At 43.0% G+C, this 72,089-nt stretch overlaps 3 protein-coding genes across 3 annotated transcripts; 1 reads left to right on the forward strand and 2 right to left on the reverse strand.

Moving 5' to 3' along the window:
- The first annotated feature begins 4,950 nt into the window (after positions 1–4,950).
- LOC137345159 (probable G-protein coupled receptor 139) lies at positions 4,951–7,100 on the forward strand. Its single transcript, XM_068008626.1, has 2 exons — positions 4,951–5,128; positions 6,163–7,100. The coding sequence occupies exons 1-2, from the start codon at positions 4,951–4,953 to the stop codon at positions 7,098–7,100; spliced, it is 1,116 nt and encodes a 371-aa protein (XP_067864727.1).
- A 230-nt stretch (positions 7,101–7,330) lies between these two features.
- Positions 7,331–57,779, reverse strand: LOC137345160 (sex peptide receptor-like). Its single transcript, XM_068008627.1, has 3 exons — positions 57,599–57,779; positions 49,966–50,819; positions 7,331–7,390 (listed from the first exon to the last, which is right to left on the reverse strand). Exons 1-3 carry the CDS (start codon positions 57,777–57,779, stop codon positions 7,331–7,333), a joined length of 1,095 nt encoding a protein of 364 aa, XP_067864728.1.
- A 4,928-nt stretch (positions 57,780–62,707) lies between these two features.
- Positions 62,708–65,429, reverse strand: LOC137345161 (probable G-protein coupled receptor 139). Its single transcript, XM_068008628.1, has 2 exons — positions 65,360–65,429; positions 62,708–63,615 (listed from the first exon to the last, which is right to left on the reverse strand). Exons 1-2 carry the CDS (start codon positions 65,427–65,429, stop codon positions 62,708–62,710), a joined length of 978 nt encoding a protein of 325 aa, XP_067864729.1.
- Between the last annotated feature and the right edge of the window lie 6,660 nt (positions 65,430–72,089).

A 72,089-nucleotide genomic window follows, 5' to 3' on the forward strand; every position in this document is an offset into this window, starting at 1 on the left:
TGTATCTCGAAAACTAAAACTTAACATCACTGAATAAATAAATATTGGAAGATTCAATGTTACTTTGTTCCCATCCTTGTTCAAATTCCTACTGACTCACTCGAAGGTTTGAACCTGAGGTACATTTCCGAATTTCTGATGGTGCAAGGTCCCTTTAAGATGTTGGGACTGACCCTCTGCCTGCTCCCCCCAGGGTCACAGTGCTGGGTCAGGGGTCATAGACTGCACGGACACTGGGATTGTCCCATGACCCCCTGACCCCAAAGACAAGAAAAGGAAAGCAACAATTCTCCTCGTCCCTGTAAAATCAGATTGACGATAAATTTAAAACCCGAGAGTGTAATATAAAAGGAGAAAAGAGAGATTTTGATGTTTGTAAAAGCATGATTTACACAGAGGGAAGTGTTTGTGTTTATCTGTCTAAGTTGGTCAACGGGAGTTTTAGTTGAGGTGCACTGAATTATGAGGAGAAAACTGTATTGGCGATGAATGGAGTGAATGCTGAAGATGGTGGATGGGGTGCCAATCAAGCGTGCTGCTTGGTCCTTGATAGCTTCGAGCTACTTGAGTGCTGTTGGACAGCCAGGAAGCGAGTTTCTCACCATAGAATTACCAGTCTTTGACCCTATCAGTAATTATGTGAATGGTCCTATTCCGTTGCTGGTCATGTTGATAGTGGGGGTTTCAGCGATGGTAAAGCCATAGAACGTCACGTGGAGATGGTTAGATTCTCTCTTGTTGCAGATAGCCATTGTGTGGCGTGAATGCTACTCGCCACTTATCAGCCCAAGCCTGGATGTTGTCCAGGTCTTGCTGCATAATAACACGGACTGCTTCAGTATCTGGGGAGCCGTGAATGGTGATGAAAATTATGCAATCATCAGCGAATATCCCCAATTCTGATGGAATGAAGGTCATTGATTAAGTGGCAATGGAAGTGGAATGTCGGTGGAGTGCACCATCTGCAGCTATATCCTTCACCGGTGCTAGTGTGTCATTCTCGGCGATGGACATTAAAGTCCCACACTCAGCGTACATTCTCTGCTCTTGCTGCCCTTCGTGCTTTTTCCAGCTGAGAAAGGGTGGTAGGTGTAGTAAGTTAGAGGTTCCCTTGCCCCTGTTTGACCAGGTGCCTCGACACGGTATGGGTTCTGGAGTAAATGTTGTAGACTCTCAGGACCATTCTCTCCCAAATATATACTGGAGTGCCGTCGCCTCTGGTCGGCCTGCCCTTCTGATGGGACAGGAGAGACACAAGGATGGTGATGGGAACCTGGCACATTTCCTGCAAGGTATGATTCTGTGAGTAGAACCATGCGGCTTGACTGTTTTCTAGGACAGCTCTCCCAGTTTTGTTACAAGTCCCCCGATGTTAGTGAGGAGGACTTTGCAGGGTCGTGTTGGCTACGTTTGCAATTGCTGTGTCCGAAATTCTGGGATGAGACCGAGTGTTCCGTCCGATTTTATGCCTGTATTATTTATTTTCAGCAGTTTGATATAAGTGAGTGTCTTCCTGGGGCCTTTCAGGAGGCAGTTAAGAGTCCACCTCATGACTGTGAATTTGGAGTCAAATAGAGGTTCCACCATGTAAAACGGCAGGTGCCCTCCCTCGTCGACAAGTTGCTTTTGTACACCAATCCGATAGCTTCATGCTGATTAATTGTGATGCTCGATTTTAGTGGTGATTTATTAAAGTCACTGAATTCAAATTCACAAACGGTCATGGATATAATTGGGATTTTAACTCACGTCTCTGGATTATTAGCCAAGATCGATGCATTGTTAGCCCAGTAACATAACCATTAAATGACCATAACCACGGTAGGGCCGAATCCTTTCGACTAATATTGTAATGGAGGTATTGCCAACAATATTGAGTATCACCGCCACTAGTAGCATTAACGCTTGAGATGGCTTGGCCATGTGAGCCGCATGGAAGATGGCAGGATCCCCAAAGACACATTGTACAGCGAGCTCGCCATTTGTATCAGACCCACCGGCCGTCCATGTCTCCGTTATAAAGACGTCTGCAAACGCGACATGAAATCGTGTGACATTGATCACAAGTCGTGGGAGTCAGTTGCCAGCATTCGCCAGAGCTGGCGGGCAGCCATAAAGACAGGGCTAAATTGTGGCGAGTCGAAGAGACTTAGTAGTTGGCAGGAAAAAAGACAGAGGCGCAAGGGGAGAGCCAACTGTGCAACAGCCCCAACAAACAAATTTCTCTGCAGCACCTGTGGAAGAGCCTGTCACTCCAGAATTGGCCTTTGTAGCCACTCCAGGCGCTGCTTCACAAACCACTGACCACCTCCAGGCGCGTATCCATTGTCTCTCGAGATAAGGAGGCCCAAAAGAAAGAAAGAAAGTAGCATTAAAGCCATGTCATCACCAATTATGTTGCACTGAAGTCACTGATGTAAGAGGAAGGTAAACAGCACTAATATGGGCGGCACAGAGGCGCAGTGGTTAGCACCACAGCCTCACAGCTCCAATGACCTGGTTTCGGTTCTGGGTAATGCCTGTGTGGAGTTTGCAAGTTCTCCCTTTAACCGCCTGGGTTTCTGCTGGGTCTTCCGGTTTTCTCTCACTGCCAAAAACTTGCAGGTTGATAAATAAATTGGCCATTGTAAATTGCACCTAGTGTAGGTAGGAGAATGGTGGGGAATGGTAGGGAATATGGGATTAATGTAGGATTAATATAAATGGGTTGTTGTTGGTGGGCTGAAGGGCCTGTTTCAGTGCCGTATCACTCTATGACGCTAATAAATGTTAGAGTAGTTTGTGAGTGACCTGCATAGAATGAATAGGAATATTTCCCAGGCGTCATAGATGTGAAGTATTTGATACAATGATTAGAAGGGAATTGATTACATTTTGTTTCATCCAGAGGATGGCTGAGTTCTGGAACACGCTGTCTGAAATGATGGCAGAGGTAGACACCGTCGTCGCAATGAAAAATATACAAGGATGTGCACCAGAAGTGTTGTAACATACAAGGCGAGGCATCAAGAGTTGGAAAGTGGGATTCAGCTGGATAATAACATTCCAGCTGGCGCAGATGCAATGGGAGGAATGGTTGCTTTCCGTGATCACAATGTCTATGATTCTATTAGGAAAGCGAGAGTAGCCTCAAAACTGTTCCATCTAGAGTAGGGCCACGAGCTGTTATTTTATAAGGGGCCAAGTATCAATAATAGATACGAAGTCACCACCTTATTGTTAGAGTATAGTCACCACCAGTAATTTTAGAGATAGCCATCACCAGTACAATTAAAGCGGAGTCACGACCAGCAATGTTACAACAGGGTCCCTCCCAACAATGTTAAAGTAAAGTCACCATCGGTCACATTGGAGTAGAGTTAGAGCAAAGGCACTACCGGTAATGTTTTCGGATGAGACATTTAACTGAGGCCCTATCTGCGATCTTAGTTGGATATAAAAGATCTCATGGTACTATTTTGAAGAAGAGCATTGGAGTTATCTACGGTGGCCTGGACAATCTTTATCCCTCTAGTACATCACAAAAAACAGATTACCCAGTTATGATCACATTGCTATTTGTGGGAGTTTGCTGAGTGGAATTTGGCTGCTGTTTTTCCTCTATTAAAACAGTGACTACTTCATTGGCTGTAAAGTGCTTTGAGACATTCAGTTGTTGTGACAAGTGCTATATAAATGCAAGCCTTTCCTTTTACTTCCTTTCACCATCAGTAATAGCAGCTTCTGAGCAGCCTAGTAATGTTTGATTAGCAGTCATTAAAGGTAATGTTTGAGTTGGATGACCACCATTAATGCTACAGTCGGGTCATCAGAAACACGCCAAGACTTGGGTCAACACCAGAAATGGTAAAGAATGGTCACCAACATTAATGTTAGAGTCGTGTCACTATCAGTAAATGTAGAATGCAGACACTATTTGTAACGTTAGGTTAAGATCACCATCAGTAATGTTACATTAGGATTGTCATCATTCATATGAGAACCGATTCAGCACCAGGAGCGTTAGACTAGAGTCATCACTATTCATCATCACAATGTTTTTTTTTAATTCATTCATGGGATGTGGGACTCTGGCCAGGCCAGCATTTATTGTTTCTCACGAACTGCCCTTGAGGAGGTGGTGGTGAGCTGCCTTCTTCAACTGGTGCAGTCCATGTGGGGTAGGTACACCAATAGTGCTGTTAGGAAGTGAGTTCCAGGATTTTGACCCAGCGACAGTGAAAGAATGGTGATATAGTCCTAAGTCAGGATGGTGTATGACTTGGAGGGGAACTTGTAGGTGGTGGTGTTCCCATGCATTTTCTTCCCTTGTCATTCTAGTTGGTAGAGGTCGTGGGTTTGGAAGGTGCTGTCTAAGGAGCCTTGGTGCATTGCTGCAGTACATCTTGTAGATGGCACACACTGCTGCCACTGTGCGTCAGCGGTGGAGGGAGTGAATGTTTGTAGATGGGGTGCCAAACAAGCGGGCTGCTTTGTCCTGGATAGCGTGGAGCTTCTTCAGTGTTGTTGAAGCTACACCCATCCAGGCAAGTGGAGAGTATTCGATCACACTCCTGACTTGTGCCTTGTAGATGGTGGACAAGCTTTGGAGAGTCAGTTACTCCCTGCAGGATTCCTAGCCTGTGACCTGCTCTTGTAGCCACGGTAATTATATGGCTCCTCTCGTTCAAATGTAAAACGAATCTTAATGGTACAACGCTTGAGTGTATATTTCACTGAATTATACCAGGCATCACGAGCTTAACGCAGTCTGTGGAGGGATATTCCCTGCAGGGATCACATTGCACGTGCACAACACATTCCTTCTGGGATTATGTTCCAATCATTGATTTTAATGGACGCAGTTTTGTAGACTGAGGTACACAGTTTCCCCACTGGCGGACCGGGTGAACTGAAGTAGGAAATTGTTTATTAATTGTTCGCAACAAATGTCATTTATTGTGTAACCTGATGGTCTCAGGAGATTATGGGTTGTTCTACAAAGGCACAGCATTCACGGTGAGCAGGTACACTCCATTCAGAATCATAAAGCCAAACAGAATTCACACAGTCGATTATAAAATGAGGCCAATAATTCAACAGATAAAGGAAATTTACTATCCTCTTCTCGCAACCTTTGGTGTTCCCGGTAAGTCGGTGCACTTTGTTGTTGAATATTTGTTGGCTTTCTCTCTGTTTGTGATCACGCAACAGATTTCGAAATTGTCCAAATTGCAGAGGCATTTATCTCCCGTGAAAAGTAAGTGATTATAACTGGTAATCCAACAAGTCACCACAGTTGGTGAGACGCTGTTCTGGTCTGTTCTTGTTAATTATCTCACTTTTCCCGTTGTTCCCTCTCTATTTCACGTCGTTAATTTTAAGATTGCAGTCACCTTCCCTCAAAAGAGGACGCGAACAGATATTTAGAGAAATAATTGTTGCTCTGGAAGCAGGTATGGTTCCCTCTGCTGAATTGAACCTTCGAGGTTTACAAAGTTATGAGTGGCATGGACAGAGTGGATCGTCAGAAGCTTTTCTTAGGGTAGAAGAGTCAGTTACTAGGGGACATAGGTTAAAGGTGCTCGGGGCAAAGTTTAGAGGGGATGTGCGAGGCAAGTTTTTTAAACAGAGGGTGGTGAGTGCCTGGAACTTGCTGCCTCGGGAGGTGGTGGAAGCAGGTACGATAGCGACGTTTAAGAAGCATCTTGACAAAAACATGAATAGGATGGGAATAGAATGATACGGACCCTGGAAGTGCAGAAGATTTTAGTTTAGACAGGCATCAAGATCGGCGCAGGCTTGGAGGGCTGAATGGCCTGTTCCTGTGCTGTACTGTTCGTTTTTCTTTCGTGAATATTTGTACCACTGGCAAATGTTTTATTTGAATTTAGATATTTCCATTAAATGCTGTGAAATTATATTTCATGCGTGACAAGAACTGACTGAAGTCTGTGGAACAATATTTAGTCCCTCTATATTGAGTTTCAACCACATGTTTCTTTTAAATAATGTGTCAAGAGTCACCCATACATATATATATCGATATATAATATAGATATGCAAGTAAATTATTCATTTTAATAATCCTCTGTAGGGACGCATCTGAACATTTTTCCACAATATACTATGAACATTATCTAAGTGTCCCCGTTAATTATCTCGCTGCCTTTTTTCTTACAGCGAACCTACTGACAATCGTGACTCTCTGCAAAGGAAAGTGCGGACTTTCCAAATGTATCTCCTTCTACATGGTGGCGATGGCAGCGGCAGATCTGCTGGTCCTGATCTTCCATGTGATAGTGAAGCATATTTTCAGTTATCACTTTCCACAGTTTTTCCTGTCCTATACCGCCGTTTGCAAATTAATTGTGTACTTGAATTGTATCACCCTAGATACGTCTGTGTGGCTTACAGTCTCGTTCACATTTGACCGATTTATTGCAATATGTTGTGTGAAGTTGAAAACAAAGTATTGCACAGGGAGAAATGCAGCCTCGGTTATAACAGCCATTACTGTTCTTCTCTGTTTGAGCGACATTCCCTTTTGGTTTGCATATGAACAAGAGAGAATAATTAACAATGTTTCCTGGGGTTGCCGCTCCAGAGTGGAGTTTGTTTTATCACCAGCGGGTGTAGCGTTCTCTTGGTTTCAAAGTATTTTACTTCCTTGGCTTCCTTTTGTTTTGATATTAGTGTTTAATTGTTTGACAGTCAGACGTATTCTCGTAGCCAATAGAGCCCGCAAGAGACTCCGGGCTCACAACGGTGAGAATGGCAGTGATCCACAGATAGGGACCAGAAAGACCTCCATCGTTTTACTATTCATGATATCAGGCAGTTTTATTCTGTTGTGGTTGACAGCTGCTGTGAGTTTTGTAACTACCGGACTTACAAACACTGCTCATTTCAGAGGTGATTATGCAGCCCCTGCATATATCGCCACTGAAAGTGGATATCTGCTCATGTATCTGAGTTCCTGCACAAACACGTGCATTTATGCAGCGACCCAAACTAAATTCAGGAAAGAGTTGATGAAGGTGGTGAAATCTCCTCGGATAGTGATTCTCAAATTGATTCATAAATTGGAAAATGCACCTAAAGATTTCTCCCCGAACTAGATCTGAATTGCAGCCCCTTTTTTTCCATTTTAGAATGGGCGTCTCTCTATCCCAAGGAAAATGAATTAGATTAAATTACAGGATCTGTAAAAGTAAACAGATAGCAGGAAGCACCTTACGTTTCATTTTGTGCTCTGTGTTTGATGTCTGCTGATGTCCCAGAGTGAACATAATCGATTTTGATGAAATAGCACAATAGCAAAATTTAAAAGAACAATCATGATTGAGTTTCACCAAAGGTGTCGGTAGAACATGTGGGCATCAGCCTTAACTGCCTTACACCTCATGTACTGAAATGAAATGTACAATTTTAATTATCAGATAAATCATATTTCGTGCAGAAAAAAATGAAGGTTGTTAATGGACGGTGACATTAAACATCTCTGTTTACAGAGATTTACTTAAAATATCATCTGGGCAACAAAATATTGGAATATTCTAACAGAGGAACAGGCCATTCGGCCCAACAAGTCCTTGATGTCGTTTACCTCCACCGGAGGTAATAGTTATCCTCTCTGTGTCCACATGTGTTCAACGGATTTCTATTCATCCAGCTATATAATTTTAACTTGAATATTGATATAAGTTGTCTCTCACTGAATTCCATAACTTCATGACTCTCCAGCTAAGGTCCAAATCGCTTGCATTTATTCTTAAACCGATGGCCGATCGTTCTTGATCCTTCAATTAATGGAAACAATCTGCTTCAATCTATCCCCTCCTGAAACATTTGGATCAGGCAGAGGAAAATTCCAAACAATCGCCTTTAGATCCCCAGATGATTTGATAGATAATATGAATGGGCAGAATTGCTTGGATCAGATATACCTTAGTCGATGTTTATGGGATATTGGAGTGTGGCAGAACTAAGTTGTGTGTGAAACCTTCATCATCTGATTATGCATCCTGCTGACACACCGCAGAACGAGTCCAGTCCAGGGTCAGTCATGCTGATAACAAAACTGCATGAAATGGTTGATGTAATTGTGGAGAATAAGGACATGTGTAAAATTAATAGCGAGAGATCTGCGTGACAGAATTCACCGAGACAGATACATAATACTGATGAGATATAGTTTAATATTGGATCGAAATATTCTGACACCAACAAACGTGCATTGTAAGGAATAGGACTAGGTAAGGTGGATAAGAATAACCCATTTTCTTTAATTGCTCAATCAACTAATCAGACAGGATAGATTTAAAGTAACAGGCAGAACGATCAGAAGGTGTTTAAGCCAAATATTTATCACTGATTGTCTGAAATGGCAGGAGAAGCAAATTCTCTCCTTGCATTAAAAATGCTTGCATATGCTCTTGGAGTGCCGTAACCTACAGGATGATGGACCAGAAGCCAAGAATTGGGATTAGGATGGATAGTACATTTTGGCCAACATAGACATGAAGGGGCAAATGGCCTTCCTCTGTGGTGTAAATTTTCTCTGCTTCTATTTTTTTGAATCCGGATCCTTGACTCTCAATTGCTCTCTGAAATGACTGAGGATTCAGTTAATATCAAGGCAATCAAGATCGACAATTAATTCTGGTCTTCCCCACGCCACCCGCACCCTGAAAACAATTTAAAGAAAACTTCACTGGTACACTTACGATACATTGTAAATGGTGTTATGGCCACGTGGTGAGGGGTATGTGTGGTTCCCACTATTCAACTTCTTCCTGATCGCAGCAAGCTTTTTGTTATTAGGGCTTCACCACTTTGTGTTTTATTTGTCAAATAAACTGACAGTGACACGTTGTTTTGTAGTTCCTAGTGAGGTAGTTGATGCGTTAGTTTTAATTTTGGAAAATTAAATCTAACGCATCAACTATCTTTATTCAAAAAGGGAGGGAGGCAAACATCAGGAAACTACAGGCCAGGTAGCTTCACATCTGGCATAGGGAAAATGTTGGAAGCTATTATTAAAGACGTTACAGCAGGGCACTTGGAAAAATTCAAGGTAATCAGGGAGAGTCAACATGGATTTGTGAAAGGGGATATCATGTTTAATGAAGTTACTGGAGTTCTGGAAAAGGTAACATGTGCTGTAGGTAAAGCAGAACCGGTGGATGTACTGTACTTAGATTTCCAGAAGGCATTCGATAAGGTGCCACATCAAAGGTAATTGCAGAAAAATAAAACCTCATTGTGTCGGGGGTGACATTTTGGCTTGGATAGAAGATTGGCTAGCTAACAGGAAACTGAGAGCAGGCATAAACAGATCATTTTATGGTTGACAAAATGTAAGGAGTGATGTGCCACAAGGATCAGTGCTGGGGCCTCAACTTATTACAATTTATATAAATGACTTGGATGAAGGGACTGAAGGTCTCGTTACTAAATTTGCTGATGACACAAAGATAGGTAGGAAAGTAAGTTGTGAAAAGGATGTAAGGAGGAGACAAAGGGTTATAGATAGGTTAAGTGAGTGGGCAAAGATCTGGCAAATGGAATATAATGTGGTAAAATGTGAAATCGTCCATGTTGGAAGGAAGAATATAAAAGAAGCATATTATCGAAATGGTGAGATATTGCAGAGTCTTCTGGATGTCCTAGTGCATGAATCACAGAATGTTCATACACAGGTACAGCAAGTAATTAGGAAAGCGAAAAGAATGTTATCAGTTATTGCGAGGGGAACTGAATACAAAAGTAGGGAAGTTATGCTTCAGTTATATAAGGCATTGGCGAGACCACATCTGCAGTACAGTGTACAATATTGGTCTCCTTATTTAAGGAAGGACCCAAATGTTTTGGAAGCAGTTCAAGCAAAATTTGTTACACTAAGACCTGGAATGGGCAGGTTGTCTTATGAGGAAAGGCTGGATCGGCTGGGCTTGTATCCGCTGGAGTTTAGGAGAGTCAGAGGAGACTTGATTGAAGCATATAAGATTCAGAGGGTTCTTGAAGGGTGGATGTGGAAAGGATGTTTCCTTTTGTGGGAGAATCTAGAACTCGGGGTCGCTGTTTCAAATTAAGGGATCGGCCATTTAAGGCAGCAATGGAGAGAATTTTTTTTTCTCTCAGGCTCGAGAATCTTTGGCACTCTCTTGCTAAAAAAGAAGTGAAAGCAAAGTCTTTGAATATTTTCAAGGCAGAGGTAGAGAGATTCTTGATAAGAAAGGGGATGAAAGGTTATTGGGATTAGGCAGGAATGCGGAGTTAAGGGTACAATCTGATCAGCCATGATCTTGTTGAATGGCGTGGCAGGCTCAAGGAATCGAGTGGAAACCTAAATATCTGTCTGTCTCTCTCCCCTCCCCCAAAAATCTAATTAACAGAGCAGAAAAGCTGCTGTAATTTAAAACCTGGAGGGGCCACTTTGGATAATGACCATTTAACACTAATTGTATTAAATGTCTTTCACTATTCACCTCCAGTTAACAGACCATTCTGAAAATGACTGAAAATGTCTCACCGCAGTTACCTTGAAATTCTGGCAAAGATTTTTTGCTGGAGAGGCTGGTTTGACTGCACTATAGACAGGTAGGTTTTATTCGGTTTTTCAATTCCACTGTGTGGCAAAGACTGAAACTAGAGCCAGGTTCATGATGCAGCCAAGGGTACTTTTACAACCGGTGACATTTCACACAACAATTCTCACCCATATTTACAGTTAGGTGTGTCAATGTTTGGACTTTTTTTGATGTTGTTGTATTGATGCATTAGCTTGTAATCAATCGAATAAACGATTTTAACATTTACCACTTTAATCATACAAGGTTTTACAAAGCTGAGAAATGGCCATTTAACACAAACGGTATTAAAGATCATCCACTTTTCACCTCCCATTTATATAAAGCTTCAGGATAAAGACCTCCACATTCTGACAAAGAGTTTTTGCTGCTGTAATAAAGTGTCACTTGTTTCCCTTGGCTTCCTGACTGTTTCGTTCCTCTGCACTCCGGGGGGATTCAGAGGGATTTTTGTTCAGCACCTGTCCACATTCAGGAGGTTCCAGCTCCTCTGCAGTTGCTGTCCTGGAGAAATTAATTGCATTCGAAATCTTTCCCTCAGTTTGGAGACATGAGGAGAGACTGTTTACACTAGCAGAGGGGAGAAACAAATAGACAGGGAATTGTTCTGTTTTGGAAGTCACACTCTGACAGGTTTCTGAAAGCAGATTCAATATTAACTTTCAAAAGACAATCGGATCAAAACTTCAATTTCTCTGAGTCATAGTAGAGAAGATACCAGCTCACAAAGAGAAATGAGAGAGAGGGAGAGACACTGAGAGAGCGAGATGTCATAACGTTAGTGATGAAGAACTCAACACAACATAGTTCAGAGAGTTTTTATTTATAAATGATTGTTTGTTCTATTTGATGTTATTGTTTATTTATACATTATCGTTAATCAATCAAAATAATTTTCCAGACAGCAACCAGTTTAATGTTACAAGTGTACATAGTAAGAAAACAGCCATTTGACACAAATTGTATTGAAATTATTTTATTAAGCATCTCAAGTTTACATAAAGTAAACTCCTCAAACTTGAGGGAACTTTCAAACTCTCAATAACACAGAATCTCCCATCAGCAATGGCTCAGCATTTCCATCTGCTGGTGTTCCTGTCTCGCTGCAGTTATGCCCACCTCACGATCGCCATCTGCTGGTGTTCCTGTTTCGCTGCAGTTACAGGCCCCTCTTACCATCTCCATCTGCTGATTTTCTTCTGGTCAGACTTACGGAGTGTGACAAATGTAAAAGGCAAACATGTACTGACGTTTGCTCTGGATAACTTCAAAAAAAGCAAACTTTCCTTTGCCTGCTGGCTGAAAAGCGAATATAGGGAGTTAGGTTAGAAGCTGAAAGGCAGGGCGAGCAGAGTAGTATTCCCAGTATTGTTACCGGAGCTACGTGCTAGTGAGGCGAGAAACAGGCAGCGAGTGCAGCTGAACACGTGGCTACAGAACTGGTGCAGGAGGTAGGGATTCAGATATGCAGATCATTGGGATACCTTCTGGGGAAGGTGGAACCTGTAAAGGAAGGACGGTTTGCATCTGAACTGGAGGGGCACCAATATCCTGGGCGGGAGGTTTGCTAGAGCTCTTTGGGAGGGTTTAAACTAGTTTGGCAGGGGGATGGGAACCGGAGCTACGGATCGGTGGATGGGGTAGCTGTTGAACAGGCAGATACCGAGTGCAGAGAGTCTGTGAGGAAGGTTAGACAGTTGACAGGGCAATGTTGCAGCCAGTATGATGTGTTGAAGTGTGTCTATTTTAACGCAAGAAGTGGCAGGAATAAGGGTGATGAACTCAGAGCATGGATCAGTACTTGGAGCGACGATGTTGTGGCCATTACGGAGACGTGGATATTACAGGGGCAGGAACAGATGTTGGATGTTCCAGGGTTTAGATGTTTCAAAAGGAATAGGGAGGGAGGTAAAAGAGGTGGGGGAGTGGTATTGCTAATCAGGGACAGTATCACAGCTGCAGAAATGGAGGTCGTCGAGGAGGGTTTGTCTACTGAATCATTATGGGTGGAAGTCAGAAGCAGGAAAGGAGCAGTCACTTTGTTGGGAGTATTCTATAGACCCCCCAATAGCAACAGAGACATGGAGGAACAGATTGGGAGGCAGATTTTGGAAAGGTGCAGAGGTAACAGGGTTGTTGTCATGGGTGACTTCAACTTCCCTAATATTGATTGGAACCTCCTTAGTGCAAATAGTTTGGATGAAGCCGTTTTTGTCAGGTGTGTCCAGGAGGGTTTCCTCACTCAATATGTAGATAGGCCGACTAGAGGGGAGACTATGTTGGACTTGGTGCTTGGCAACGAACCAGGCCAGGTGGCAGATCTATCGGTGGGAGAGCATTTCGGTGATAGTGATCACAACTCCCTGACCTTTACTATAGTCATGGAGAGGGACAGGAGCAGACGGGATGGGAAAATATTTAATTGGGGGAGGGGGAATTACAATGCTAGTAGGCAGGAACTGGGGAGCAGAAGTTGGGAACAGATGTTCTCAGGGAAATGCACGACAGAAATGTGGAGGTTGTTTAGGGAACACTTGCTGCGACTACTGGATAGGTTTGTCCCGATGAGGCAGGGAAGGGATGGTCGGGTGAAGGAACCTTGGATGACAAGAGATGTGGAACAGCTAGTCAAGAGGAAGAAGGAAGCTTACTTAAGGTTGAGGAAGCAAGGATCAGACAGGGCTCTAGAGGGTTACAAGGTGGCCAGGAAGGAACTGAAGAATGGACTTAGGAGAGTTAGAAGGGGACATGAAAAAGTCTTGGCAGGTAGGATTAAGGAAAATCCCAAGGCGTTCTACACTTATGTGAGGAACAAGAGGATGGCCAGAGTGAGGGTAGGGCCGATCAGGGATAGTGGAGGGAACTTGTGCCTGGAGTCGGAGGAGGTAGGGGAGGTCCTAAATGAATACTTTGCTTCAGTATTCACTCATGAGAGGGACCTGGTCGTTTGTGAGGACAGCGTGGAACAGGCTGATATGCTCGAACAGGTTGAGGTTAAGAGGGAGGATGTGCTGGAAATTCTGAATGGTATGAGGACATATAAGTCCCCGGGGGCCAGACGGGATATACCCAAGGATATTACGGGAAGCGAGGGAAGAGATTGCTGCGCCTTTGGCGATGATCTTTGCGTCTTCACTGTCCACTGGAGTTGTGCTAGATGATTGGTGGGTGGCAAAAGTTGTTACCTTGTTCAAGAAAGGGAATAGGGATAACCCTGGGAATTATAGACCAGTCAGTCTTACGTCGGTAGTGGGCAAATTATTGGAGAGGATTCTGAGATACAGGATTTATGATTATTTGGAAAAGCATGGTTTGATTCGAGACAGTCAGCATGGCTTTGGAAGGGGCAGGTCACAAGCCTTATTGAATTCTTTGAAGATGTGACAAAACCATTGATGAAGGAAGTGCAGTGGATGTAGTGTGTATGGATTTTAGCAAGGCGTTTGATAAGGTTCCCCATGGTAGGCTCATTGAGAAAGTAAGGAGGAATTGGATTCAGGGAAAGTTGGCTGTCTGGATACAAAAGTGGCTTGCCCAAAGAAGTCAGAGGGTGGTAGTAGATGGAAAGTATTCAGCATGGAGCTCGGTGACCAGTGGTGTTCCACAAGGATCTGTTCTGGGACCTCTGCTCTTTGTGATTTTTATAAATGACTTGGATGAGGAAGTGGAAGGCTGGGTTAGCAAGTTTGCCGATGACACGATGGTTGCTGGTGTTGGGGGTAGTGTGGAAGGCTGTTGTAGGTTGCAACGGGATATTGACAGGATGCAGAGCTGGGCTGAGAAGTGGCAGATGGAGTTCAACCTGGAAAAGTGTGAAGTGATTCATTTTGGAAGGTCGAATTTGAATGCGGAATACAGACTTAAAGACAAGATTCTTGGTAGGGTGGAGGAACAGAGGGATTTTGGGGTCCATGCCCATAGATCGCTCAAAGTTGCCACCCAAGTTGATAGGGTTGCTAAGAAGGCGTATGGTGTGCTGGCGTTCATTAACAGGGGGATAGAATTTAAGAGCCACGAGGTTATGCTGCAGCTCTATAAGGCCCTGGTTCGACCACACTTGGAATATTGTGTTCAGTTCTGGTCGCCTCATTATAGGAAGGATGTGGAAGCTTTAGAGAGGGTGCAGAGGAGATTTACCAGGATGCTGCCTGGACTGGAGGACATGTCCTACGAAGAAAGATTGAGGGAGCTAGGGCATTTCTCATTGGAGCGAAGAAGGATGAGAGGTGACTTGATAGAGGGGTACAAGATGATAAGAGGCATAGATAGAGTGGATAGTCAGAGACTTTTTCCCAGGGTGGAAAGAGCTATCACCATGGGGCATAATTTTAAGGTGATTGGAGGAAGGTTTCGGGGAGATGTCAGAGGTAGGTTCTTTACACAGAGGGTGGTGGGTGCGTGGAATGCGCTGCCAGCGGTGGTAGTAGAAGCAGATACATTAGCGGCATTTAAGCGACTCTTGGATAGGTATATGGATGATAATAGAATGAAGGGTAGGTAGTTAGTTTGATCTTAGAGTAGGTTAAAGGATCTGCACAACATCGTGGGCCGAAGGGCCTGTACTGTGCTGTACTGTTCTATGTTCTATGTTCTATGAAAGGGAAAAAGGACCAGCAGTGAGTGACAGCCTTAACTGAAAGGGAGAGAGGCAGAGGGAGAGGGAGAGAGAGAAACTGGTGCACATCTTGGTGGTGCCACAGCTGCTGTCAGATCACCAATGCAGCAAAGATAATTGAACCCAGTTTGAAGGCTCGAAATTTGAAGATATGAAAATCCCTAAGGGGTCACCAGAGGTTGCATTCTTGCTGGGACTACAATCGAATGTGCTCAGAAGTAGTGACAAAAGAGGACATCATCTTTGAGAAGGACACTGGGAGATTCAAGCCATTGCTGCTGGGACGAATTTGTGACTTTTATCTGCAAAGATACCTTTTCAATGAGAACACTGTGTAATGTATAAATGTGGCAGAGGTGGTTTCGGGGGTGTTGATACGTTAATGGGAAATACTTTCTCTGTAGTTTCGTCCAATAGCTACCTACCATTTATGTTTTAGCTAATGCCAATTTTTAGTTTAGTTGTTATATTAAAAGTATTACAACGTGAATTTTGTCATGTAATTCTTTAATTGATCTGGAGATGATTTGATATCTCGTTTTAAATTTAATGGTCTCTGTTGAGGTCGCACCACCAGGAACTCTGGAGTACAGTCACCTCAGGGATTGCTAATGTTGGTTTATACAATTGTTTTAAGGTTAGGTATATCAATAGTTATGTTAGAGCAAGATTACCATCAATAAAATCAATAAATCGATAAATAAGATTACCACCATACCTAGTGGTGGCATTCTATCGGCACCAGCAATGTTATATTAGAAGTCAACAATACTTATGGGGGTTAAATAGAATCATGGAATCATAGAAAGATTAGGATCACCATAGGGTCACTACGACAGTTGGGTAAATAGCATTAGACCTAAACGAGGGTCGCGCAACAAATGCTAGAGAAGGATCACGACCATTAATGATAGCTTAGCTTCATCGTCAATAATTGTAGCATGACGCCACTGTCAGTGGTGTTAGAGCAGGATCACTGGCAGTAATGATGGAACCGATTCGACACTAGTAATGTTAGAGTCGACACATTTCCAATCATCAGTACAAAGCAAAACCATTTTTCATGATTTCATTGGTGTATATTTCACCAAATTTTATGATTGCCCAAGAACCTAACACAGTGCTGGGAGGGATTTTCCATGCAGGGATGACATTGCACATGCAGAGTCTCTGTGCAAACAGGAAATGGGGGAGAGAGGGATATTCCAGCCATATCGCAAATGGACCATTCCAGACAGAAACCTGTCTGTCTGTCTGTCTCTCTCCCTCCCCCAAAAACCTCATTAACACAGCAGAAACACTGCTGTAGTTTAAAACCTGGAGGGGCCGGTTTGGATAATGGCCATTTAAGACTAATTGTGTTAAATGTCTTTACTATTCACCTCCAGTTAACAGAAAGTTCAGAAAATGACTGAAAATGTCTCATTGCAGTTACCTTGAAATTCTGGCAAAGAGTTTTTGCTGGAGAGACCGGTTTGACTGCAATATAAACAGGCAGTTTTTATTCAGTTTTTCAATTCCACTGTGTGACAAAGACGAAACTAGAGCCAGGTTCATGATGCAGCCAAGAGAACTTTTACAACCAGTGACATTTCACACAACAATTCTCATCCATATTTACCGTTATATTTGTCAATGATCCTTTGTACTCTATTTGATGCCGCTGTATTTATGAATTAGCCTGTAATTAATCGGAAAAAACTTCTTAACATTTGCCACTTTGATGTTACAAGGGTTTACAAAGCTGGGAAATGGCAATTTAACACAAATGGTATTAAAGATCTTCCAATTTTCACCTCCAGTTTATATAAAGTTCAGCGATAAAGACCTCCACATTCTGACAAAGAGTTTTTGCTGCTATAATAAAGTGTCACTTGTTTCCAGGGTGCACACTAACCTTTTTCATTGGAACAAACCCAACTGTAACACAATCTGTTTCTTTCATCATCTTCTAAATGTGCATCAGCTCACTCTTAAATCTATCCTTCTCTGAAGTATAGAGTCCTGTCTCTTTCAGCATATCTTACAACAAAGATGCTTCAAAGTGGAAATCTGTCTCTTTTGCCTATCTATTATACTTACCCACTAAACTTGCATTTTAATTACTCCTAGCCAATTTTAATCACTCCAAAATTGTCGGCCATTCCTTGAAACCTCTCCCCCTTTCTCTCTCACACACACACACAATCTTCTTTCTGGGCTGGTAAACCTCCTCTGCACTCTCTCCAAGGCCTTGACATCCTTCCTAAAGTGGGTGCCCAGGATTGAACACAATACTGCAGTTGAGGCCTAACTCGCAGTTTGAATGAGGAAATTGATTTTCATTTCATGTCTTATTTATATCAAGACATCATCATCTGCAGTAACAGGCTTGCTGATGCTTTTTGCTGTAATGTCAATGATCTATCTTTAAATTCGTAGTTTTTTATGTTCTGCTACAAATATGTCCTTCAGTCTGGAGAAGCTCACAGTTGTCTGGTGAGAACACTCTGTGTCAATGGAAAGGAATGAGATGTAATAAAATAAGGGAGCTCGGTTAGTGGTTACTCTGAGGTGGGAAAGGGTCCAGGTTCCAATTCCAGGATCTGTGCTGACATAGCTGATTGCACAGAGACCAGAAGGATGCAATGACATTCACACACAAAGACATTCAAAGAAGAAATATCTCGGGCCCTCCGATGGTAATGTTGTGGGAATGGGATCGGGGATATTCAGCGAATGTTGGAAATGGCTCATTTCAGGACCCTATCACTCTCTCCCTCTCCTCCCGCACAATCCTGAGCCATATGTACACTTGTATCTGTGAACGATTCGTTTCTCGATGTTGTTGCATTTATGCATTAGCTGGTAAGCATTCAGCATCATTTTCTCAACATTTACCACTGTAAAATCTCAAGGGTTTACAAAGTTGAGAAACAGCCATTTAGCACAATTTTTATGAAAGGTCTCTCACTTTTCACTTCCAGTTTACATAAAGTTCAGCAATAACTACCTCGAAAATGTGGCAATGAGTTTTTGCTGCTGCAATAAAGTGTCACTTGTTTCACTTTCCATCTTGACTGTTTCTTTCCTCTGCTTTCCTGGGGGATTCAGAGGGATTTTGTCACTTATTTGTCACTGTACAAATTCAGGAGCTACGAGCTACTCTGCAGCTGCCCCGGAGAAACAAATAGTTTTCAAATTCTTTCACTGAGTTTGGATAAATGAGGACAGTTTGTTTCCAGTAGCAGAGAGGAGTCAGGAACCAGAGAGCACAGAATGAAGGTGAATAAAAATGGGAGAGTGATGCGAGGAGATAATCAGGGGAAATAATCCACCACAAGTTTTTTCTGGTCTAACTGCACTGTCCGACAGGTTGGTGAAATCAGATTTAATATCTATTTTCAAAAGACAACTGCATCAATACTTCAATTCCTCTCACTAATATTAGAGAAGATAAGAGCACAAAAAGGGAAGTGAGAGATGTCATAACTTTAGTGATGAAGAATTCAACGTAACTTATTCAGAGAATTTTTATTTGTAAATAAATGTTCGGACTTTATTAGATGTTCTTGTTTTATTTCTGCATTAGCACTTACTCACTCAAAATATTTTTTTCAAACAGAAACCAGGTTACGTTACAAGCGTTTACATAGTTGGAAAATTAACATTTAACACAAGTTGTATTTATATTTTATTGAGAACCTGATCAATTGAGGTGGAACTTGCTCTGCCCCCCTCACCATCTCAATCTGCTGGTGTCCCTGTCTCACTGCACTTACTGCCCCCTCTCACCATCTCCATCTGCTGGTGTCCCTGTCTCATTGCAGTTACTGCCCCCTCTCACCATCTCCATCTGCTGGTGTCTCTCTCTCACTGCAGGTACTGCACCCTCTCACCATCTCCATCTGCTGGTGTCCCTGTCTCACTGCAGTTGCTGCCCCCTCTCACCATCTCCATCTTCTGATGTCCCTGTCTCACTGCAGTTGCTGCCCCCTCTCAGCATCTCCATCTGCTGGTGTCCCTGTCTCACTGCAGTTACTGCCCCCTCCCTGTCACTGCCCCTCTCTTTCACTGTCCATGACTCTGTCCATGATTCTGTCCATGGCTTTCTAACCCGATCTCTCCCTCTCTTCTCCACCTCTCTCTCGTTTCATCTCTCCCCTTCTCTCTCTCCCTCTGTCTCTTTTCATCTCTCCCTCACTCCCTCTCTCCCAGGACAACAATGGTTAAAGCCATTTCTTGGTTAATCTTGAACCTTTAACTCTTGCTCTTCTCCTCCCCCTTTTCTTCCGTTTCTATTTTTGCTGAACACCTTGCATCCAGAAATAATTGCCAGCCAGTTCTGCCCCTCTTTAAGCCAGGTCTCGGTTATAGCTACGACATCACATATCCACCTGTCAATCTGCACCTAATTCGCCAATCTTAAGAATCTGAAGTTGATAAGCTCTTTGATGAATCGAGTCACCCAGTCAAATCTTTAACACTTTAAAGTAATGCTTATTTTGTAAATATATCCCCGTGAACTTGGAATTAAACCCTTGGATGTCAGCACAATAGCTGGATGTTCTGAGGACAGAGCTCTCTAGACTCTGCAGCATGAATCACACAGCAAAGCTGACTGGCTGGTGTCATTTCGAATGGAGATAACATCAGTTCAGAAGACCCTCTGTTATTCACCAGGTTTTGGTGCTTTTTAAATCCGCTCCTCTCCCACTGCTTCTCTCTTATTCACCACGTTTTGGTGCTTTTTAAATCCGCTCCTCTCCTGCTGCTTCTCTCTTATTCACCAGGTTTTGGTGCTTTTTAAATCCACTACTCATCTCTAATTCACCAGGGTTTGTTATTTTTAAAGCTTCTTCTCTCTTATTCACCAGGTTTTGGTGCTTTTTAAATCCACTACTCATCTCTAATTCACCAGGGTTTGTTATTTTTAAAGCTTCTTCTCTCTTATTCACCAGGTTTTGGTGTTTTTTAAATCCGCTCCTCTCCCGCTGCTCCCCTCTTATTCACCAGGTTTTGGTGCTTTTTAAATCCGCTCCTCTCCTGCTGCTCCTCTCTAATTCGCCAGGTTTTTCTGGATCTCCTTGAACTTCAAATGAATTCTCCTACGCTTGCTTGAAGTACTCATATAAATTTAATTTTGCTGATGGATTACGATTTCTTATGACCAGGCTTGATGGTATTGCATGGAGTTTGACATTAATGACAGAAATGCATGCATCTCCTTTTCAAGCACTTTGTCTCGGAAGATAACAAGTAACCAAAGTTTTTGAGATGGCAAAGCCTTTAAACCAAATTGTGAAAATGCAGTGACATTTAATGTCTGCAGATCAGTTCTGTAATTCTTGAAGCTGCTGGATCTCTTTTATGATGAGAGATTGAGTCGGTTAGGATTATATTCGCTGGAGTTCAGAAGACTAAGGGGCGATCTCATAGAAACCTGTAAAATTCTAACAGGACTTGACAGGGTAGATGCAGAAAGGATGTTCCCGATGGTGGGGGAGTCCAGAACCAGGGGCCATAGTCTCAGGATACGGGGTAAACATTACAGGACTGAGATGAGGAGAAATTTCTTCACCCAGAGAGTGATGAGCCTGTGGAATTCGCTACCACAGAAAGCATTTGAGACCAAAACATTGTGTGTTTTCAACAAGGAGTTAGATTTAGCTCTTGGGTCTAAAGGGATCAAAAGGTATGGGGCGAAAGCGGGAACAGGCATGTTCATGAAGCAGATGACCAGCCATGGTCATAATGAATAGCAGAGCAGACTCTAAGGGCCGAATGGCCTAGTCCTCCTCCTATTTTCTATGTTTCTATGTTTCTTGCTGTGGTATCAGTTCTCATGTGACCCTGGAAACTGTTGTCACCTGTTTAAAAAAAGCACGAAGAATCCATTGTAGCTCTGCCCAAAGCCCAATGAGTTAATTTGTCCAATTTTATATGTCAATTTAGAAATTGAAAGTCTAGTAATGTCCAATATATAAATTTTACTCTCAGCAATGCAAATGTTGTGTGGGGAATTAAATGAATAATACAACTGAAGCGGGGTTAATTTCTTTGCTTGTCTCCAAAAGGATCTGACAAAAACATTCTCAGATGCATCACTTTAAGCAACTTGGTTGAAATAAAAATCTCGATTGAAAAAATTATTCTGGCCTACTGTATCTTGAATGAACTTTGTAACTTCCTTGTGTTTCTCTTCGAAGACCCGTTTATCTTTAACAACATGGACTCATTTATTCTCTTTATATATTTTCGTATAAGTGCCTTTAATCACTGGTGGGTCTGTTAATTTCTCCACATTCACCAAAAGGGTTTTCCCTCCCAAGATGTGAGTTGATCAGTATCACGAACTCGAGATCCTTCTTTTCTCTCAAAAAGTGTTCACAATGTGCCAAGTCCCATATGTGATGTCATAATTTAAGATTCAATAAGGTAGGGGTGGTTTATACCCTCTTCTAAGGTGCTAACAGACTTGGCAGCACAAGCATGTTGTCAATCGACTTCAGTTTTCAGATAAACTCTAGTCACAATCTCAGGCAGTAATTAACAGTCTGACACAGATACTACATACAAACATGCGAATTATGAGCAGGATTAGGCCACTCGGTCCTTTGTGCCTGCTCCGCCATTCAATAAGTTAGTGGCTGAGCTAATTACTCCACATTTCTGCCTACCCACGATAACCACCCATCCGCTTGCTTATGAAGAATCTATCTATCTCTGCCTTCAAAATATTCAAAGACTCTGCTTCCACCACCTTTTCAGGAAGAGAATTCCAAAGACTCATGACCCTCTGAGAGGAAAAACTTTTCCTCATCTTTGTCTTAAATGGGCGACCCCTTTATTTTTAAACAGTGACCCTAGTAACCGTGTTAGAGACTGGACGGCAGAGCGCAGAACTCTTTCTCTTGCAGTTTTTGCTCTTCAAGTTATTGCTCGTTTTCTCTCTCTTGTCTCACTGATTTTTGAAAATTCTCTGCCATACAGTATCAAAGACATGACTTATTTTGTCCTGGCAGCTTTCCAGTTAACCCTCCCCTCTCACAATCAGTAATTAGTCTTGTATTAAAGGGTGCCTTTATGAACCAACCAAGATTAATTTTGTGATGGTTGCTAACCTTTTGAATTTGTGCAATTAGTATCCCTTTGTGTTGACTACTTCATCTCCATGCGTTTACATTTCGAGGTTCCTTATCTCATTATGAGACAATTCTACACAGAAGCTGTTTTCCCTGTCTGCTCTCAAGGTGTCACCTTTTTGCTGCAAGTAAACAATTTAAAACATGACATCACCTCCCAGAATCCCTCTACCTTGACATCTTTTCTATACTGTGCCATATTTCATAAGTTTTCCCATTTTACCATACTACAAAGAAGGATTCTAATAAAGCTAAATGTTAGTTTATAATAATAAGGTCAATTGTTAGTTTATAATAGGTAGATTTTAACAATTAGTAATCTGGTGAGTAACACTTAGTAACCTAATAATCTTGCAGAGATGAGTGATTGGGCCTTTTCAGTGCCTGATAGGCTCAGGCAGGGACAGAGGCCAGAGATGTTGCAGAGGTGGAAGGAGGTGTCACTTCTGATGGAGACAACATCAGGTTGGAAGTTCAGATCAGGGATGAATAGGGAGCAAATTTTACACAACATCTTATTTAACCTGATACAACACTGTTTAGGCCGCCATTTGAATATTGCGTACAGTTCTGGTCACCACATTATCGGAAGCAGAGAATTGTTCTGGAGAGAGTACAGAGGCGATTTACACGAATTTTGCCAGGGCTCGAAAGTTGCAACTATGAGGAAAGACTGGATAGGCTGGGGTTGTTTCTTTAGAACAGAGGAGGCTGAGGAGTGACTTAATAGAGGTGTATAAAATTATAAGGGGCCTAGATAGAGTAGATAGGCAGGATCTGTTTCCCCTAGTGGAGATGTCAATCGCCAGTGGGAACAGATTTAAGGTGATTGGTAGAAGGATTATAGGGGACATGAGTAAAAAAAAATTCATCCAACAGGTGGTGGGTGTCTGCAATTAATTGCCCAGACTGGTGGTGGAGACAGAATCCTCAATTCTTTTAAAAGGTACTTGGACATGTATCTGAAGTGCTGTAACCAGCAAGCCTATGGAACAGGTGCTGGAAAGTGGGATTAGATTAGGCGGCTTGCTTCTTTCGGCCGGCAGGGACATTACGGGCTGCATGGCCTCCTTCTGTGCCTTAAGTTTTCTATTGCTCCATGGTCCTAATGGAAACAAGCGATGTTAGTCGTAATAAAAGAGGCCAATGTCAGAGGTAAGGAGAAATCATGGTTCGGTTTGCTGCAGCTTTGGAGGAGATGGGGGAGGGGTGAGGAAACAGAGGGATTTTAACTCCATGATGTGAATTTTAATTATAAGGTGTTAGGGAAATGGGAACCAATGTGGGTCAGTGAAGGTGAGGGTGATGTGCGAGTGGGACTTGGTAAGGATTGGACATCAGCAGCAGAATTTTGGACAGGTTGATACTGACATGTGGCTGGTCAGAATTGAACTGGAGGAATGGGAGAGGTGGCACAGTTGTAATTTTATTGGAGGCCTTAAGCAATGTAGAAGAAACAGGTAAATATCCGAACATACAAACATACAAATTAGGAGAAGTATTTCATTCGGCCCCTTGAGTCTCTTCCGCCATTCAATAACATCATGGCTGATCTGTTTATGTCTCGAATTCCACACTCCCATCTACCCCGATAACCTTTGATTCCCTTGCCTCACAAGAATCTATCTACCTCCGCCTTGAAATTATTTAATTACCCGACTTCTTCCACATTCTAAAGCAAAGAATTCTAACGTCGCACAACCATCTGAGAGAAAGAAAATATCCTCATCTCTGTCCTAAAAAGGTGACGCCCTAACTGTAAAGCACTGCCCCCTAATTCAGGACTCCCCCACAAGAGGAAACATCCTTTCCACATCCACCTTGTTAAGATTCTTCAGGATCTTATACACTTCAAGCAAGTCTCCCCTCACTCTTCTAAACTCCAGTGAAAACAAGACCAGTCTGTCCAACCTTCCCTCATCAGACAACCACCTTATTTCAGGTATCAATCTAGTAAACCTCCTCTGAACTGCCTCTAACCCATTCGAAGCTGCAGATGTCATGTGTTTGTTCAGGTGAGTGTAACTAATAGCAATGATCAGGGGTATAACCGTGTCAGTGGAGACTTATCCCCTGTATAAATCAGCACTCATTGGAATAGATCAGTTCAGAGTGCTTGCTGGAGCTGTGGGTTTCAGGCTAACAGAAGTCTCCACTTCTCACAGAAATGGAATATCCAGTAATCCTTCAGATCCTATCCATTTATTATCCTGTACTTGCTGCAATTGGAGTTCCTGGTAAGCCTGTATATCAGCCGTTAATGGTGTAAATCGATGTTAACTGTGCAGCTGTACTTGGTATTATTTCTCACTGCATCTTTGATACAGCCTGTTCCAGCAGTTGATTAATGGCATCTCCTAACTTTCGGCTCTTTCAGTCCTGTAGAAGCTGCATTATTTCAGTAATCACCTTTGTTTATGCAAATCTGGTATTGTTACTGGATTATTCTGTGTAATTAATGCATTTGATCAGGTATATCGGCTCAGAGAAGGAATCAGATTATCAGGAGCTTTTAACAGTTTCATTTTGTGTCTCTAACCTGTCCTGCAATATTTTTTATGAATGTGCTTTCAGTGACTGATAATGAGACAGCTCATGGACTCTGCTACAAAGAGTCAGAACAATCTCCTCCCTCCCCAATGACATGGTTCAGTTTAAATGGGATTTCAATGTATTTATTGGTTATCACTAATATAACATATTCTTTCATTCTGTGTGTGTATGATGCTGCTTCAGAGATCTGGCTACTGAACTGAGTTTGCTACTGCCTCTTTCACATCTCCTTCTCTGCTTCACTGTGGAGCCTTCACTGCCACTGGACTGTATTGTAAAGTCAAAAGCATTGATGTGATGTTTTATTGGTGTACACTCTATCAGTTGAAGTCAAGCGTCTTTCCATTTATCTGTAGATTATCAGCTGCAGCTCTGATGATGGTGTTTTATTAATTAAATAAACAATCCCGCATTCTCACGGTGTACTTTATAATTGCAGGAGAAGGAATTTCAATGATTGTGAGGTTTGTCTGGAAGAAACTTTCGATTCTGTTTATTCCATGTATTGTAGATGAAGGGAAGAGTGTAGATGAACAGGTGGAGACTTGGGTAATCTGTAAATACATCAAAATATTCACATCATTGAATAAACTGACTCTGAGAATAGAATCTTTCAAAGCAAGACCAGAATAAATAGGAGCAGGTGTTGACCATATGGCCCATCGAGCCTGCTCCGCCATTCAATACAGTCATGGCTGATCTGAGGATTCAATTCCACTTCCCCGCCCGCTCACCATATCCCTTGATTACCTGAGAAACCAAAAATCTTGTCTATCCTATTGAACATGGGGCTTGTGAAGAGAACACAGACGTGGGATTTTAGGATAAAACAGGATGCACAAAAGGCACATTGATGAAGTTTACAAGGGCGTGTGTGATCCAGAGGGACAGAGACGGCGACTGAGAGAAGCAAGGAGAAGGGAGAACGAAGCAGAAAGAGATAACAGAAGGAAAGAGATAGTCAGAGAGAAGCAGCGGTGTGAATAATTCACGAGGATAAACTCCTGGAATGTTCAGAACAATCAGTGAGAGAAAGTGTGAGTTGAAGTTATGGTTAGGTTGTTGTCAGATTGGGTGAGTTTTATTGTTGATCTCACTGCCTCTGTGTTTATCCCTCTCAGGTCCTCAGTCCATTTAGAGAAAGTTAATTTTCTTTGCTTACTAACTGAATAAATAAACAGAATAGAATCAGTTATTCACTGATGGTGATTCATTATTTAAATACCGTGGTTTACATTTTCTGTGAATGTTAAATTCAATAAAGAGCGAGGCTGATTTTATGAATACATTTAAATTACAATTTAATTGAATGTACAAAGTCAATGTATTGAACATATTTTAAAACCAATGAACTGTTCTCTAACACCAATAACCACATGTATTGCTGTTTGAATGTATTATTTGAGTTTTGTTACTGGGATCTATAGAATAGATTTGCTCCAACACTCTGCTGCAGTCTCTCCCTGTGAATCTCAGCCTCTCCTCTCACTTTATTGAATCCTCTGTCTCCTCATCCATTGCTTCAGTTTATCCATTTTCCCAAACCATCTGCTTCTGTCTCCCCTCCAACTCCAACATGTCCTTTTCCTTCTCTCCCCCTAATCTCAGTCACTGACTCCACTTCCAGCTGCCTCTTCCAAATAAATCCCAACCCTCAAACTCACCACAGCTCTCAGCCTTTTCCCAGTCCCTGTTGGCTCTCTGAACCCACAGCAACAATCCAGCTGACCTTCCGCTGTCCCCAAACATTCCCAGCCATCATTCCGGAGCCAAACCCTAACTTAATCCATTGGGATTCCAGTCTGTATAACCCTTTCTTCCTTACCCAATGGCACTGCAACCACACTGAACCCTTCCAGTAAACACTATGTTCACTGTATTAACTTGTCGGGTGTAGGTAGTAAAGCACTTCCCAGGTCAACGAATCAGTTTTCACTGCTCGATGCAGCAATAAAGCTCGAAATTTCACCCCAGATCCAGTCAACCCGTTGTTTTTCACAGAATGATAGAATTATTACAGGAGAAGGAGGCCATTCGACCCATTGTGTCCGTACCGGCTCTCTGAGTGAGCAATTCACTTAGTGCCATTCCCCTACCTTCTCCCCATAACCCTGTAAATTTGTCCTTTTCACGTAATTAATTCCCTCTGCAATGCTTCAATTCAAACTGCCTCCACCACTCTGGCAGTGATTTCCAGACGTTCACCCTTTGCTGTGGGAAGAAAAGTATTCCTCATGTTGCCATTGCTTCTTTTGCCAATTGGCTTAAATCTGTGCTCTCTCCTTCTCGATCCTTTCAGGAGTGGGAACAGTTTGTCTCAATCTACTCTGTCTAAACTCCTCATGATTTTAGATACCTCTATCAAATCACCTCTCAGCCTCCGTTCTCCAAGGAAAACTGTCCCAGTTCTCCAATCTATCTTCATAACGAAAATTCCTCATCCCTGGAAGCATTCAGGGAAATTTTTCTGTACTCTCTCCAATGCCTTGTCATTGTTCCTTAAATGCGGTGTACAGAACTTGACGCAATACTCCAACTGAGGCCGAGCTAGTTTCTTATACAATTTCAACAGAACCAAATAAAAGGTGCTGCCATGGATACACAGATGGATCCCAGTTACGACTGTTTTTTGTGGAGTTTGTCAAAAATTCCTTGTTCCTCTCCTACTCAGGCCCCCTCCCCCAAATCCTTTTTTTAAGTACACTGATGACTGTATCAGTGATGTTTCCTGCTCCCATCCCGAACTGAAAAACTTCAACAACTTTGCTTCCAATTTCCACCCGCCTTTCACCTTCATATGGTCCATCTCTGACACATCCCTTCCGTTCCTTGACTTCTCTCTCTCCATTGTTGTGGATTGGTTGCTCACTAATATTCACCGACTCCCACAACGACCTTGATTACATTTCTTCACAGCCTGCCTCCTATAAGGACTCCATCCCATTATCCCACTTGCTTCATTGCCGATGCATCCATTATGATGATGCAACTTTCCACAACAGTGATTCTCCCTTTATCCTTAACCGAGGATTCACCCCCACTATTGTTGACAGAACCAACGGCCGTGTCTGACCTATTTCCTGCATTTTTTACCTCACACCTTCCCCTCTCTTCCAGAACCACGACAGGGTTCCCCTTGTCCTCACTTTCCACCCCACCAGACTCCACATTCAAAGGATCATCCTCCGCTATTTCTGTCACCTCCAGTATGATACCACCACCAAACAGTTTCCCCTCTCCTCCCCTATCACCATTCCAAAGGGATCGTTTCCTCGATCACCCCCATGACCTCGTCGATTGCTTTTTCACTTTCTCCTTTGCACCTTATATATTCAATCTTGTTCTCAGTTGTATTAGATACCTGAAGTCTGTTGTAAGATCACTTTTTTTCTTCTTCGTCTTTATTTCTTTCTTTTTCCATCTAAGGAGCTCTGGATTTGTTTGCCCTATCTTTCCCCTTCGAGGGAATATATATTTACTGTGCCTCAAGTGCCTCATCATTGAAGGTAACCCATTGTTTAGCTACTGTTTTGATGCAGTGGGGTAAATTTATTTGCTTGTCTCCAAAGGGGGCGGAGCAAAACATTTTCAGATGCATCACTTTATGTAACTTCAACGAAAAAAATCCCAATCGAAAAACATCTTCTGGCCTACCTTTTCTTGAATTAACTTTATAACTTCCGTGTATTTCACCTCGAAGACTCGTTTAACATCTTTAACTACATGAAATAATTTATTCTCTTTTCATTGATATATCCGTATAAGTGCCTTTGATCACTGGTGGGTCAATTAATTTCGCCACATTCGCCAAAAGGATGTTCCCACCAAGACGCATGTTGGTCAGTCTCACGAACTCGAGATCCTTCTCTTCTCTCAAAAAGCTTTCACAATGTGCCAAGTCCTATCTGTGGTGTCATAATGTAAGATTCGATAAGATAGGAGTGGTTTATAGCCCCTTGTAAGGTGTTAACAGACTTGGCAACACAAAGATTGTTGTAAATCGACTTTATTGAGATAAAGTTAAAGACAAGTTTGGAGGAGTGGCTGGAGATGAGGAGTGGTGAGGACATGGAAGAATTTTAACCCAATGATAAGAATTATAAATTTAAATACTTAGGGACAGGGAGCCAATGTAGGTCAGATAAGCTGAAGCTGTTGGGCGGGATGGACTTGGCGAGTATTGGACATGGAAGCAGGGAATTGCAGTAGTTGATCGTGAGGGAAGGTGGAATTTGAAGTCTGGTTAGAAGTGAACTGGAGGAAAGGATTCAGGTTTTGGCACAGTTCTAATTTTTAAGCACCCACTATAGAATAAACTGATAAATATCTGCAGTGAAGTCGCAGTGAGAAGAGTTTCTTTGATGTGATGTGAGTTCCACTTGCAAGGTCAGCATTTGCTTTTTTTAGAGATACAGCACTGAAACAGGCCCTTCGGCCCACCGAGTCTGTGCCGACCAACAACCACCCATTTATACTAACCCTACAGTAATCCCATATTCCCTATCCCTACACTGGGGGCAATTTCCAACAGCCAATTTACCTATCACCTGCAAGTCTTTGGATGTGGGAGGAAACCGGAGCATCTGGTGAAAACCCACGCACACACAGGAAGAACTTGCAAACTCCGCACAGGCAGTACCCAGAATCGAACCCGGGTCCCTGAAGCTGTGAGGCTGTGGTGCTAACCACTGCGCCACTGTGCCACCCTACTGTGCTGCCCTTGACAGCTTGCTGGGCTGTTTCAGAGGGCAGTTAAGAGTCAGCCACATTGCTCTGGGTCTGAGGCCACAAGTAGGGCAGACCAGGTAAGGATGGCAGATTTCCTTCCCTAAAAGGAATTAGCGAACCGAATGGATTTTTATAGCAAACAATGGTAGTCTCATGGCACCATTAGAGAGACTAGCTATCAATTGCAGACTTTTGTTAATTGATTGGATTTAAATTGCAGCATCTGCCAAGGTAGGATTTGAACCTCTGTCCCCAGACCATTGGGTTGGACCTCTGGATTACTAGCCCAGTGATATTGTCACTCCATGACAACCTCCCAATGGATGTGTACAGTTTCTGCCCCCTAATATCACCCACAGTCGTATCTCGGCTGTACACCTGAACGTGGTCCTGAATCAGAGACTCAAAGTGCACATTTTAACTGGACAAAGGCAGGAACAGAGTGAAACGGGATTGTTTTTGTCCCTGGATTCAGTGTGCACTGCAGACAGTTAGTTACATTTACAATAGAAATTCCAGAAGTGAACAAGGTCAATACAATAATATGGAAAATGTCGATGATGCCACTTATAATTGTAGCAGCCGTCCAGTATGAGTACAGATTTCAGGTTTATTCCCGAGAGAGGTATTACTGAGAAAATGTCATTGACATTGAAATGATTGTTTATGTTGTTTAGAGATACAGCACTGAAACAGGCCCTTCGGCCCACCGAGTCTGTGCCGACCATCAACCACCCATTTATACTAATCCTACACTAATCCCATATTCCTACCACATCCCCACCTGTCCCTATATATTCCCCTACCACCTACCTATACTAGGGGCAATTTATAATGCCCAATTAACCTATCAACCTGCAAGTCTTTGGCATGTGGGAGGAAACCGGAGGACCCGGAGGAAACCCACGCAGACACAGGGAGAACTTGCAAACTCCGCACAGGCAGTACCCAGAATCGAACCCGGGTCTCTGGAGCTGTGAGGCTGCGGTGCTAACCACTGCGCCACTGTATTTTATCCACCACATTATTTACATCGAGTCAAAGCTGCTGATGTAATGTTTTTGTTCAGATGAGTGTAACTAATAGCAATGATCAAGAGTATAACCATGTCAGTGGAGCCTTATCCCCTGTATAAATCAGGATCCATTGGAATGGATCAGCTTAGAATGCCTGCTGGAGCTGTGGGTTCCAGGCTAACAGAACTCATCTTCTCTCAGCAATGGGATATCCATTAATGTATCAGATAGAAAGCATTTATTATCCTGTACTTGCAGGCATTGGAGTTCCTAGTAAGCCAGTATCTCAGCTGTTAATGGTATAAAATGATATTAACTGTGCTGCTGTACTTGGTATTATTTCTCACTGTGTGAGTTACACAGCCGCCTGTTCATTTCCAGCAATTTACTGATGGAATCTGCTCAATGTCTGCTCTTTCAGTCTTGCGGGATTTGTATTATGTTTTGACTGACATTGGTTTAAGTAACCCCAGCATCGTTACTGGATTATTCTGTGTATTGAATGTATTTGAATGAGAAGTTTCAGTTCGGATCAAAAATCAGACCATGAAGAGTTTTTAACAGTTTCATGATGTGGATTAAACCGGTCCTGGATTTTTTTTTTCTGCATGTGTTTTTCGATGATTGATAATGAGACATCTCACAGTCTCATTACAAGGTGAGAGCACAATATCCTCCCGCCCCAATAATATAGATCAATTTAACTGGGATTTCAATGTATTTATTGGTTATCACTGTTATAAAATATTATTTCATTGTGTGTGCCTGACGCTCCTTCAGAGATCTGGCTACTGAACTGAGTTTGCTGCTGACTCTTTCACATCTCCTTCTCTGCTTCATTGCAGAGCCTTCATGGTCATTGCACTACATTGTAAAATAGAAAATTTGATGTGATGTTTTATTGGTTTGCACCCCACCAGTTGAAATCAAGAGTCTCCCGTTTATCTGCGGATTATCAGCTGCAGTGCTGATGTTGGTGTTTTATTCATTAAACAATCCCACAATGTTACGGTGTACTTTAAAATTCCAGAAGAATGAATTTCAATGATTGTGAGGTTTGTCTGGAAGAAACTTTAAATCCTGTTTAATCCATGCATTGTAGATGAAGTGAAAAGTGTAGGTGAACAGGTGGAGACTTGCGCAATCTGTAAATACATCAAATTATTCACAGAGGTTTCAACATTGAACAAACTGACTCTGAGAATAGAATCACTGAACACGGGGCTGGTGAACAGAATACAGGCGCAGAATGTTAGAGAAATAAAATGTATGTGAAAAGTGGCATGAAGTAATAGTTTTTAGGGTGTGAGTACTCCAGAGAGATTGGGAAGGAGAAAAGAAGCAGGGAGAACGAAAGGGAGGGAAAGAGATAAGCAGAAGTAAAGAGAAAGAAGCAGTGGTGTGAATAATTCACGATCATAAAGTGCTGAAATATCCAGAACAATTAGTGAGAGAAACTGAGCTGAAGTTTTCTGTTGTCAGATACTGTTCATTTTACTGTTGGACTTGATCCTCTGTGTTTATTTCTGTCAGGTCCTCGTTTTGTTTTGTAGAAATTTCCTATTGCTTACTTACTGACTGAATAAACATCATAGACTCAGTTCATCACTGATGCTGACTTTATTAACTTTCGGTATCAATTTCCCAATTCATTATTAATAATTGTGTTTCAAACATTTCACTGACAAAGCACTGCCCAGGTCAAGGAATTAGTTTTCACTGTTCGATGCAACAACAAAGCTGGAAATTTCAGTCCAGATCCTGTCAAACTGCTGCTCTATCTCCAGGTCTGATCAGTAATTTCTCTGCTTCCTTTTCTCTCTCTTTCAGTTAACTTGGTGGCGATTGTGATCCTGTCCCGAGGAAAGTGCGGTCTCTCCAAATGTATCACTGTATATCTGGTGGGAATGGCAGTGTCTGATCTCCTGGTCGTTATTACTGATCCCATATTGTTCTGGATTGCTTCAATTTATTTCCGAGATTCATTTCTGAGAATTACACCTGTGTGTTCTCTCATTATCGTTCTGGTTTCTGCAGCCACAGATATTTCTGTCTGGTTTACAGTCACTTTCACCTTTGATCGATTTGTGGCCATTTGTTGTGAGAAGCTGAAAACAAAATATTGCACCGAGAAAACAGCGGCTGTGGTTGTAGGAACAGTGAGTGTACTGGGCTGTTTCGTGTCTGTCCCCTGGTACTTTACAGTGGAACAACATTACATTATTGATAATGTTCCCATGGGTTGTTCGACTAAACCGAGCTTCATTACATCCCCCACATGGGGGGCATTTCACTGGTTTAATTACATTTTAACCCCTTGTGTCCCATTCATTTTGGTTTTGCTGCTCAATGTTCTGATCGTCAGACGTATTTTATTCTCCAGTAAAGTCCGCAGGGCATTCCGAGAAAATCAGAAAGACCCAGAGATGGAGAATCGCAGAAAATCAATTATTTTAATCTTCAGTATATCCGGCTGTTTTATATCATTATGGGTAACCCGGGTTGTGTTTAACATTTATACCCGAATTGCAGATTTCCAGTATTTTTCCTCCTACACTGACCCTGTCATCATTACACAAGAAACATCAAAGATGCTGCAGCTTCTCAGTTCCTGCACCAACACGTGTATTTACACTGTGACCCAGACTAAATTCAGAGAGGAGCTGAAGAAGGCGGTGAAATACCCTTTCAATCTCATTGTCAAAGTTGTGAAATCATAGAAAGAGATAAGCACTGGAACTAAATACCCTTTCATATTGCACTCACTACACTCCCCACAGGAAAGAAAGTACATTTTATATTCACAGCACTGAGCCCTGAAATGATATTAAATCTGATTCTGAGATTATATTTTATTGAGAATCTGACCTATTGAGGTGGGTCTTGCTCTGCCCCTCTCACAATCTCCATCTGCTGGTGTCCCTTTCTCACTGCAGTTACTGCCCCCCACTCACCATCTCCATCTGCCAGTGTCCCTGTCTCAATGCAGTTACTGCACTTCTCTCACCATCTCCATCTGCTGGTGTCCCTGTCTCAATGCAGTTACTGCACTTCTCTCACCATCTCCATCTGCTGGTGTCCCTGTCTCACTGCAGTTCCTGTCCACGCCCACCATCTCCATCTGCTGGTGTCCCTATCTCACTGCAGTTGCTGCCCCCCTCTCACTATCTGATTCTGTTGTTTCCCTGTCTCCCCCACAATTACTGGTACCTCCCCCAATTCCCCATTCAGACAGAGGGAGAGAAACTGAGTTAGAGGGAGAGAGAGAGATTGACAGAAGGGGATAAACAGTGACAGAGCAAGAGAGACAGGAAAAGAAACAGAGAGGAGGAGAGAGAAACAGAGAGAGGGGGAGAGATAGAGTGACACAGGGAGAGGGAGAGAAACAGAGACAGAGGGGCAGAGACTGAGACAGCGGGAGAGAGAGAGACAGAGGGAGAAACAGAAAGGGAGAGAGAGAGAGAGACAGAGAGAGACAGGGAGAATTATAGGAGAAACATTTTCAGCTAACAATGTTGAAAACAAATTTAAATCAAAATTTTCTTGAAGTACACACTGAAAAGAAACTGGCAATAAATTTGAAAGGAAACATTTTATTTTAGAGATACAGCACTGAAACAGGCCCTTTCAGCTCACCGACTCTGTGCCGACCAACAACGACCCATGTATACTAACCCTACAGTAATCCCATATTCCCTACCACCTACCTGCACTAGTGGCAATTTACAATGGCACATTTACCTATCACCTGCAAGTCTTTGGCTGTGGGAGGAAACCGGAGCACCCGGCGAAAACCCACAGGGAGAACTTGCAAGGATATTATTGCCATAGAGGGAGTGCAACGAAGGGTCACCAGACTTGTTCCTGGGATGATGGAACTGTCCTTTGAAAAGAGATTGGGGAAACTGGCCCTGCATTCTCCAGAGTTTCGAAGAATGAGAGGTGAGCTCATTGAACCTTACAACATACTTTAAGCGATAGACAGGGTAGAGTTGTTTCCCCTGGTTGAGGTGTCTAGAACCAGGGGATGCAATTTCAAAGTAAGGCAGAAGCCACTTCGGACAGAGATGAGGAGAAATTTCTTTACTCAGAGGTTGTGAACCTTTGGAATTCTCTACTCCAGAGGGCTGTGGAAGCTCAGTCATTGAGTATGTTTAAAGCAGAGAATGACAGATGTCTAAGTACAAATGATAGAAAGGGATATGGGGATAATATAGGAAAAGGGCATTGAAATGGATGATCAGACATGATCATATTGAATGGTGGGGCAGGCTCGATGGGCTGAATGGCCTATGTCCCTATGGAAGGGGAGACAGGGTGTGAGGGGCACTGGAATTACTTTATCGAACCAGTGACTCTGAGAATTTCACACACACAGACAAGCACACACACAGAAAAACAGACACAGGAACAACAGCACAGAGAAACACACACACACAGACACAAGACACACACATATGCACAGAAATATAGGTTCATACAAAGAAACACACACAAAACACACAGACACAAAAACACAGATACACACACAGACACAGGCACACACACATACACACGCACATACAGACACACACTAAGGGAGCGAGAGAGACATACAGACAGAGAGGGAGAGGCAGAGATAAAGAAAGAGACATAGAGAGAGGGAGAGACACAGAGAGAGGGACCGAGAGAAGGAAAACACAAGAAGACAAGACATAGGAGCAGGAGTAGACCATATGACCCATCGAGCCTGCTCCACCATTCAATACGATCATGGCTGATCTTCGGATTCAACTCCACTTTCCTGCCTGCTCTGCATATCCCTTGATTCCCTGAGAGACCAGAAATCTGTCTATCCCAGCCTTAAATGTATTGAACGATGGAGCAAATACAACCCTCTGCAGTAGGGGATTACAAAGATTCACAACCCTTTTAGTGAAGCAATTTCTATTCATCTCAGTCCTAAATGATGAGCCCCTTATTCTGAGACTGTGGCCCAGTGTTTTAGATTCCCCGACCAGTGGAAGTGATCTTTCAGTCTCTACCCTATCCAATCCCTTCAGAATCTTATATGTTTCAATGAGATCTCCTCTCAATCTCCTAAACTCCAGAGAATACAGTCCCAATTTATTTAATCTCTCTCCTTCCCTCAGATCTTTCTGTTCGTGCACCCCCTTTCGAATCGTATCATTTAGAACAAAGAACAAGGAACAAAGAGCAGTACAGCACAGGAACAGGCCATTCGGCCCTCCAAGCCTGCGCCGAACTTGATGCCTGCCTAAACTAAAAACTTCTGCACTTCCGGGGTCCGTATCCCTCTATTCCCATCCTATTCATGTATTTGTCAAGATGCCCCTTAAACGTCGCTATCATACCTGCTTCCACCACCTCCCCCGGCAGCAAGTTCCAGGCACTCACCACCCTCTGTGTAAAGAACTTGCCTCGCACATCCCCTCTAAACTTTGCCCCTCGCACCTTAAATCTATGTCCCCTAGTAACTGACTCTTCCACCCTGGGAAAAAGCTTCTGACTATCCACTCTGTCCATGCCGCTCATAACTTTGCAAACTTCCATTATGTCGCCCCTCCACCTCCGTCGTTCCAGTGAAAACAGTCCGAGTTTATCCAACCTCTCCTCATCGCTAATGCCCTCCAGACCAGGCAACATCCTGGTAAACCTCTTCTGTACTCTCTCCAAAGCCTCCACGTCCGTCTGGTAGTGTGGTGACCAGAATTGCACACAATATTCTAAGTGTGGCCTAACTAAAGTTCTGGACAGCTGCAGCATGACTAGCCAATTTTTATACTCTATGCCCCGACCGATGAAGGCAAGCATGCCATATGCCTTCTTGACTACATTTATCCACCTGCGTTGCCACTTTCAGTGACCTGTGGACCTGTACGCCCAGATCTCTCTGCCTGTCAATATTCCGAAGGATTCTGCATTTACTGTATATTTACCACCTGCAATAGACCTTACAAAATGCATTACCTCACATTTGTGAAGATTAAACTACATCTGTCATTTCTCTGCCCAAGTCTCCAACCGATCTATATCCTGCTGTATCCTCTGACAATCCTCATCACTATCCGCACTCCACCAACCTTTGTGTTGTCCGCAAACTTACTAATCAGACCAGCTACATTTTCCTCCAAATCATTTATATATACTACAAACAGCAAAGCTCCCAGCACTGATCCCTGCGGAACACCACTAGTCACATCCCTCCATTCAGAAAAGCACCCTTCCACTGCTAATCTCTGACTTCTATGACAGAGCCAGTTCTGTATCCATCTTGCCAGCTCACCTCTGATCCCGTGTGACCTCACCTTTTGTATCAGTCTGCCATGAGGGACCTTGTCAAAGGCTTTACTGAAGTCCATATAGATATCATCCACTGCCCTTCCTTTATCAATCATCTTTGTCGCTTCCTCAAAAAACTCAATCAAATTAGTGAGACACGACATCCCCTTCACAAAACCATGCTGCCTCTCACTAATAAGTTCGTTTGTTTCCAAATGGGAGTAAATCCTGTCCCGAAGAATCCTCTCTAATAATTTCCCAACCACTGATGTAAGGCTCACCGGCCTATAATTTCCTGGATTATCCTTGGTACCCTTCTTAAACAAAGGAACAACATTGGCTATTCTCCAGTCACTCTTTAGTTTATATCGCCTCTCGTTATTCTTCCTAACTGTGGAGGCAGAAGATGTGGGTATGGTATTTAATGAATACATTGCATCTGTCTTCAAAAGAGAGGGATGACGCAGACATTGTAGTCAAGGAGGAGGGGTTTGAAATATTGGATGGTATAAACAATGAGAGATGAAATATTAAGGGGTTTAGCATCTTTGAAAGCTGATAATTCACCAGGCTCAGACTGTTCAGAGGTGCAAGGAAGGAAATAGCAGAGGCTCTGCCTATCATTTTCCAATCCTCTCTGGTGACAGTCCTCTTGCCAGAGGACTGGAGGACTGCTCATGTGGTACTGTTGATTGAAAAGGGAGAAAGGGATAGTCTGAGTAATCACAGGCCACTCAGCCTAACCTCAGTGGAGGCAAATTATTGGGACAAATTCTGGTAAACAATATCAATCATTTCAAAAGGTGCAGATGAATCAAGCTCAATCAGCCTGGATTTGTTAAGTGAAGACCGTGTCAGAATATCTTGATTATTTTTTCCGTGAGGGTAACAAGGAGAGTCGATGAGGATAGCTACTTATCATATCATTGGTATCATACTCATAAACCTTCACTTCGGAGAAGTGAATGTCAACTTCATAACTTTCTTGCCATCCCTGCTCCTGTAATCACTGTCCCCTGTCCCTCATGATCCATTCCCTTCATTGTAATTCTACCAGCTAAACTCTCAGCCATCTCTCTTGCTCTTAAATTAAATGTTTTAGAAGGCCGAAGAAAGTAGCTGAATTTATTTCTGATTAGAGATAGTCAAATAGAAAGTCCTATGAAAAATGGAAGTTCTCATGTGGGTGGAATAATAGCCTTTGTCCCATGTGGGGGGGAATACAAAATGGTTGGAGGTTGGAGTACAGCCATGCAAATCTCTGCTTCGGCCCATAATTCGCATACAGAGTTCAATTCTCACAACGCACTTCAAAAAGAATGTATGGCCTTTGATGGGTGCAGCGGAGATTTACCAGAATGATGCAAGGTCGAAAACTGTTGAATTAGGAACGCGGCTTCTATAGATTAGGCTTGTATTCATTGAATGTAGAAGATGGAAGGGTGAAGTAACTTAGATATTTTTTGGTGATTGTCGCAGTTGATGGAGAAGATAGTGTTACGACAGTGCTTCCATTTCTCCTGGAAAGCCTGCTGGGATAATTCTCGACATCTCCAGAACAGACAGCGTCTGAAACAGTCCCAGTGACGCATCTCGATGTACCCGGACGCCAGAGCAGAAAAGAGACAACTGACTTCCATCCATTTCTTCCCTTTTTTTTGTCAAGAAATAGCAAGTATTTAGCAACAGTCGTCTATCTTGCTGTATTTTATTCTGGAATTTAAAACATAGGGCATATGATTGGTTGCAGCAGTAACCAAACAAACATTTAAATATATGATGTGACCTTTGGAGAAGTGTAAGTAGAAAAGACAGTGCAATTCTCCCTCCTCTGTCTGAACAATAGGAAGAAGCAATGGTCTGGTGGGGGCACAACCTTTAAATTAGAGCTAGGCCCTTCAGGGGGATCTCGGGAACCTCTTCCTCAGACATAGTTTCGCATAAATCCAGAATTCACTCCTGCAGTAATTTTTGAGGCCGGAATTCAAGTGAAAACTTCAAACCCGATTTTCATATCTTTTTAGGCCATAATGTTAGTGCTTACAGAAACCAGGCGAGGGAAGTAAGTTAAGATACATATCAACCAAGATCTGACAAAGGGGCAGAATAGGCAGGATGGCTGAATGGCCTCACCTATTCCTCATAATCCTCGAATAAGAAGTGGTCGTGAAATTGGAGAGAAAGGGTGGGGGCAGACTGGGGAAAGGGGCTGTATTTGAGCAAAAGGGATCATATTGAAGAAAAAAGTCAGATTCAGGAGGACGCATCAATCGAGGTTGGCGCGTGGAAAAGCTATAGTGCTGTATCAATATTGGGAACTCACAAATTTTCAGATGGCGGCTTTCCCCTGCAGTAATCCCCCCCATATAACTTACTTTAGTCTCTCTCTCCCTCTCTCACACACAAATACATACACACTCACTGCCTGTCAAAGGCTTAATTTCACTAATAGTCTCACATCCCTTTCTTTAACAGACGCCACTCAAATGCACAACCGATAACAAAGTGCCAAGCTTCCACAAAGAAGCGATTCAATCTCCTTTTCGTTCAGTGTGTTATCGGAGAGGAAGAGAAGTGGTTAGGAAAAACACAAACTGTAGCAAGCTCTTATGTTAAAAGCTGTCAAAGAACTAAGAACGGGATTAATGATTAAAAGCAAAATGCTGCAGTTGCTAGAAATCTGAAATAAAAACAAGAAATGCTGGAAATACGCAGCAGGTCTGGCAGCATCTGTGGAGAGAGAAACAGATCCTTCTCATGAGGGTCACTGTCCTGAAACGTTAACTCTGCTTCTCTCTCCACAGATGCTGCCAGACCTGCTGAGTATTTCCAGCATTTCTTGTTTTTATTACGTTTGAAGGATTATTGATAGTCAAATAGAAAACAAAGGACTGGAAATTCTGAAGGATTGGCGAATGGGTTTTTTTCGAATGGGTTACTGATGCAGCATAGAAGGAGACTATTCCATCCATCATGCTTGTTGACTCTTAAAATGCCCTCTGAAATGACCCAGCAACTCACTCATTTCAAGGGCAATTAGGGATGGGCAATAAATGCTGGCCCAGTCAGTGACACCAACATCCCATAAAAAAATCTAAAAAATTGAGGTGAAATAAACTTGCTTTTAATTTTCCTGGTTTATCGTTGTTTTCTTCCATTTCCCCCTGGCTCAGCATTCTTAGATTTCTTGCACAAACTCTTTGGGGATTTTTTGGATGTAACAATTTCCTGCTGCTATTTCTTTTCCACTTTCATGTGCACGTTTGTTGTAAAGTGTCATTTCACTTTGAATAATTATTGTCCCCGAGTTCTCACTGTTCTGCATTCAGCAGGCTCTTCAAATGTAGTTTCAGCAGCATGGTGAAAACTGAAGGGATGGATTTGCTGCCAGTACATGCGTTCTGGATGCCAGTGATTTTTTTTTTTTGCCCTCTTAACCAATAGATTGAAAATCCATGGCATGCAGTTCTTCAGTTTCGTGATCAGTGCTTTTTGTGACGATTGTGCTTTACAGAGTGCAACAGATGCCCCTCTACGTTGCTTTCATTGATCTCACCAAAGCCTTTGACCTCGTCAGCAGACGTGGTCTCTTCAGACTACTAGAAAAGATCGGATGTCCACCAAAGCTACTAAGTATCATCACCTCATTCCATGACAATTTGAAAGGCACAATTCAACACAGCAGCGCCTCATCAGAGCCCTTTCCTATCCTGAGTGGCGTGAAACAGGGCTGTGATCTCGCACCCACACTGTTTGAAATTTTCTTCTCCCTGCTGCTCTCACATGCGTTCAAGTCTTCAGAAGAAGGAACTTTCCTCCACACAAGATCATGTAGCAGGTTGTTCAACCTTGCCCGTCTAAGAGCAAAGGCCAAAGTACGGAAAGTCCTCATCAGGGAACTCCTTTTTGCTGACGATGCTGCTTTAACATCTCACACTGAAGTGTGTCTGCAGAGACTCATTGACAGGTTTGCAGCTGCCTGCAACGAATTTGGCCTAACCATCAGCCTCAAGAAAACGAACATCATGGGACAGGAGGTCAGAAATGCTCCATCCATCAATATCGGCGACCACACTCTGGCAGTGATTCAAAAGTTCACCTACCTAGGCTCAACTATCACCAGTAACCAGTCTCTAGATACAAAAATCAACAAGCGCATGGGAAAGGCTTCCACTGCTATGTCCAGAATGGCCAAGAGAGTGTGGTAAAATGGCGCACTGACACGGAACACAAAAGTCCAAGTGTATCAAGCCTGTGTCCTCAGTACCTTGCTCTATGGCAGCGAGGCCTGGACAATGTATGTCAGCCAAGAGCGATATCTCAATTCATTCCATCTTCGCTGCCTCCAGAGAATCCTTGGCATCAGATGGCAGGACCCTATCTCCAACACAGAAGTCCTCGAGGCGGCCAGCATCCCAGCTTATGCACCCTACTGAGTCAGCGGCGCTTGAGATGGCTTGGTCATGTGAGCCACATGGAAGATGGCAGGATCCCCAAGGACACATTGTACAGCGAGCTCACCACTGGTATCAGACCCACCAGCCGTCCATGTCTCCGCTTTAAAGACGTCTGCAAACGCGACATGAAGTCCTGTGACATTGATCACAAGTCGTGGGAGTCAGTTGCCAGCGATCGCCAGAGCTGGCGGGCAGCCATAAAGGCGGGGCTAAAGTGTGGCGAGTCGAAGAGTCTTAACAGTTGGCAGGAAAAAAGACAGAAGCGCAAGGGGAGAGCCAATTGTGTACAGCCCTGACAACCAATTTTTTCTGCAGCACCTATGGAAGAGTCTGTCACTCTAGTATTGGCCTTTATAGCCACTCCAGGTGCTGCTCCACAAACCACTGACCACCTCCAGGCGCTTACCCATTGTCTCCTGAGACAAGGAGGCCGAAGAAGAAGAAGAAGTGCTTTATAGAGAGCATCTATCAAATCAAAGAATTGAGCATTCAGTGTCACAGTAATGCCCTCAATGGAGAGACACTGGCGCAGTGGTCAGTTCACTGAACTAGTAATCCAGACAGCCTGGCGAATGCTGGCTGGTAGAATTTAAATTTAAATATATATTTTTTTAAATTTCGTTCATGACCCATCTGTTTCAGTAATGTCCTTTACGGAAGGAAATCTGCCGTCCTTACCTGATCTGGCCTACATGTGACTCCAGACCCACATTGACTCTTAACTGCCCTCTGAAATGTCCGAACAAGTGGCTCAGTTGTCAAGGGCAATTAGGGATGGGCAACAAATGCTGGTTCTGTCAGTGACACCCACATCCCATGAAAGAATAATTTATTGAAAAGATCTGCATTAAAAACCTTCCACCTTCATTGTTGAATTTCCTCACCTTATATTTGAAACATACCGCAGAGAGGGAGGCCATTCGGCCACTCTTATCTGTGCTGGCTCTTCCAAAGCTATCTAATTAGCCCTGGTCCTCTCTCCCCACCGCCCTGCAATGGTTTCCACTTCAAGTATATATAACAATCCCTTTCGAGTGTTATTGATGAACCTGCTGCCACCAGCCTTTCACACAGTGCGTCCCAGATCACAAGAACCCGCTGTGTTAAAAAAAAACTCCTCTTCCCCTTCTCTAATTCTTACAGTGATTCTCTTACATCTGTGTCTCTGGTTCCCAGCCCTCCTGCCACTGGAAACAGTTTCTCCCAATTTGCTTGACCAAAACCCTTCATTATTTTCAACAATGCTATTAAACTTCCCCTTGAGTTTCTCTGCTCTAAGCAGAACAGTCCCAGCTTTCCCACTCCTTCTGCACATTTGAAGTCCCTCAATCCTTGCTACCATTCTGGTCAATCCCCTCTGCAGCCTATCGAAGGCCTTGACACCCTTCCTAAAGTGTGGTGCCCACAATTGGACACAATTCTCCAGGTGAGGTATAACCAGGCCTTCATAAAGGTTTACTGTAGCTCCCTTATTTTTGTACTTTCTGCCTCTGTTTAAGCTCAAGGTTCCCACGTGCTTTTTAACAGCTCTACGGGTGTGTGCTGCCAGCTTCAGTGATTTGTGTATCTACATCCCCAAGTCTATCTGTTCTTGCCCTTTAGAATTGTACCCTTTGCTATATATTGCCTCTCCCCCTTCTTCTGGCTAAAATGCATCTCTTCACACTCTTATCACTTTAAATTCCATCTGCCCTGTGTCTGTCCATTGACCTTTCCCAGTTTGGTGCCAACTACAAACATTGTAATTCTGCTCTGTATACCCAGGCCCAAATCATTCAAGTCTTCCAATATCTTTAGTTTCATCTCATTCGTAATGTGTCTATAAAAAGACATTTTTGTTTTCCTATATATCTTTGTTTCTCTATTCGCCTATTGTAGCTTTCCTATATTCTGTTTTTATTGCCTGCCCTCCTTGCAAGTGTTATGCATGACAGTAAAATTAATTTAATCTCCCTTTCCATCGATTCAACTCGGATTTAACGCCCTCCCTTTTTAGGACTGAGTATCGCAATAACTTATATAACATTTCCAGCATGAACAGCAATCAGGCTCAGGATCGAAGTGTAAATGTAAACTTACCACTTTGCGAAAGGTTGCTAAACGCCAGGATACTCTTAAGCTTCAAACAGTGAACTGAGTTATTGTTATTTCAGTGTGGCACTGTGAGGGTTGTATATTTTCTCAGAATTAAAGCAGACTCCGAGTTTTCCTGACAATAACTTTCTCTGCTTGATTCAGTGCACAGTTAGCATGTGAAAATAAGCATTAAAAAGTCACCGGATAGGTTTGCTGTCTTTTAACAAAAGGGAACTGGTGATTGTGGGAAGTGGGTTGTGTAGAGAACGCTCCAGAAAGAAGCAACAAAAACACTTCTTTTAACATTCCGATAAACACTGAGTCTTAAAAAAATAATCCAGGCTTTTAAAAAAAAAATCTGGGTCCTGGGTTTAATCTGACTCAGACACAAGAGGGAAGATTTCCTCTCTCTGAATTGGGGCTATTTAGGAGAATCCAAATGCATTTCCCCCCTCCCCCACCCCCCTTCGATAGGATTCCAGATCCAACTGGGAGTCTGAATGTCATCTCCTTACCCACTGCCTACCCCCGTCCCCATAGCCACTCTCTGATGGGACAAATCTTTCTGAAGGGGGCTCGAATGTCGCCACTTCGCCTCTGCAGGTGCAACCCAAGCTTAGACGGGAGATAAAATGCTCCTATGCCTGGTGGGGACGGTGTAGTTAAGTTCATCAGTCACTATCCTTTCACCAGGAACAAGGCTGAACGCTAGACCAGATAGGAAAGGACCCGCTTTCTGATGGAAGCTTGTGGCGAATACAAACCTTTCCAGGATTAGCAGTGGCACAGGGTTGGTTCTGAACTGCCATGGATCCATACTCACACTGAGAGACTCAGACACTTGACCAGACAAGCTTTTGTTGCAGAGAGGCTGCACAAGTTGAAGATAGAGAGAGAGAGAGAGAGAGTGAACGAGAGTGAGAAATGTACAGATGGGCAGACAGAAAGAAGGAGAGATAACAAGATAAATAACCAGGCAGAACAATAGAAAGTTGGATAGGAAGGTAGAGAGAAAGAGAGCTATAAAGGTAGAAATAGAAAACAAGTTTAAAGATAGAAAGTTAAAGGATGGGTAGATAGAAGGAAAGATTGAAAGACAGAAAGGAAGACTAGTGGAAAAATTGTAAAGAGGGAAGTCGAAAGATGGAAATGTGTTTATCTGATAAGAATTAAGAATTGTTTCACCACCACTTGAATTAGTTCAGTTTTTTTTGTAGCCAGAGACCCATCCAGTTAGGGGCCTGATAGCAGCCAGTGTTATCATATTCTAGTTCTGATGAATGGTCACTGACCAGAAATATTAACTCTGCTTCTCTCTCCACCGATGCTGCCAGAGCTGCTGAGTATATCCCGCACTTTGTTTTATTACAGTGTTGCACTTGCTATTGAACACAATTTCTTCAATGAGACAAACTGGGCCAAGCAGCGGGAGACTTTATTGATCTTTCTTTGAAAGGGAGCTCAGCTGGATGGAACCCAGCTTTCATGCCTCATTCAGATGGTTGACTCCCTGCCCTGTTCAGCAACCCTCCCTCAGTACAAGTATCAATCAGATCAGACCCTATGTGGAAGATTTACTCCACAATCTGCTGACTTGGAGATGCCAAGTATTACCAACCAAACCAGGGGTTCGATCCTCATCCTGTGGCCAAATGGAATTGAAAGAAAAATAACTGTCAGTCTCTGTGATGGACGATCCGAGGGACAAATAGAAATCATTCTCCAGCTTCAAGACGGCAGCTCACCATCACCTTCTCAAGGGCAGTTAGGAATGGGCAATAAATGCTGGCCTTGTCAGCAACACCCACATCCCATGAAAGAATAAGAAAAGCTGCGAGATATCAACGGCAGAAATGTATTCCACCAGAATCCATAACTTCATGTCCACACATCTCCCTCATTCCACTATCATCAAGTCAGGCGGACAACTCTGATTCAATGAGGAGTATTGAAGAGTTGGGAGATTCGGACTTGCCTCACGCCTTGCAAGAGGCTACTTAAAAATTAAAGGGAAAGGCAAGTCATAACAGTTACAGAGCCGGCCACTTGTCTCTACCTCTTCATCTACACAATTCCCCATTCACAGATAACTCACTGTGCAAATGGGTCACTGCATCTTATACAGAGGGTGTGAAACAGAGAGAGATGGGGCTTGTGCAAGAGCATGGACCAAGCTGCCAAAACCAAAGACAGACAATGGGATGGTTGGTGAATGATAAATAATTTCAACAAGGTACATTCCACCCTGTGTGAATTGTTGCCCCAGATTCCTTCAGCTTTCATGTCACATGGCAGAACTGAACCCATCTTCACTTCGGCTCCTTCTACAAGGTAGAAAGTATCAGTCTCCCATCTCCCCACCATGTCGAGGACAGTACCTTACTCTCCCAGAGAAAGACAGCAAAAACTCACTGTTCTCAAGGTCCATCACCCATGATTTCCAAATCAGGAATGACCGATCCCAGCATTAAACATCAAACCCATGTTTAACGGCAACATCAGAGCAAATTCAATCTCCACAATTGTAATTAATGAAGGAACTTGCATTTATATAGCACCTGCCACCACCTCAGGAAGCCCAAAAGCACTTCACAGGAAATGAAGTTCTTTATTGAAATGTAGTCACTGTGGTAGTGTAGGAAACGCGGCAGCCAATTCACACACAGCAAGATCCCACAAACTGCAATGTGATAAAACAACCAGATGAACTGTTTTTTTTTAAAGTAATGTTGTTTGAGGGATAAATATTGGGCCCAGGACTGCAGTGAAAACTGTATCCCCACCCCCTCGCCCCCACAACCTACCCTGCTGTTCTTGAAAACAGTGGCCGTGGGATCTTTTACACCCAGCTGAGCGGGCAGGACGACCCCCCACCCCCCGGCGCCACCGCCCCCGCCCCCCCCCCCCCCCCCCGTTTAGTGTCTTATCATGAAAATACAGCACCTCAGCCAGTGTAGCACTCCCTCTCTACTGATCCCTCTGACTGGCAATGGGAAGTGTTTTGGCGGTGGGAAGGGTGGGGGTGGGTGCAGGAGGGGAGTCTGATCAAGGCTTGAATGAGGGACCTCTGACTCTGGGTGACAACGTGCTATGTGCTGGGCCATCACTATCAATTAAATGGTGGAGGCATGTCCCTTGCACTGTATTGACATGTCCCAGCTCACCCGGGATGTCTGGTAGTGTGGCGACCAGAACTGCACGCAATATTCTAAGTGTGGCCTAACTAAAGCTCTGTACAGCTGCAGCATGACTTGCCAATTTTTATACTCTATGCCCCGACCGATGAAGGCAAGCATGCCATATGCCTTCTTGACTACATTTATCCACCTGCGTTGCCACTTTCAGTGACCTGTGGACCTGTACGCCCAGATCTCTCTGCCTGTCAATATTCCGAAGGGTTCTGCCATTTACTGTATATTTCCCACCTGCATTAGATCTTGCAAAATGCATTACCTCACATTTGTCCGAATTAAACTCCATCTGCCATTTCTCCACACAAGTATCCAACTGATCTATATCCTGCTGTATCCTCTGACAATCCTCATCATTATCCGCAATGCCACCAACCTTTGTGTCATCCGCAAACTTACTAATCAGACCAGCTACATTTTCCTCCAAATCATTTATATATACTACAAACAGCAAAGCTCCCAGCACTGATCCCTGCAGAACACCACTCGTCACATCCCTCCATTCCGAAAAGCACCCTTCCACTGCTACCCTCCGTCTTCTATGACAGAGCCAGTTTTGTATCCATCTTGCCAGCTCACCTCTGATCCCGTGTGACCTCACCTTTTGTACCAGTCTTCCATGAGGGACCTTGTCAAAGGCTTTACTGAAGTCCATATAGATAACATCCACTGCCCTTCCTTCATGAATCATCTTTGTCGCTTCCTCAAAAAACTCAATCCAATTAGTGAGACACGACCTCCCCTTCACAAAACCATGCTGCCTCTTGCTAATAAGTTTGTTTGTTTCCAAATGGGAGTAAATCCTGTCCCGAAGAATCCTCTCTAATAATTTCCCAACCACTGATGGCAGGCTCACCGGCCTATAATTTCCTGGATTATCCTTGCTACCCTTCTTAAACAAAGGAACAACATTGGCTATTCTGCAGTCCTCTGGGACCTCACCTGTAGCCAATGAGGATGCAAAGATTTCTGTCAAGGCCCCAGCAATTTCTTCCCTTGCCTCCCTTAGTATTCTGGGATAGATCCCATTAGGCCCTGGGGACGTATCTACCTTAATGCTTTGCAAGACACCCAACACCTCCTCCTTTTTGATAATGAGATGACTGAGACTATCTACACTCCCTTCCCTAGGCTCATCATCCACCAAGTCCTTCTCCTTGGTGAATGCTAATGCAAAGTACTCATTTAGTTCCTCTCCCATTTCCTCTGGCTCCACACATCGATTCCCTTCTCTGTCCTTGAGTGGGCCAACCCTTTCCCTAGTTACCCTCTTGCTCTTTATATATGTATAAAAAGCCTTGGCATTATCCTTAATCCTGTTTGCCAGTGACTTTTCATGACCCCTTTTAGCCCTCCTGACTCCTTGCTTAAGTTCCTTTCCACTGTCTTTATATTCCTCAAGGGATTCGTCTGTTCCTAGCCTTCCAGCCCTTATGAATGCTTCCTTTTTCTTTTTGACGTGGCTCACAATATTCAGCGTTATCCAAGGTTCCCGAAACTTGCCAAACTTATCCTTCTTCCTCACTGGAACATGCTGGTCCTGGATTCTACTCAACTGACGTTTGAAAGACTCCCACATGTCAGATGTTGATTTACCCTCAAACAGCTGCCCCCAATCTAAATTCTTCAGTTCCTGCCTAATATTGTTATAATTAGCCTTCCCCCAATTTAGCACCTTCACCCGAGGACTACTCTTATCCTTATCCACAAGTACATTAAAATTTATGGAATTATGGTCACTGTTCCCGAAATGCTCCCCTACTGAAACTTCGACAACCTGGCCGGGCTCATTCCCCAATATCAGGTCTAGTACGGCCCCATCCCTAGTTGGACTATCTACATATTGTTTCAAGAAGCCCTCCTGGATGCTCCTTACAAATTCTGCCCCATCCAAGCCCCTAGCACTAAGTGAGTTCCAGTCAATATTGGGGAAGTTAAAATCACCCACCACTACAACCCTGTTACCTTTACATCTTTCCAAAATCTGTCTGCATATCTGTTCTTCTACCTCCCGCTGGCTGTTAGGAGACCTGTAGAAAACCCCCAACATCGTGACTGCACCCTTCCTTTTCCTGAGCTCCACCCATATTGCCTCGCTGCACGACTCCTCCGAGGTGTCCTCCCGCAGTACAGCTGTGATATTCTCCTTAACAAGTAATGCAACTCCCCCACCCCTTTTACATCCCCCTTTACCCTGCCTGAAACTTCTAAATCCTGGAACATTTAGCTGCCAATCCTGTCCTTCCCTCAACCAAGTCTCTGTAATAGCAACATCATAGTTCCAAGTACTAATCCAAGCTCTAAGTTCATCTGCCTTACCTGTTATACTTCTCGCATTGAAACAAGTGCACTTCAGACCACCAGTCCCGCTGTGCTCTGCAACATCTCCCTGCCTGACCTTCCTCTTAGTCTTACTGGCCTTATTTACCAGTTCCCCCTCATTTATTTCACTTGCTGTCCTACTGCTCTGGTTCCCACCCCCCTGCCACACTAGTTTAAACCCTCCTGAGTGACGCCAGCAAACCTCGCAGCCAGGATATTTGTGCCCTTCTAGTTTAGATGCAACCCGTCCTTCTTGTACAGGTCCCATCTGTCCCTGAAGAGATCCCAATGGTCCAGATATCTGAAACCCTCCCTTCTACACCAGCTGTTCAGCCACGTGTTTAGCTGCACTATCTTCCTATTTCTAGCCTCACAGGCACGTGGCACAGGGAGTAATCCCGAGATTACAACCCTAGAGTCTGCTGCAGAAAAACTCATTCCTATCTTTGTTACCTCTAGATTTGACGATTCTAATGCATTCCTGGATGCCCTCCCACAATCTACCCTCCAGAACCGTAAGGTCATCGAAAACTCAGCAATCATGTGTCCTTAATGGCGCCAACTGCCATGCCCCTATCACCACTGTGTTTGCTGATCTACATTGGCTTCGTGTCAAGCAACACCTCGATTTTAAAATTCAAATCCCTCATTGCCTCGCCACTCCCGATCTCAGTAACCTCCCCCACCTACAAACCTCCCTTTGTCTGTTAATCACCCTGCTGGTATACAACTGGTCTTCCTGTCTTCTGCCGGTCACCTCTTGTCCATTCCCGGCTGGGTCTTTGTAATGTGTCTACTCTCTGTCAAGCAGAAATATTGCTGTATGCTAAACACAGTGACCATCTGCACCTGCCTGCTCCAGGGGATACATTCAGATCCCCAGCTATTCCTGGTGTCATTCAATTGATGGAATTCAGGGAATAAACATTACATTCATGCATTTAAAACACTTGGACCCGGCTCTAGTCTGCTCTCAGTTGTTTTCTTTATTAATTAGATGTCTAATCGATATAAGTGGATATCTCACCGCACTCTTGAGCTGCTCTCTGAACCTGGACTGAGTCATCATGTAAATAAATGTGTTTGAGCAGAAACTGAAATTTGCCAGCATATATCCAGTTTGTTCAAATATTACTAAGAAATCATTGGAATTAGGACTTGCTCCTAGAATGTTATAATAGAAAAAAATTATAACATCTATTGACCATAAAAGTATGAAGCTGCCGGATACAGCAAAGAGTAAAATGACGGATTTCCTTCTGTTGTCCATCTCCGGGTCTTTGTGATTCTGTATCTTGCTCTGACTCTTCAGTCCCTTACGCACTCGACTGGCCACTAAAATATGACTGACTGTCAGAACGTTGAGTAACAGAATTAAAACAAATGGGATCAATGGGGTTAAAATCACATCAAACCATTCATATCCCACCCATCCGGGCTCAGTGTAAAAGCTTGGCTTATAAGGACAGAAGAATGGTACATTGTCGATTATCACTCCAGGTTCTAATGTGAAAAGTAAGGGAATGGTTTCCAAACAGATCAGAGTGCATGTTGTTGCGAGAACCAAAGCTGCAGTTTTCTTTGTGCAATATTTAGTTTTCAGCCTCTGGCAACAAATGGCCACAAATCGATCAATGGTGAAAGTGACAGTGAGCCAGACAGAACACTCTCCGGCTGCATTACTCGTGGCATAGATAACACTGCACACAGGGGTAATGTTCAGGAACGATCCCCGGAAATAATACATATTGATCCGGTACAGTATGAAATTAGTAATAACGAGCAGTAGATCCGCTGTTGCCATGGCAACCAAGTAGTAAGTGGTGCAAGTGGAGAGTCCACACTTTCCCCGTGACAGGATCACAATCGCCACTAAACTAACTGTGAAAGAGAGAAGGGAAAAGATACTGGGAGTTAATGATCAAACATTATCCGTGTCTAAGACCAGGCCCGAAGGGTAGGATTTTAACACTAAAAACGGGTGGATCGGACGAAGTTTCAAAGTTGAAAAAAGACCCATTTACAGCGCAGTGGTGCAGTGGTTAGCACCGCAGCCTCACAGCTCCAGCGACCCGGTTTCAGTTCTGGGTACTGCCTCTATCTTCCTATTTCTAGCCTCACAGGCACGTGGCACAGGGAGTAATCCCGAGATTACAACCTTAGAGGCTGCTGCAAAAAAACTTATTCCTATCTTTGTTACCTCCAGATTTGACGATTTTAATGCATTCCTGGATGCCCTCCCACAATCTACCCTCCAAAACCGTAAGGTCATCGAAAACTCAGCAATCATGTGTCCTTAGTGGCGCCAACTGCCATGCCCCTATCACCACTGTGTTTGCTGATCGACATTGGCTTCCTGTCAAGCAACACCTCGATTTTAAAATTCAAATCCCTCATTGCCTCGCCACTCCCGATCTCAGTAACCTCCCCCACCTACAAACCTCCCTTTGTCTGTTAATCACCCTGCTGGTATACAACTGGTCTTCCTGTCTTCTGCCGGTCACCTCTTGTCCATTCCCGGCTGGGTCTTTGTAATGTGTCTACTCTCTGTCAAGCAGAAATATTGCTGTATGCTAAACACAGTGACCATCTGCACCCGCCCGCCGCAGGGGATGCATTCAGATCCCCAGCTATTCCTGGTGTCATTCAGTTGATGGAATTCTGGGAATAAACATTACATTCATGCATTTAAAACACTTGGACCCGGCTCTAGTCTGCTCTCAGTTGTTTTCTTTACTAATTAGATGTCTAATCGATATAAGTGGATATCTCACCGCACTCCTGAGCTGCTCTCTGAACTTGGACTGAGTCATCATGTAAATAAATGTGTTTGAGCAGAAACTGAAATTTGCCAGCATATATCCAGTTTGTTCAAATATTACTAAGAAATCATTGGAATTAGGACTTGCTCCCAGAATGTTATAATAGAAAAAATTTATAACATCTATTGACCATAAAAGTATGAAGCTGCCGGATACAGCAAAGAGTAAAATGATGGATTTCCTTCTGTTGTCCATCTCCGGGTCTTTGTGATTCTGTATCTTGCTCTGACTCTTCAGTCCCTTACGCACTCGACTGGCCACTAAAATATGACTGACTGTCAGAACGTTGAGTAACAGAATTAAAACAAATGGGATCAATGGGGTTAAAATCGCATCAAACCATTCATATCCCACCCATCCGGGCTCAGTGTAAAAGCTTGGCTTATAAGGACAGAAGAATGGTACATTGTCGATTATCACTCCAGGTTCTAATGTGAAAAGTAAGGGAATGGTTTCCAAACAGATCAGAGTGCATGTTGATTACCAGTTATTCCACTGATTGCGTGGGTTTCCGCTGGGAGATCGGGTTTCCTCCCACAGCCAAAGACTTGCAGGTTGATTGGTAAATTGCCCATTGTAAATTGCCCTTAGTGGGGTAGGAGAATGGTAGGGAGTATGTGATTAATGTAGGATTAGTTCAAAATGGGCGGCACAGACTCGGTGGGCCAAAGGGCCTGTTTCAGTGCTGTATTACTCTATGCTATTACCAATACACCATGTTCCAGGTTTATTAGAGTCGGGACAGGGGGCAGGAAGACAACTGATCCCAGCAAGCATGTTTGTGATTTAAATATTTTAATGAGGCTGGAAGCGTTTGATGTAAACAGGTTAATATGTTTAATTCTGACCAGCCAGGACTGCCAGGCCTCTGGGAATTTGCAGCTGAGGGAGATGAGCACAGATTTGGGGAGAATGGAAATGTCTTTACAGCACTGCCTGTGGGCCAGGAAGGGCAGTAGCGCTTCCCTATGGTCCCCCAGGTGTCCCATCCAGAGGACTATCAGACACCCTCAAGCAAAGTCCCGCAGGGCCGAGGATCAGACCCACACCCGGGATCAGACTGCTCCATCCCATATTGGGCAATCTCCACCAGTATTGGACCATCCGATCCCACGATTAGACCCCAGTGCTCCCATGTGGATCAGACCATCTCTCCGGGATCAGACCACCCCAACCTGGAATCGGACACATCCTTCCCACACCAATATTTGACACACCCGTGGATTAGACCATCCGAGACAATGATCAGACAACACCAGACTCCCTGATCGGACATTATCCACGGTACTGGACCACACCATCCCGGGATTAGATCTCCTATTCATTGAAATTATATCACTGATCGGATATCTGTGCAAGGGTGACCACTAGATGAACATATAACTTTATCAGTTACTGAGTAAAACCAGTCACTTACCAGGGACACCAATGATGGCGAGGAATAAGTAATATATTTTCTCGACAATTTGAATTGGAAGATGCATTTTCTCTGTGAAGTGATGTGTCCCTTCGTACTGCAGCCAATCTCCCTGTAGTAAACTCTGAGGTGATGCATTCCCAGAGCCTCTAATTTATACCATGTGGGCTTTCCATGGGGATACTAAGGTTGCAACAGCTTCCAAGTTGTTTTTTTTTCATTTGAACAAACGGATTACAACAGTGTGTAAATTCCCAGCTGTTACGTAATTTATTTAGTATTGTGACTGACGTGGGCAATCCTTATCAGATTAAATAATGATCAAAATTTAGAAGCTGCATTTTCCCAGCAATGTGATTGGTCTTTCAAACACCATTAGTCCCATCATTAGATTACATTTTTTTTGCGATGCCCTTCACCCAACTGTGACACTTCATTAATTAAACTGTAAATGTGAGAGTACCTCTCAGGGCTGCTCTGTTAAAAACCATCTGAATCACTAATAGCCAGCAATGTGGTTGACTGTTAACTCTCCGTGAAAAACATAGTTAGGGATTAGCAACAAATGCTGGCTTGGCCAGCGAGGCCCACATCCCATGAAAGGATAAAAAAATGTAATTCAAACCCACCAACTGATACAGCCCCTCCAACCGATGCATCAACTCTGAATGACACATCCCCGAAACGAACACAACAACTTAACATTGTAGATCCGTTGAAATTAATACATCATCTCACAATGGAAGGACCTCTCAAATTAATGCAGCTCCTCACATTAATAATGCAACTCGAGCTAAGTCAGTGCCACAAATGGACACGCCACCCCAAAATAATACAGCTCCTCTAACTACAACAGTACGCCAGACTAATACAGCATACATAGGGTGCAAATATAGTTACATACCTGTGAGTTGTTACAAGAATCATCTTGATATATCTGTCAGGATAGAGAAGCTCAATTAAGCTGGAATATGAGCGAAAAGTGAATGCTAATGTCCCATAGGGAGCCCAAGCTCGTATTTCCTTTCTTTTTTTTAAGATATCTTAGTCTTGATGTCCAGGGAGATTTCAGCATCTTCTTCAGCTCTTCCCTGAATTTCCTCTGGATCGCTGCATAAATGCACGTGTTTGTACAGGAACTTAAAAGCTTCAACATAGCTCCAGTTTCGGTGGCAATGAATGCAGGGTTTGTGCGGTCACGGTGAAAATAATTCATGTTTGCCAGTCCAGTAATTGTAAAACTAATGATACCTGTCAGCCACAACAATATAAAAGTGGCTGATATAGTGTAGAGTGAACTGTGGCACATCACGCGTTACATCTTACTAAACAGAAAATTACCCATTTATGCCTACTCTCTGTTTCCTGTTAGCTAGCCAATCTTCTATCCATGCCAATATGTTACACCCTACAATATGAACTTTTTACGATAACCTTTTATGTGGCACCTAATAAACAGCCTTCTGGAAAGCTAAGTACAGTACATTCGCCCATTTCCCTTTATCCACAGTACATATTACTTCTTCAAATAACTCCAATAAATTGGTTACAGATGATTTCCCTTTCACAAAAGCATGTTGTCTCTGCATGATTACCTTGATATTTTCTAAGTGCCCTGCTATAACGTCTTTAATAATAGCTCCTAACATTTTCCCTATGCAGATGTTAGACTAACTGGGCTGTAGTTTTCTGCTTTCTGTCTCCAACCCTTTTTGGCAATTTTCCAATTGAATGGAACCTTACCCGAATCTTGGGAATTTTGGAAAATTAAAAGCAACGGATCAATTATCTCAGCAGCCACTTTAAGACCCCAGGATGAAGTGCATCAGGACCTGAGGACTTGTCAGCCCGCAGTGCCAACAATTTGCTCAGTAACACGACCTAGGTAGTTGCAATTTTCGTGAGTTCCTCCCTCCCTTCCATCTCCTGACTTAAAACTATTTCTAGGATGTTACTTATATTCTCCATGGTGAGGACCGAGGCAAAATACCTGTTCCATTCATCTGCCATCTCCTTATTTTCCATTATTAAGACTGCACACTCGCTATCATAGGGCCAACGGTCACTTCATTAATACTTTCCTTTTTTAGAAAATATCTATAAAAACCCTTACTATCTTCTTTTTATATTTATATCCTGATTTCTTTCGTATTCTATTTTCCCTCCTTATTAATCATTTCGTTTGATGCGAATATTTTGATGTATTTACAGATTACCCAAGTCTCCACCTGTTCACCTACACTCTTCCCTTCATCTACAATACATGGAATAAGCAGAATCGAAAGCTTCTTCCAGACAAACCTCACAATCATTGAAATTCCTTCTCCTGCAATTATAAAGTACACCGTTAGAATGCGGGATTTTTTATTTAATTAATAAAACGCCATCATCAGAGCTGCAGCTGATAATCTACAGATAAATGGAAAGACTCTTGACTTCAACTGATAGAGTGTACACCAATAAAACATCACATCAATGCTTTTGACTTTACAATGCAGTCCAGTGACAGTGAAGGCTCCACAGTGACGCAGAGAAGGAGATGTGAAAGAGGCAGTAGCAAACTCAGTTCAGTAGCCAGATCTCTGAAGCAGCATCATACACACACAGAATGAAATAATATGTTATATTAGTGATAACCAATAAATACATTGAAATCCCATTTAAACTGAACCATGTCATTGGGGAGGGAGGAGATTGTTCTGACTCTTTGTAGCAGAGTCCATGAGCTGTCTCATTGTCAGTCACTGAAAGCACATTCATAAAAAATATCGCAGGACAGGTTAGAGACACAAAATGAAACTGTTAAAAGCTCCTGATAATCTGATTCCTTCTCTGAGCCGATATACCTGATTCAAATGCATTAATTACACAGAATAATCCAGTAACAATACCAGATTTGCATAAACAAAGGTGATTACTGAAATAATGCAGCTTCTACAGGACTGAAAGAGCCGAAAGTTAGGAGATGCCATTAATCAACTGCTGGAACAGGCTGTATCAAAGACGCAGTGAGAAATAATACCAAGTACAGCTGCACAGTTAACATCGATTTACACCATTAATGGCTGATATACAGGCTTACCAGGAACTCCAATTGCAGCAAGTACAGGATAATAAATGGATAGGATCTGAAGGATTACTGGATATTCCATTTCTGTGAGAAGCAGAGACTTCTGTTAGCCTGAAACCCACAGCTCCAGCAGGCACTCTGAACTGATCTATTCCAATGAGTGTTGATTTATACAGGGGATAAGTGTCTACTGACACGGTTATACCCCTGATCATTGCTATTCGTTACACTCACCTGAACAAACACATTACATCAGCAAACAGAAAACCTTGAGAACTCCACATAGAAGGACTGAAAATCCGCCAACTGTCCACTATAATTCAGCTAGACGTTGTTAAGTGCCAAATAAATCAAGCTATATTGTGACAAAAGGAGTGAAGTGACGCTCCAAAAGTATCGTTACTGGGGCTACTGTTGCTCACAATTTGCAAAGGCTATTTGGACTCAGGGATTGGAAGTACAATTTCAAAATGTATGGTTGCCACCAAATTGGGGTGCAATGGAGATGGGTGGGGCTAGTTATTAGGGAGGAGGAAAGCAACAAGCTATAGGAATACATTAATACATTTTTGTAAATTGCATACAACGAACAATTAAATGTCAATATAGATAATTGACAGTTAATATATTTTACTAGAAGAGTAAGAATGTCACCTAATCCTTGGAAAATAAAAATGTAAATGGGTTGATGATCTGAGACATTTAAACCTGCCATTAAAAGTTAGTGGCATAGTTTGTTAAGGCCGTAAATGATCGAAGATAACACTGGGGTTTGGCTCTATGGGGCTCGAATTCAAAAGTAGTGATGTTATATTAAACTTGTTCAGAATCTTCGGCAGATCACACTTCGATTACTGTGATCTGTCTGGTCTCTATATCACAACAAACAATAAAGTGGAACTGGACTAGGTACAAAAAGGATTCACTGGAATGATACCAGACTTAGAGGCTGTTTTCTTCAGAGAGGCTTAATCTAACATTAGCTGTTTACTTCAGAATGAGACGCCTTTAATTGATTGTAACATTTGTATTTGTGCCTTGGGCGGCACAGTGGCGCAGTGGTTAGCACCGCAGCCTCACAGTTCGAGAGTTTCTGGTGCGATTCTGGGTATTGCCTGTGCTGAGTTTGCACGTTTTCCCTGCGTGGGTTTTCATCGGGTGCTTCGGTTTCCTCCTATAGCCAAAGACTTGCAGATTGATAGGTAAATTGGCCATTGTAAATTGCCCCTAGTGTAGGTAGGTGGTAGGGAATATGGGATTGCTGTAGGGTTAGTATAAATGGGTGGTTGTTGGTCGGCACAGACTCGAAGGGCCTGTTCCAGTGCAGTATCTCTAAATAAATAAATCTTACTTGCCTTTGCATATAAAGAGTCAGTCCCCTCAGATTTTTTTATTATCATAATCACTTCTTTGTCTTTCAGTACATTAGGTTCACTATTATATATTATATTATCATATATGTATGGCCGGCAGTTCTCGGTGCTTGCAGGTGGAAACATCTTCCCTACATCTACCCCATCAATATCTCTCATCGTGTTCCAAAAAGAAGTCGATCGGGTCACGCCCTCAGTCTCAGGCTTACATTCAATCTCGCTCATTGCAGATTCATGTTTCATAAATGCTCACATATCTTGTGCATCAACTTGTCCGACCAAACTTCATAGATTGGTGAAAATGCACCCGCGGTTGGTCTGTTCTTGCAGCTGTTTAAAATTTTACAATTTAAATTACACTGTCTCTTCATGCTCTTTCTCCCTTTATCTGCATTAAATTGCAGCTGCCACACGTAGGGCCATTTCACTGTTTGTGCCCTCCTGAATTCTGCTCCTTCTTCCTCACTCTTTACCGGTCTGTGAAATTGTCAACTTAAAGTGGGAAGCCAACGACAGCACACAACAAATGATTCAAATTGACACTAAATGATACATTCTTTTCTGCTATATTTACAGTTGGAGGGAACACAAATTAGGCCCTCGGCTAAAAAATGAGAGTTAATAGGCCGATTCCCATGATCTACTGACCAGAAACAGCGCATCCATAGCTGCCGGCAATGGTGACACCCCCCACACCCCCACCACCACTACTACCCACCACCCCACCATCATCACCCACCACCACCACCCCTACTACCACCCCCCATCACCAGCACCCCCCACCACCGCCCACCCCACCACCCATCATCCCCCACCACCACCCACCGCACCCACCACCACCCACCACCACCACCCCCCACCCCACCATGTATCACCACCCCACCACCACCACCCACCCACCACCCACCACCCCACCACCACCACCCACCACCCCCCACCCCCCCACCACCACCAGCCACCACCACCCACAACTCCATCACCTCCCTTACTAATGTACTGATCCCATCCCTTATCATCCTACCAACGTAGAATGAACAAACACAGAGTGAAGTGACAACAGCTGGTCAGATGCAGAATTCATTGCCTGAATACACACCATGGACATGCAGAATCAGAAGACAGAGATATTGAATATGTTAACTAAACACACACATACACTCACTCACACAATGGGCACAGCCAAAGTATACACACATTGACTGGACTCGAAGAGAGTTTACACACTAAGGTATATATACATTTACTGGACACACAAGGAATGCAAGCAAGTAAGCTTCACATGCTGACTGGATTCACATAAGAGAGGAGACAGAAAGACTGGAGACATACAGGCAAGACTCGAACAGATTGGTCCCAAATATTCTGGACACACGCAGCCTGGATACACAAAGACTGGAGACACATAGATTGGGCAGACATGCACTGGACACAAACAGCCTGGACATACGTAGACGGGGCACAGATAAATTGGTAACAATAGCATTGGCTGGACTCACAGAGCCTGGAAATACACAAGTAGGATTCACACAGACTGGATGCACACAGACAGGAAGTCAGACTGGACGGACATAGACTGAAAACAGTGACACTGGACACACAGAGACATGACATCCATAGACTGGACGGATACAGAATGAACACACATAGACTGCAAACCATAATATTGATGACAATGTCTGGAGATACAGAAATTGACACAGAGGTTAGACACACACAGACTGGATATACATAAAATAGACTCACAGACTGGACACGCCGAAGCTGGATACACTGAGTGAGTGCACAGTGACTGGATGAACATAGGCTGGACACAAACAGTCTGGACGCTGTCAGACTGGACCCATGCCGATTGGCAACACAGGCTGTATACACAAATGCCAGAACACACTGACTGGTAACACAGCAGAAAACATAGATCAGATGCCAATAAACTGGACAACAGAGTAGACACACACAAGCTGTATACATACCGGTTTGTCTCACATTCAATGGACAAGCACTGACTGGCCACACATATACTCGCCACACAGTGGGATCACACACATTAGGGATATAGAAGGACTGGACCCACATAGAATGGACCAAGATTGGGCACACACACTTTGGACAGACACAGAAACTGGACAGAGGCAGACAGGACACAGGAAGACTGGATCCGTACACATTGGAAGGACGAAGCCTAGTCACAGAGAGAATGGAAACACAGGCTGGACCCACAAAGAGTGGACCCACAGAGTGGGCACACATGGAGTTGACATTCAGAGCGTGGGCACTTGCAGAAGGGACAGAAATAGACAATCTGAAAGAAGAGTGACTGCACACACATTGGGGGAGACATAGAGAGGAAACATAAAGAAAGGGTGAACAAAGGATGGAGATACATCGACTGGACACAAAGAGACTGGACACAAACAGACTAGACACACAAACTGGATTTGCAGAGAGTGATCACACAGACTGGAATCGTGTGTGAAATGTCATTCAGAACTTGGTCAATTTACACATTTTGAATGGAAGATTGAGGCAGCTAATATCAACTAAATTTCAATTATAGTAGAGGACCAGTGTGACGTGAGGTTTTATGCAAACATTCCTTTGAAGGTGGCAGTATAATCAATTCGACTTTAACGCCTTTTGGCTGGTAACAAGATTCTTTATTGAGGCGAACAAAGCAAAAGCAAATGCAAATTATTGCAATTTCAATTATGAAGGGATAGTTATGAAAATAGAACAACATTAACTCGTTCCATCTTCAGTAGATTTGTTACCTGAAGGTTAACACCACGCACCCCCCCCCCCCACCCCGCCCCTCTGTAATTTTATCACTAATGCTTCGCTCTTACTATTACATATATTGGTAATATTCTTGCAAATGGAGCCTCGAAGTGTAGCGTTGCTTTTCCAACATAACAAGATCAGGGAAGACGAGGTCAGTTGGTTATTGTCAGTTTGATGAAATTATACTCAAAACAGACGATGTCAGACAGCCATTATTGGCTGATCTTAACCAGCTACGTTTTGGAGATACATGGCATTCTCCAGTACTACAGTGATTACGAGAATGCTGTTCAATCATGTGTAGGATACCTTAGCAACGCGGTGTGCGGCTAATACGCTAGGACTGTGACAAATACAGGAAGGCATTAAGAATTAAGGTCACGTAATGAGCAAATTAATTGAAATTAATTTAAGTTCATGATAACACATCTGGGTAGCCGTTTTTGGAGACCATATAGTTCTTCAAAAGCAAGTGCTTAAATGGGGTGGAAGTACGGATGATCTTGAAGTACAGTTGCACATATTTGATTTGCATTTATTTAGAGATACAGCACTGAAACAGGCCCTTCGGCCCACCGAGATGGGGCCGACCAACAACCACCCATTAACACTAACCCTACATTAATCCCATATTCCCTACCATACCCCCACCACCTACCTACAACAGGGGCAATTTACAATGGCCAATTTACCTACCAACCTGCAAGTCTTTGGCTGTGGGAGGAAACCGAAGCACCTATCAGAAACCCACGCAGTCACAGGGAGAACTTGCAAACTCGGCACAGGCAGTACCCAGAACTGAACGCGGGTTGCTGGAGCTGTGAAGCTGCGGTGCCAACCACTGCGCCACTGTGCCGCTCTTATACCAGTAAATTTAAAAAATCGGTAGTTAATATGGCCAGGCAAAGACAGACAATGCACTAGGTTCATTTCTAAAGATATAGAATTGAAAAGCAGCGAAGTTATGTTAAACATATGTAGAACCTTGTTCAGGCCACTCTTGGAGGACTGTGAAGCGTCATGTTCTCCATATTATAAAAGATTGATACCGTAAAATGTAGGGTATGGTGATACTGTTGAAGATGCACAAACGATTTAACAGAATGATACCAGAATTGAGAAGGTACACCCGTCAATAAAGACTAAACAGGTTGGGACTCGATTCTCCAGAAAAGTGAAGACTTGAGGTGATGGAGACCTCAAGATTGTGAAAAAAGATAAACCAAATGAAAATAGTCCCACTTGCCAGCGAGACAAGTATTAGCGGTCATAACTATGAGGTAGTCACTAATAAAGCCAAAAGGAATCTCAGACCAAGGGTGTTTATCAAAAAGAGTGATGAGGATGTTAAACGCGTTATCACAAGGAGTTCAGTAGCATAGATGCATTCAAGGGGAAGCTAGACAAGAAAACGAGAGCGAAATGCATAAAATAATATGTTCAAGAGGTTAGAGGAGGAGTGTTGAGACGAGGCTCATCTGGAGCATAAACATCGACATTGATTTCATAATGGAATTATCTGTTTCTGTGATGAAAAGGCATTGTAACACTTTGTTATTGCACTCTTACAACATTCCTTCAAAGGCATTACATAAGGTTACAGCAAATACAACGGTAACGTTCAAAAGGGAGTTGTATAAGAAATAGAAAAGGAAAATAAAAATGCAAGAATATTGGGAAAGAGCGAATCGTTGGATGGTTCCAATTTTCGACTTGTTCCACATGCATTCTCTCGTTGCTCCGACTACTAGGGTCCTTTGCTGGAGAGCATTGCCCTTGATAACCATTGGCGATCAACTCGATTGTACTTTTAACCAGGTGTAGAGGCTGGTGCTGAAATCAATGAGTCCTGTTCTCGTCCCAAAACCAGCAGTAAGAGATACTGTACAGCTTCACGCAAAATAAATTGTGTTCTGTCTGAACCAGCAATGGAATAGAGTTCTCCCAGAAAGTGTCATTCCATAATCGTACCACCTGCGCCATGAGAGCCGATTGTCAATCGTGGTAAATTCAATTGACAATGTGGGTAAACCTATCACTCATGCACGTTGATGTCACCAACACACCTCTGCGCGATCATGGCACGTCAAAAGGGCAATGACGATAATGACAACCGAGAAGGCTTGAGTATTCAAATGTGGGATGAGCTGGTGACATCACTGAACCAGGGCAATCGCCATTTTGGGCCACATAGGTTAAAGAATAAATGTAAGGGATTTAGAACTGACGATCTGGGAAGGCTGGTTACGTGAGGGGGTATGAAGCACCGGAATCCAAGGGGGCGCAACACAAATTATGTTCTTTTTCAGTCATTTTACCAATGTCAGAATGAACATGCAAGGACGCTGAACCAGCTGCTTCAGTTCTTCCCTGAATTTAGTTTGTGTAGCTGCATAAATACACGTGTTTGTGCAGGAACTTAAATACATGAGCATATATCCGGTTTCGGTTGCAATGTACGCAGGGGCTGCATCACCACCTCGGTAATGTGCGATGTTTGTTATTCTGGTAGATAGAAAGCTCACAGCTGCTGTCAGCCACAACAGGGTAAAACTACCTGAGACACTGAAGAGTAGAATTATAGACTTTCTTCGGCTTTCCATCTCTGGATCGCTCTGACCGTCACTTCGGTGAGCCTGGAATGCCCTGCGGGCTCTACTAGCTACTACAATACGTCTGACTGTCAAACAATTAAACAGAAATATCAAAGCAACAGGAAGCCATGGAATTAAAATACTGTGAAACCAAGAGAATGCTATGCCTGCAGGCGATGTGAAGAAGTACAATCTGGTGCGACAACCCCAGTGAACATCGTTAATCACTTGTTCAGATTCATATGCAAACCAAAAGGGGATGCTTGCAAAACAGGCCAGGCCCGTGACAGTTGTTATAATCGGAGCTGCAGTGGTCACTCTGCAGTACCTTGATTTAAGCTTCTGACAGCACAGAGCTACATATCGGTCAAATGTGAACAAGATTGTAAACCATACCGATATAGACAGGTTGATACAGCTAATGTAATTAAACAGCTTACAAATGGCAGTGTAGGAGAGGAGTGAATGAATGAATTGAAAGTGATGGCTGAAAATGCGATTCACTATTACATTGACGATCATGACCAGTAGATCTGCTGTTGCCATGGCCACCATGTAGACAGAGATACATTTGGAAAGGCAACAATTTCCTTTGGAGAGAATCACAATTGTCAATATGTTCGCTGCAAGAGAGAGGGAGAAGATGTTAATAACTGTGAAACTCGTATAAATCACATAACATATTGCAGCGAAATGCTCAGAACTGTTGCAACTCAGAGTTATGTCCGTGGGTACTTTTGTTTTTGTCGTAACTACATTCGAGTGTTGGCAAAGGCATCAAAAGTAAAAAGAAAACCGTGGACATTCACCATAGGAGGACTAAAAATCTGCTGTCTTACCAACATATTTCACCCAGATGTTGTGAAGTGTTAAACAGGGCAGGTTTTATGACTACTGATGATGAAAATGAAAGTAGAACTTAAAGGAAGTCAGATCAGCAAAGGTTTGATTGAAGTGGATCCACTTCGTTGCGAAGGCCACTGTTGTTCACTATTTACATTAAAGAAATGAACCCACGAATCAAAATTAGGATTTCAAAATTTGCGGATGCCATAAAATTAAGGGCTGTTGTTAATAGGAAGGAGAAATGTGTCAAATATAGGATAAGTTATAGAATTGATGAGTAATTAGAAAATGAACTGCAATGGTGAGAAGAATATGTATGACGCACATTCCTTGGAAAATAACCTTTAAGTGGTTTACAGAAATAGAAAGAACTTGGAGTGCAGCTGTACAAATCTTGAAACATAGCGGTGCGGGTTAATAAGGCCATACAATTCAAACAAAAACTGGGATCTATTGGGTTAGAATTGAAAATCTGATCCGTAATGTTAAACCTGTACATAATCTTATTTTACCCGCACTTCGAGTACTGTGAACAACGTTTCTCTCCATTTTAGAAAAAGCTATAGAGGCACGGGAATAAGTGGAACAAAAATCAGTAGAATGATACAGAAATGGAGAGACTTTTTCCCCCTCCAGAAAATAGAAGACGTGGCTTTTCATCGGCTGTTTAATTCAGTGTTAGTTGTCTTTAATTGATAGCAACATTTTTGCTATCATTTTATTTGTCTTGGCGCGTAACCAGTCATCCACTATCGCATTTCAAACTATACCCTCGTTTTGTAATTTATGTGTATTGGGTTCAATATCATCATATGTTTACAGCCCCTAGTTTGGCCTTCTTGGCAAGTTGAAACACCTGTACATCTACCACATGGAACCATCCAAGCATCTTGAAAACAACCTCTATCAATTCATGCCTAAGTATTAAGCCTGTGTTCAATCCCCAAATTTACATTTCAACGTTGCCAATACTATTTGTTAATCCCTCATTAACTTGCCCTGCCACCTTGAATGATTTCCAAATCTGCACCGCTCAGCCCATCTGATCTTGTACCTCCTCAAGATAGTACGATTTAAATGAAAATGTGGTCCCCATGTTCTTTCTCAAATTATCTGCATTAAATTGTATCTGTCTTGAGTGTGCACATTTCGCCAGTCCACCTCTGTCCTCTTGAAATCTGCTATCATCCTCCTCACGATTTACAAATCTGTGGAATTATCCACTTATGGTAGGAAGGAACAAAAACACATAAAATGATTAAAATAGGCACTAAGCAAAGCATTCTTTAATGATCTATTAGATGTTGGAGTGACCGAAGCATTAGGCTCCTCCTCTCTCAGGCGAGGAATAAACAGTGAATGCCCACAATCTACCATACACTATTGGCCGCCTGCACAGGTAGTTTACCACTAATATTCACCAAGTTATCACGCTGAATCAGTGAGTCTGTAATGACGATATTCTTGGAATTTGATAGCGTGATGGTCATCAGGTATTAGAGAATAGTACACGTTACTTACCGGGAACACCAAAGGCTGCAAGAATTGGGTAGTAAATGTTCTTTATCTGTACAATTGTTGATTGATTCATACTAGAAGAACGTGTGAATTCTAGCCAGCTTTATGGCTTCGAATGCTCCGCATCTGGGAGGTGTAAATCATCCTCCTTTATAGAGCATCCAGTCATCCAGTGAGAAAAACAGATGAGAAGATAATTAGCATTAGTTACAGTCACTTGAGAATTGGGAGCTTTATCGTTTCGTTGCACTTGGGGTGCATTGGGAACTGTACAGTTGAGCTAATGAGACACCTTCCTCTAAAATTAATAAATGGAAGATAATCTAAAAGGCATAGTGATCTCTGCATGCCCGGGAAAACTGAACAGGAGGATGCTCTCTTTCACTGTGTTAGTTTCTTGATCCCTCTGGAATGCAGTGGCCCTTATTCCTCTAATGAATAATTCATGTGTTTTTTTTATATGTATACTATAAGTATTCCTCAGCACTATCATACCAATGTTCACTGGACTGTAACATTAATAGTTATATGTCGGATATAACATTAATGGTGATGACGGCAATCTTACATCAACAGTGAGGACCATATTGCAGAATTGATGGCAGTGATCCGACTTAGCTAACATTGGCTTTGACCCTACTCGAATGTTACTGATGCTCAACTTACTGTCATAAATTTAAAAAGGGAAACAGGTTAAATATAAGAGGGCAACATTGGATGCACAAGGCAATCTCACAGTTAATGGCACCAAAATGGCAGAAATATTGAATTTGTCCTATTGCACACTCGGAAGACTAACAATGTGGCCATGACGTTGGATTAATGGAACAAAAATCATAAAGAAATTTAAGACTGCTGGTGTCTTACCTCCATTAGCTGATATATCAGTACTCCTCCATATTAAACAACACCAGGAAGAAGCACAGGGGGTATCAAGGCACAGGACATATTCTGCGTTGTGGGGGCTTCGCTATCCAACACCGCATGTGACTCAACAGGACCAGTCATCTCATATGTGGTCGTGCCTTGAATAAGACATATTCAGCAGACTGAGTCTGTGACAGGTGGTGAGAGAACCAACATGAGAGACAAAACAAGTTACTTGATCTCTTCCTCAGCAATCCACCTGTAGCAGATACTGTACTGGTAAGAATTACCAGTGCATATCCTTTATGGAAACAAAATCCCATTTTCACACTGATGTTGTCTGCCACTACCGCCTTGATAAATGTAACAACAGAACTGTATTCTACCACAAACCATAACCTCATTGCCCGGTATATCCCTCACTCTACCAATACCATCGAACCAGGGAATGAAGTGATATAATTAAGGAGTGCAAAAGAGCAAGAGCAGCACCACGGGTACGAAATAACGAGGTGCCAACCCAGTGGGCCTACAACACGGGACTACAAACATGTTAAATACGGGGAAGCAGCATGCTACAGACAGAGCTACGTAATCCCACAGCCGACGGATCAGATCAAAGTTCTGCAGTTCTGTCACCTGTAGTTGAGATTGTCAGTGGAAATTAAACAACCAGCCGGAGGAGGAGGCTCTGTGAACATCTCCATTTTCAATGATGTGAAAGGGCAGCAAATCAATTCTGAAGGCAAGACTATAACGTTTGTAATCCTGTTCAACTGAATTGGCGAGTGATGATTAATCCTGACTTCCTCCCGAAATCTGCGCTATCACAGATTCCAGTATTTATCTGTCCAGATACAACAAAGTGCAGAGGTTCCAACTTTATTCTGGTTATCTTGCTGAATATCTGTGCTCTAGAACCAATCGTTTCCATTCGAGCTGCAAATTTCCCACTTCACAGCAATGTGAATTTTTCACAGGTGTGTCCATTTCCCAAAGATCAGGACAAATTCAATCCAGATATTTACTGATGATCAGTCCACTCACAATCATCAGCAATGTGATGGAAGATGTTCTGGACAGTACTATCAAGCAGGGCCTACTTTCGAATAACTTGCTTACGAATGAAATGTTTGGGTTCTGCCAGACCATTTGGCTGTCAGACTCAGGACATCGCTGTGAGAATTTCTCAGACCAGCGCAGTAGGCCCAATTATCTCAGTTGCTTCATCAATAACATTCTCTCCACCATAATATCAGAATGAGAGATACTCGATGATGATTGCGCACTCTCCAGTTCCTTTTGGCAACCCTCTGACAATGAAGCAGTCCCTGCTCGCCTGCAGCAAGTCCTGGACAACTTCCATGTTTGTGTTGATAAATGGCAAGCAACATTCCCGCCACACAACTTCTAAACAATGACCATCTCCAACAAGAGGGCATGAAACCATCTCACCTTGGCATTCAATGGCATTGCCATCTCTTAATCTCCCAACGTCGACATTCTGGGGCGGGGATTGTGGGGGTGGGGGGTGCGTCGTCATTGGTCAGAAACTTTACTGGAGTAGACACATAAACGCAGTGGCTACACAATCAGACACGATGAGATTAGAGGCTCGTTGTCTGCAGCGATTCACTCACCTCCTGACTACCAAAGGCCTGTCCACCAAAGACAAGGCAGAAGTTAGGAGGATGATGGAATACTCTTCACTTTCTTAGATGAGTTCTTCTCAATAAAGCTCAGGAAGCTCTACAACATCGAGGGCAAAGCAGCCACTTGATTGGCACAAAATAAACCCCTTTAAACGATCACTGGCTCCACCACTGGCTTACAGTGGCTGAAATGTATACCATCTACAAGATGCACTGTAACAATTCAGCAAGACTTCTTTGAATGCACTTGCCAAACCCGTGAGCTTTTCCACCTAGAAGAACAAGGACTGAAGGCCCAGGGAAGCCCACCACCTGCAATTACCCGTTCAAATCACACACCAACCTGACTCGCAACTATATTACCGTTCCTTTTGCATCGCTGGTCAAAAGTCTTGGAACTCCATATCTAACGGCTCCATGGGAGCAGCTATATCAGACAATGAATGTCAAGTAAAAGGCTTGAATCAAACAGAAAGGATCAACATAATATGAACAGTCACAGAGCGAGGAGCCACAGAAGTATGAGGCAGGGGTTCACATTGAAGAGGCACACACATCCTGGACAAACGCATGCTGCAAAAAACAGATGGGATTTACTCAGACTGGACGCACACATCCTCAACACGCTGAGACTGAACACAGACAATGTGGATCGACACAGAAGGGACAGACACAGACTGGACACAGATCGACCGACATTCACCAGCTGAATATACACAAGCTGCTAACACAGGGGCAGAAAATATACATGATGGACCCACAAAAGCTGGACACACACAGGCTGAACAGAAACATACTGGCCATTCCAGACTGGACACACACAGAAGTGACACACACTTCCTGGATATATACAGACTGAACGCTCACAAACTGGGCGCAGAGAGAGCTAAAACACCGACTGAATACACACAGACTGGATACATAGACGAAACACACATAGTCGAAATGAGCTGCCTGAGCAGACAAACTGGACACACAGAAATTGGAAACACACAGACTGGGCACAGACAGACAAGACATGCACAGATTAGAAATATTGAAAATGGGTGCACACAGGCTGACTGCACTCACGCAGATTGGACATACACATTCTGGGCACTCACACAATGGATGTGCGAATGATGTATGCACAAACAGTTTGACACCCAGAATGGAGGCACCCACAAAGGAGACACATGTAATGGAGAAACACCAACTGGATATACACATACTGGATATTCCAGACTTAGCAGGCAGACTGGACGCATGCAGACTGAACACCCAGAAACTGGAAACCTGAGATTTTGATAGAAATTAATAACCTGCACTTGAATACCTGGGGCATAATTTAACATGTGCAGATGAGGCAAATCTATTAAAACTCCCAAACAGTGAGAATGATGCAGACAGACAGCGGGTGAACTGGTGGAATGGTCAGCCACATGGCAAGTGAAATGTAATGCAGAACTAGATGAAATTGTGCATTTTTGGTTGAAGGCTGAGGAGAGGTAATGTGAAATTAGATCTACTATTTCAAAGATGATTCAGGGACAGCGTGACCTGAAGGTTCACCTGCACAGGTCTTTAAAGTTGTAAGTCTTATAAATCCGACCACGACACCTTTTCAATGTTGACAAGGTAAATTGGCCATTATAAATTGCCACTAGTATAGGTAGGTGGTGGGGAAATATAGGGACAGATGGGGATGTTTGGTAGGAATATGGGATTAGTGTAGGATTAGTATAAATGGGTGGTTGATGGTTGGCACAGACTCGGTGGGCCGAAGGGCCTGTTTCAGTGCTATATCACTAAACTAAACTAAACTAAACTAAACTATTAAATGGAGATAGATTGCAGAACACTGTGGTACAGAGTGATTTGGGTATCCTGGTACATGAATCACAAAAAGTGAGCATGCATGCACATCAGGTGATTGGGAAGGCAAGTGGAATATTGAAGTTTGTTGCCAGGGGAATGACATTTAAAAGTAGGGAACTTTTACTCCAATTGTACAGGGCCTTGGTGAAACTACATGCAGAGTACAGTTTTTGTCTTCTTATTTGAAAAAAAGATACAATTGCATTAGATGCAGTTCAGAGAGGTTTCACTTGACACATTCCTGGGACGAAGGGCTTATCTTATGAGAAAGTTTGAAAAGCTTGGGCCTTTATGCATTGGAGTTGACAAGAATGAGAGGTGATCGCATTGAAGCCGATAAGATCCAGATTGGACTTGATAGGATGGAAACCAGGAGACTATTTCCTCTTATGGGGGAGACGAGAAATTGGAACACAGTTTAGAAATTAGAGGTCTCTCTTTTAAGATGGTAATGAAGAGATTTATTTTCTCTCAGGGAGTCGTTAGTCTGTGGATTTTTCTTCCCCAGAAAATAGTAGAATCTGGATCATTGAAGTTAGTCAAGGCTGATAAGAGAGATTTTTGATAGAAAAGAGAGTCAGGCTTATGGTGGTGGGGGGGGTGGGGGGGGGGGGTTTGGGGTGCAGGTAGGAAAGTGGAGCTAAAACGACAATCAGATCCTCTGAGACTGGAGCAGTACGTGTAGAAATTCAGCAACACATGGACAATATCTAAGCTTGGGCTGATAAGTGACAAGTAACATTCATGCCACACAATTGCCAAGCCAGGACCATCTACAACAAGAGAGAATCTAACCAACTCCCCTTGACATTCAATGGTATTACGATCGCTGAATCCCCCACTATCAATATCCTGGGGGTTACCATTGACCAGAAACTGAAATGGAGTAGCCATATAAACACCGTGGCTAAACAGCAGGTCAGAGTTTAGGAATCCTACGGCGAGTAACTCACCTCATGACTCCCCAAAGCCTGTCCACCATCCACAAGGCACACGTCAGGAGCATGATGGAATACTCTCCACTTGCCTGGATGGATGCAGCTCCAACAACACTCAAGAAGCTTGACACCATCCAGGACCAAGCAGCTGCTTGATTGGCACCCCACCCACAAACATTCAACCCCCACCCCACCGCCAAGCAGTGGCAGCCGTGTGTACCAATATTTTAATTGGAGAGAGGTGTAATTGTAGATGTGTGATTTATACAGTGTTTGATGTGTTGATAGAGCAACAAAAGCACAATAAATATAAATGCCCTTAAGGGGGAAAAAACGTAAAAATCATCCAACCGTGGCTAACAAGAGACATTCGTATTGTACAAGATTAAAGGAAGAACCCTATAATGTTGCTAATTGGAGTAGGAAGTCTGAAGATAGGGAGAACATGAATTCAGCAAAGGAGAACCAAGAACTTGATAAAGAAAAAGTAAATGAGAACGAAACATACGAACGAATTCTGAAAGTTTTTATAGGTACGTTAAAAGGAAGAAATTAGCAAAAGCAAACGTTGGTCCCTTAAAGGCAAGAACAGGAGAAATTATAATCGAGAAGGAACAATTGGCAGTGTTATTAAAGGAATACTTTGTAACAGTCTTCATGATGGAAGACATTGCAACATAACACACATAATGGGGGTCCAAGAGACCTTTCAGAATGAGCAACTTCAAGAAATTAGTATAAATGAAGAAAAAGTACTGGGCAAAGTAACGGTACTGAAAGACAAGAAAAATCATCTGGATCTGATAGCCATAAAACGAGGGTTTAAAATATCTAGCTACAAAGATAATGAGCATTGCTTGAAGCATTCCCTAGAGTTTAGAATGGACCCCGCAGATTGTAAGGCAACAAAAATAGACAGAGTATTCAAGAAAGGACAAAAAGAGAGGGAAAAAAAACAGAAGGCCAATCAGCCTAATATCAGTAATAGGGAAAATGTTGGCATCAATCATTATGTGATAACAGTGAAATTATAAACACAAAATATAACAGAATATATGCGGATTTATGAAAGAGAATTCGTGTTTGATAAATCGGTCAGATTTTTCCCAGATTACAGGTAGCTGGGTAAAACGAGATATAGCAGTGGATGTTGTATATTTTGATTATCAAAAAGTATTCGATAGGTGTCGTACAAGACGTTATTACACAACATTAAGGCTCTTAGCTTCGTAGCTTTGTTGCATTGTTGACAAATTAATTATAATTTCTGCAGTGTCACTAATTTTACTTGAGAGGCGGGTAAATATTTCTGCAGGAATTATGCATTCACGAAATTCAGCAGTCAAGGCAGCATTTGCAAGCTTTCTTCTTAAATCATCTCAGTATAAACTTTTCATTTCAAAGTCTGGCTTGGAACAG

This window comes from Heterodontus francisci, chromosome 28 (assembly GCF_036365525.1).
Source record: "Heterodontus francisci isolate sHetFra1 chromosome 28, sHetFra1.hap1, whole genome shotgun sequence".
NCBI lineage: Eukaryota > Metazoa > Chordata > Chondrichthyes > Heterodontiformes > Heterodontidae > Heterodontus > Heterodontus francisci.

Coding starts and splice junctions, on each gene's coding strand:
- LOC137345159 (XM_068008626.1), top strand. CDS start 4,951: ATGGTCTCAGGAGATTATGGGTTGTTCTACAAAGGCACAGCATTCACG. Junction 5,129..6,162: donor CGCAACCTTTGGTGTTCCCG/GTAAGTCGGTGC, acceptor TTTTTCTTACAG/CGAACCTACTGACAATCGTG.
- LOC137345160 (XM_068008627.1), bottom strand. CDS start 57,779: ATGAGAGATATTGATGGGGTAGATGTAGGGAAGATGTTTCCACCTGCA. Junction 50,820..57,598: donor CTCTTTATATGCAAAGGCAA/GTAAGATTTATT, acceptor TCTCTTTCACAG/TTAGTTTAGTGGCGATTGTG. Junction 7,391..49,965: donor GAGAGCAGCTCAAGAGTGCG/GTGAGATATCCA, acceptor ATTTCATTTCAG/TACATGAGGTGTAAGGCAGT.
- LOC137345161 (XM_068008628.1), bottom strand. CDS start 65,429: ATGAATCAATCAACAATTGTACAGATAAAGAACATTTACTACCCAATT. Junction 63,616..65,359: donor TGCAGCCTTTGGTGTTCCCG/GTAAGTAACGTG, acceptor TCTCTCTTGCAG/CGAACATATTGACAATTGTG.